At 34.9% G+C, this 72,089-nt stretch overlaps 4 protein-coding genes and 2 non-coding genes across 10 annotated transcripts; 3 read left to right on the top strand and 3 right to left on the bottom strand.

Moving 5' to 3' along the window:
- The first annotated feature begins 3,292 nt into the window (after nucleotides 1–3,292).
- Nucleotides 3,293–12,982, top strand: LOC118273888 (uncharacterized). Its single transcript, XM_050698762.1, has 12 exons — nucleotides 3,293–3,372; nucleotides 4,832–4,868; nucleotides 6,001–6,198; nucleotides 6,890–7,063; nucleotides 7,548–7,730; nucleotides 8,243–8,398; nucleotides 8,785–9,006; nucleotides 9,534–9,725; nucleotides 10,062–10,238; nucleotides 10,707–10,850; nucleotides 11,190–11,384; nucleotides 11,802–12,982. The coding sequence occupies exons 1-12, from the start codon at nucleotides 3,293–3,295 to the stop codon at nucleotides 11,868–11,870; spliced, it is 1,827 nt and encodes a 608-aa protein (XP_050554719.1). The 3' UTR covers nucleotides 11,871–12,982.
- A 6,526-nt stretch (nucleotides 12,983–19,508) lies between these two features.
- On the top strand, nucleotides 19,509–37,228 carry LOC118274120 (uncharacterized). 4 transcript variants are annotated; one of them, XM_050699024.1, is made up of 5 exons: nucleotides 19,509–19,714; nucleotides 32,478–32,682; nucleotides 33,185–33,217; nucleotides 33,489–33,618; nucleotides 36,836–37,228. In XM_050699024.1, exons 1-5 carry the CDS (start codon nucleotides 19,666–19,668, stop codon nucleotides 37,019–37,021), a joined length of 603 nt encoding a protein of 200 aa, XP_050554981.1. In that variant the 5' UTR covers nucleotides 19,509–19,665; the 3' UTR covers nucleotides 37,022–37,228. The 4 variants fall into 4 exon arrangements, with proteins under 4 accessions (XP_050554981.1, XP_035447395.2, XP_035447401.2 ...); XM_035591502.2 differs by lacking the exon at nucleotides 33,185–33,217 and having other exon boundaries at nucleotides 19,510–19,714; nucleotides 33,375–33,618; XM_035591508.2 differs by lacking the exon at nucleotides 33,185–33,217 and having other exon boundaries at nucleotides 19,511–19,714.
- A 629-nt stretch (nucleotides 37,229–37,857) lies between these two features.
- On the bottom strand, nucleotides 37,858–40,828 carry LOC118274110 (uncharacterized). 2 transcript variants are annotated; one of them, XM_050699023.1, is made up of 4 exons: nucleotides 40,685–40,828; nucleotides 38,988–39,167; nucleotides 38,214–38,383; nucleotides 37,858–38,114 (listed from the first exon to the last, which is right to left on the bottom strand). In XM_050699023.1, the coding sequence occupies exons 1-4, from the start codon at nucleotides 40,719–40,721 to the stop codon at nucleotides 37,869–37,871; spliced, it is 633 nt and encodes a 210-aa protein (XP_050554980.1). In that variant the 5' UTR covers nucleotides 40,722–40,828; the 3' UTR covers nucleotides 37,858–37,868. The 2 variants fall into 2 exon arrangements, with proteins under 2 accessions (XP_050554980.1, XP_035447383.2); XM_035591490.2 differs by having other exon boundaries at nucleotides 37,858–38,383.
- Nucleotides 40,829–41,588: 760 nt separating this feature from the next.
- Nucleotides 41,589–41,707, bottom strand: LOC118279958 (5S ribosomal RNA). The gene has a single exon (XR_004784040.1). It is a non-coding gene; the product is annotated as a 5S ribosomal RNA (ribosomal RNA).
- A 561-nt stretch (nucleotides 41,708–42,268) lies between these two features.
- Nucleotides 42,269–42,341, bottom strand: Trnak-cuu (transfer RNA lysine (anticodon CUU)). Its single transcript has one exon. It is a non-coding gene; the product is annotated as a tRNA-Lys (tRNA).
- A 5,294-nt stretch (nucleotides 42,342–47,635) lies between these two features.
- On the top strand, nucleotides 47,636–48,871 carry LOC126911479 (uncharacterized). The gene has a single exon (XM_050698761.1). The coding sequence runs from the start codon at nucleotides 47,636–47,638 to the stop codon at nucleotides 48,869–48,871; it is 1,236 nt and encodes a 411-aa protein (XP_050554718.1).
- The last annotated feature ends 23,218 nt before the right edge of the window (nucleotides 48,872–72,089 follow it).

Here is a 72,089-nt window from a genome sequence, read left to right as displayed (position 1 = left end):
AACTGGTTGAACTATGGGTTATGGCTCGGCTAGCTATGGTATTAAAAAATCTTGTTAGTATATAAAAATGGTAATTTTTAAAAGCTCCTAAAAATAAAGAAGTTCTTCGTCTATTATATTTCGATCACGAATTCAGACCTCTGACGTTTTTGTGAGTTTTTCCTGCTACAAACGTGATTTTAAGTAATTTTAATATAACGAAAGATCAGAACATTAATTTAACAAAAGATGTAATCAAACTTTTAGATACCTATCTCAATAAATTCAGAGCAAAATGGTGTCTTGCTGACAACTAGCTACCGGGCAGCATACAAAATTCAAGAACTTGAAATAGCAACTCTCGCAATCTTAGAACTAAGATCTTATTTTTATTAAAATTCCAACATTACTACCTAATATTCAATAGAAATAATGATGAGACACCCACAAATAGTTGTTTCGGGTTTGGATGTCATGTGTATGTGAACTTGTATGTTTGTAAACGCACCCACGACACAGGAGAAAGATCACTCAAATAATTAACCCCTTGCTATTGGACTGTTAGGTTTTACTTATAGGTTAGTAAAAACAATAATGACGTTAAATGTCACCTATCTTAGCATAGGGTATTAAGAAAACCCCTTAAATTTAGGAGAGGTTAATGAAAACCAGCCTTATTATCTAATCATTAGTCGATATACATACATACATAACTACCAATCCGTTATATACGTATTGTTCGATTTCTTTGTCCCAAACTTGGTTCGATAACAATACTGTATTTGCAAATACGAGAACAGATGTACAAGTACTCGTACAATAAAACGTTTTATAACAGGAACGGAGAAACGTAACGTACGAGTATAAACACAATTTGCCAATTGTTTCCATTCATTATTGCATAAATACTGAACTTTCAATCAAAAAGAATTTGTGAAAGGTGTTACTCAATTAGTACTTGGTTTCTAATATAGGCCTGTAATCGATTCTCATGGTATTATACAGGCTGTAAACGGAACGCTCCCGAAACGCTACAAAAATGTATTCTTTTTTTTATAATTTTAATAGTTTTTGTTCTCGTGTTATTCATGGCACATCAGCCTCAAGCAGTTGATTACAACTATTTTTACATAAATTAAAAAAAAAATTCTCTTTTACCGTCACCTGTTTACGGCGTTTGGGAGCGTTCCTTTTTCACTCTGTATACCTATCTTGTTAGTTATGTGATAAGATTAAGACTGTCAAGTTTAAGGTTTTCGGTTTAAATGAATCAATCATAGAATTATTTTAGATAGAGTATACAGCATGATGTTTTGTTACTGGAACCACCACGACCCTCCGAGCTACCACGTCAAGCAACTTTTTATCCAAAATTTAATAACATAATATTATACTTATTTAAAAACATATCTATTAAAATAATGGCAGGTTTTCCCTAACAAGGGGCCTTTAGCAATCTTGAGGAAACTTCATAGATAATATTAATATACAAAAACATTTTAAGAAAACATTTATTATTGCTAATCTTGAGGGTTTTACCTGCAGATGTCCATTTTGTTTTATTATTATTTAATATATTAATATTTAGTGATATACCTTTATATGATCAATTTAATAATTTATAAATTAAACAATTATGATATCTATTAGTATGTAATTATTGAATTCAGTTTTGGTAATTTTAAAAAGTATGAGCTTTTCGATTTACTATATTATTCATTTATTATATTGTTATTATGCAATATGCACAAATATTCGTTTGATATATTATTATACGTAAAAACATTTTGTTCAAAGGTCAAAATTATTAAAAAATACAAAATGTCTGTGCAAGTTTGGCGTGTCAGTGATTTATCAAATGCAAATAGGAACATGTTTGGACGTCTGAAAATATGTTAATATTGTTAGCATTATACATTATACTTAGGTATTACTGTATTAGGTATCTACATTGGTATTATATTCATAATAATAAACCAAAATGACAACTAATTTTTAATTTTTTTGAGTGGGGGCAAATCGTTCAATGGCTTCTCCCGCCTTGGGTGAGGCGAGAGGGAGTGTCAGACTCTTACTGACTAAAGACCACCCCGTTCGTAGTCCTGCTTTTCGATCCGGAGCCCCGGTAACCCGCTAGGTAGTACGCAGCTCCGACTTAGACAACTTACTAACAAAGTAACGACTTCTTATTATTGAGTTTATTGGCTACTTCCCGACTTAGCAAGTAATGTTAATTGTTTGTTTATTTGTTTTTTACATAAACTTTATCGCGACACGAACGAAACAATAGCCATTTGTATGTTGTAATAAAAAACATCCGAACATAGCATCTGTCCTCCACGTTTTTTTTTTAAGTCGACTTACCCATTTGATTGATTTTTACGCATTTACTTAGGTAATTGAATTCGTACTATGATGTGCGTTTGCCCTTCTGACAAGTACCTATATCTGAGAGCACGGTAGTGTCCGCCAAGTCGAGCAAAAAAGCGGCATGGCCGTACCATTCTTTTCCCGAAGCCATTTAGGCCAATTTCGACCACCTATAACTTCGTTGTGGATAAAACAAGAACCTGATAGGCAATCGCATAAAAACACAAAAACACAACAGTATACCTACTTTTGTTGACATTTCTCGTATTATATTGTTTAGTCTATTTTATGATTACAATTACGATGGTCTATTGCATGATTACGTGGAATGACCAAGTCGATCTATTTTATTTAAAACGTTGAATAAATGTAGTATTGATAAGATAACAATTTACATAATAGCTTGGTATTACATGGATCTCACAACTTTTTACGGTAAGAAAACTGAGGTGCGAGACTTGGGCTTTTTTACAGGATGTTTTTAATAGTATTGTTTATACCGATAGTCAAATAACTACTCTATGTAATCGCAAAATTAAGTGCATATTTAGATAGCACCTGTTGCCTATTTGCTCTGTTGTAATTTGTATGTAAATATTTTCACGTGTAAGAATCCGGGTTAGGAAAAAAAGTGTCAAACTATAATTTATTCAAGTAAGCGTCAGCTTCTGTATTTGGTGTTTATATTATCACTTAGTTAATGTGAAAATATGACTACTGTTGACTGATAGTGTTTAAACTAGTATACAAGCAAAATAGTGCCAAAATATTCTGGTCTCAAAACTGCACTACGCTGAATTTAAACATATAAACTTTAGCTTAGGAACCTTTGGATTTAGAGGAGCAGAAGCTAGTATTTTTTTTATAAAAACTTTTATATTAAAATTGCATTATATTTTACTTTTATTTATATTTGTTACAGGACAAGGAATAGGAGAAGATTATGGTTTGGAATAATACGCCAGAGTATGCAGAGGTTATAAAAGCAGCGAAGGCTGGCAATTGGGACCAAGTGCAGGAATTGTAAGTATTTCTCACTCTTACAAAACTTGACAATGTATAGCGGCCAGCAGGTCAACCTACCACAGATGGGGCCCAGTAGGGCTGATGCTTGATCCGGAGCTGCGGACTATCTAGCGAGTTTACCGGTGCTCCGGCTCGAAAAGCAGGAGTAGGAACGGGTTAGTTTTTATACTGGAAGAGTCTGACACTCCCCCCAGCCTCGCCCAAGATGGGAGAAGACATTGTATGATTTTCCCCCCTTAAAAAAAGCAGATCAGCCTACTCCTTTAGGTCAGATTATCAACATTATAATTTTAATGCTAAAGCTGAAAATGCAGTAAAAATATTAGTAGCAGATAGGTTTCTTAGATGGTAGCAGTTTAGTAAGTGTACAATGTTAAACTAAATTCAATTTTATACAAATGCATTAAGTTTTAAAATCAAATAACAAAAAACACCTTATTTAACAGAGAACAGCCGTATGATGAAGTTCAGGCTAGTTATAATGAAGATGATGAGTAAGTTTTGCTTATATGTTGGTTCGTATGTACTACATAATGTTTCTGAGTAACCTATTAATTCTATTTTTGTAATTTCTTTACATGGTAACACTGAGTGTAAGTACTTTTTACATAATTTGTTTACTTATTCCATAAAATATAAAAACGTGTGACTTTTCTATCGTTTTTGGAAGAATGTTAGGTAATTAACATCACCATGTACGGTACTCAAGAAATAAAACGTTCAAATAAATATGTTATGTAAAAATGCCAACAGATTCGCAGAAATTCACTCGCTAATCTTATGTTTCGAAAGATCCTATATATATTGGTGTGGTTTGAAAAAACTCTGCACCGTTTATAAACAGAACTGGGATGTTTAAAAAATATCTTGAGGGTGAGCTTATCCGCCAAAGGCTGGCAATTCACTTGTAGGTACTCCTCTGATGTTACAGGCATCTATCCTCGTTAGCCCGCTATCTCATAAAACCCCTAATTAAGGTTTAAAAATAAACATGCAAGTTCGTTATCCATATGACATCAACAAGATGGGAAGGATGCCAAATTGCCATAATGATATCACCACTACAGAATATCACGTACGAGTACGAAGAACAAGTAACAAATTGTTTTGTTCCCAAATGATGCACGATAAGATTACAGGGGGAAATCCTTAATTATGTCATTATGTAGGTAGGTACTGTAAGTTAGGTTACGTGCCAAAATGTTTTTGGAACTACGTCAAACTGTGTTATTTTTGGAACATTATGTTTAGGGCCTGTTTCGCAATATTTGATTAAGTTTGGAACAGTATTACATATGTGTAGGGTACCAACATTTATCTAGATTCTAGACATTTTTGTACTAGGTATAAAAATATTTAGCTTGGAAATTTTTAGGTAATCCTTTTTTTGCGTATTGACGTAGAAATATCATGATTGTTTTGCGTCAGATTTTAAAGATTTTCTTTTTATTTACAGGTTAAATAGCAATCTTGGGAAGCAAGCTGGATGGAAGGTACGTTCGTTAAATATTTTAGAACATTTTCTCCAAACTGAACCATGAACTCTTTCGCGTCTTGAATGAAATAAATCATCATAAAATATTTGATTGCAGGCAAACCCTGATTACGTAAGTCGAATAATTGCAAACTGCATAAATATGTTAAAGAAATCACGTAACTTTAACTAATAAAAAAAGGTTACGTAGGTATAGGTAGAACTATTTTGCTGTGCGATACAATAGATACAATTTAGTTACCTCAATAAAAAATATAAATATCTTTAAACATTCAATTAAACAGACTCGTTAATTGCTAACTATTAAATGCAATGAGTAGTTATATTAAATATGAATTCACATAACTAATGTGTCGGCATTTTTTATACCAATTAGTTTTTTCATATAATTGTTTCCCTGACATTTCCTGTTAGCAGTATTTATAGGTAGCATACACAAATGCATCCAAGAATGCCTTTCAACAACGTGTGGTTGATGTATGTACACGATATGTAAATATATGACCGATTATTGACAGTGATTCAGAAACCAGAACATAAATCAAGTACCTATATAGCTAAAACACATAATGCCTGCCTTATGTATTACGAATAAACATGTCCGAGTCCTAATGAGACATATCTGATCCTAATGTACTCAGGATGTCTTATTACGTTAAGCAATAAATCTCGTTGCGATCCTTGATTAATTAAATTAGCCTTAACTGATTTCCAATTGTTACTCATCGATCGTAAAGATAAGAGGTATAGTCGATCCGTATTGTGCATGTACTTGTTCATATATGTATAAGTCATCATTTACCTCCCCTAAATTGTCGTTGACTGCAACTTAAAGTTACTTGGCAAGAAATATGAGATTGTTAGATAAGATTATTGTAAGACAAAGCAACATAATTTCATTAGCACGCGTGCGTAAAGTTCTAAAATAACTACTAATCTTCTGATGACTATTGAGTATACAAAAAAGTTTATTTGAGAAAGTTATTTCTAACCATGAGTACAATCACGTACTTAAATATCGGTTACTAATTACTGGTCACCCTATAGTAAAGTGTCCTTAGAATCAATAGTTCCTTCTTAAATTCAACAATCATTATTCACTATCTCAATTCCGCATCTTTGTGTTCCAGCCTCCTTTATTCGACAGCTTACGGGATCTGAAGCCTGAAAATGGCGGCCATGTCTACGGAGAAGCTGAGTACGCGTACCATTCTGCTTCCAACGTCAATGGCAAGACCACGGAGCACAATGCAGGACACAAGATCATAAACGAAGATGGACGAGTCAAGGAGTTCGACTTCACACCAAGCACGAGTCATGCGCCTCTTGTAAGTATCAATAGTTTCGATACCAAACTAAGAAGAAATAACTATAACTTAAAAATACCTTAACTCTAGAAATTAAAATTAAGTTAAGGCGTCGAAAAAATTATCCTCATCAGAGTCGTGATTTAGGGTACCCCAAAAGACTGGCAGCATTGCCACGTTGAATGCTTAATCTTTGACCAAGGTAGTATCCAGACTTCGATCACCTAAAGTGTCAACAATCCTCTTTACAATATCTTTGTAAAGGAGGAGTTCATGAAAATAATTGCGGTTTAGGATTTTTGTTATGGTATAAGTATTCGAGCAGACGAATCACCTGATGGTGAGCGATCGCCATGGACTTCCGAAATACCAGAGGTATTACAAGTGCGTTGCCGCCTTTTTGGGGGTTAGGAATTGAGAGGTTGTTGGAGAATCGGGGATAGGGAAGATTAGGAAAAGGGATTTTTACGCCTCCTCCTCCGTTGTGTGAGTGAGCGTATCACAACACGAGCATTGTTTCACGACGATTTTCTGTGAGGCCGTGGTATCATTCCGGTCGAGACGGAAAATAAAAAAGACATCAACATCGACTTGTTTAATTATAAGGATCGTTTAAGAAAAAGACTGCCCTAGTAATCTGAAACAAAGTAGGTAGTTAGCTTATGAGCATATAAAAGCAAAATAAATTAAACCTTTCATAATACTATTCCAGCTTCAGTCCCTCGTCTCTTCCCTTGGTCAGAAAGCCGCTGACTTCGCAGCATCAGATTACCACTATCAATACGGTGGATCGGTAGCTGGTAAGCCAAACTTCGCGGCACAGAAACTCAGCAACAATGTGCAACAGGACTACTATCCAAGAAATTCGGCAGTTGTACCTATCCCTGTAAGTATTCGTTTATTACCACTTTTTATAATTCTTACGATAATTGTGTATTTATCTTAGATCAATAGAATTCCTGAAGAAGAAATAGAAGGTTTTGTAAACGGCTCTAGGCAGACGAACTGCTCTATGGCTGCAAACTAAGCGTTCCAACCAATGACAGACAGATAACGTGTACGCTATTTTAAAAATTCAACGCTTTGTGATTAGTGCTTTAGGGTCACGTTTTTAAGCACAAAGAGAAAGATTATACTTTATTTCTTTTCGTTCTTTCATTTGAAACAACTATCCAGATTTCTATGACAAAACTAAAGCGATTAATTTTCCAAAAACTGTACTCCGACTGAAACTATATCCACTACAAAATTAAATGATCTCCATGTACTATGGGTCATAACATTTAACTTTGTAAACTAACTCAAGATACCAAGAGAGGTTTAGGACAAATAAAACTACACATATTACTAAGAACAGTTTTAAATTACAGCCAAAAAAACTGAATGATTCCACAAACCCACAAGATGTTGAATATGAATATGTGCTCACAAGCGGTACGGAGGATGACAAACCACCTCGCGAAATAAACGTTTCAGAAGAAAATAAATTCAATACCTTACATGAAGCAGAACAAAATAATGAAATCGCACAGGCCGATCAAGCTCCAGTTTCTGTAAATGATTGATTCCTTTAATTAATTATTTATTGTTATTTGATAGCCTAAACTCTGATATAGACGACGATTCTGGTAACACATTTTACTTTAGACCTAAATTATTGAATTTTCCGAAATAGTCGCCTTAAGATACTAGTCAAATATCACAGATATCTAGTTACATAATATACTGTATGAAGAAACTTCGTATGACTCAATTTAAACGACATATTTGTTATCATTTTGGCTGACAATCACAGATATCTAGTTACATTATTATGTAAAAATAATAATAGATATTGTGATAGCCAACAATCATCAGATAAGTGTGTATTATTCAATAACATCGAATATTGATATCACCAACCGAGAAGCCTCAGTCAGCTGGGGCTATTTTTAAGGAACATATTCTATAAAACGTAATTCTCTATGATGTTATAAAAAAGAAACTTGTCTTGCCCTATTGATCACATCTATTAGCGTTCAATGTTTAATAGGGTCATAAGAGTAATTTTAGAATTTATTTCTAGTATAATGAAGCTGGAAAAGAGGGAAAATATAAAGATGGTCTCAAGTATCTCATAGATATTGAGGAGCCACCAGAGGCTGAACCAGTGACCACGAATGATAATAAAACACCAACACCATTCAAAAGCACAGTGACAACTACTGAACCAAAGTTTTTAGTAAAGATTTGTTTTGCTTTGTTTAATCTAGTCGATTTATTTTTTAAGGAAGATATGCTTATCCTAAGTAATTGGAGATAGTTCAATCTTCTCAAGTAGCTTACAATCTTAGCACAAACTCTTTTTGAACTGACTTAAAAAAGGAAGATTCTCAGTTCGGTCGTATTTTATCGTTCCTTATAGAGTCTATCCTTATTTATTATGTGCTTGAATAGATCATAATCTATCCAAGCACATCATGCACTATTCCTGTTTTCACTTGGATGAAGGCAATAAGAATCAAGTAAAGGGTTGCCTTGATCAATGATGATGATGAGTACAATTTAATTTAGGAGATTCCACACCTTACAGATTAGTCAGACTAATCTGATAATATTACATTTCAGCTCCGTGTAGCCGATGTTGCTATAGAAAGAGTAAAAAGACCTACAACAACAGTTCAAGCAGACGATTATATGTATAATGTTGCACCAAGGTCCTTAGAAGATGGCGTTATGATTACTAGCACAGACCGTAACAAAGAAAATAAAATAAAAAATAGTTATAAAGATACACCAATACTCATTCCGTTTGAAGAGAAACCCATTTACAAAGCGGCGCCTGTCACAGTAAATATTTAACTCATTAAATAATTATTTGGTAGGCGTTAGCAAACTTAGTAGAACTTTGGGATAAGATGAGATAGAGTTGGGACTAAGATAGAATTGGATACAACTCTATCTTTAGGTAAGCGTCCACGGGTCCACATCGTACACATTCCGTATGACGTCATCAGTACGCATTGCATGTAAGCATTGCTCATAATGCGGTCCGTACGGTGCGGATCAATGGTCTATACAAAACCAACTAAAATCCGTTGCGTGGGGTGCGTGCAATGCTTAAAATGCCGGTCTGTGGACGCGTACCTTTATTCCGTGTCCTCTTAGTTAGAGGTCTGTTACAAACCAAGTAACTGGCCATTGAGAATGTTTTTAATTTCCCATTAAAAAACACTTATTGTTCGTGCATGAAACATGCCAGGCAAAAGACAAGAGCAGAGAGGATCCTATTAGACTGATTCTACTATATATACTAAAAAAGAAAAGCTAGTAGCTAATTTGTCTCATGGTTAGTCTTACGATAAATTACATTTCAGCCTCGCACGACTGACGTGCCCACCCCATCACGATTACCGATTGCAAATTTATTCTCTAACATTGATTATATGGCTGAACCAGTCGTCACAGGCAAATCCATGATCAAATTCATCGATCAAAATCAAGAAAAAAATCAAAAAGTGGTACATTTGCCTATGGAAATACAGACAACTCAAACGTCTACACAACACGTATGATTTTATTTAATTTTGTTTTGAACAAATGTCATTTTTATTTATTCTTGGCTGTTGCATCACCTCCAAAGAATACATTTAAGTACTTCTGAACATGCTACATCCCCGATGATTAAGAGGTTACGGGAGAACCAGAAGTCACAGAAGGAAATTAGCAGTAAAAGAATGCGTCTCAATAGGCTCACCTCCTATTACAAGGGACTTATAACATAAATGATGAAAAATGGGTGTAGGTACATTTTAAAGTGCGCTGACTCTTTCGGGGATAAAAGGCGTGACGTTGCATATAAGAATGAGTCTAATTACGATTTAATCGTAACCATTCAATTTCAGACCACGGTAACACGTAAAAAGTCGAAAATGAGTGATGCGGATTACATAGCTTATGTAGCATCTGCTATAGAAGACAGATTAGATCAAATCAGCCAACAACTGGACAAAACTGACTTTAATAAATTGAATTCCGAGATCTTCTCAAGCACCAAGAAAACCACGAAAAAAGAGCGTTCCGTAAATGGTTTATTCAATTATTTATCTTTTTTAAAAATGTGTAGGAAGACTGGTAAACGTTGATGCGTTGTAATCTTTTTACTTTATAATCAGTTGAACATAGTATGCACATCAAAACGGACACCTATTACAATATTTAGGCGAAACCAATGAAGACAGTTATATTTTTATAATAATTACCGCAAGAAATACTAAATTAACTAAAAATCACGGTTTATTCACGTACATTAATGGAGTAAAGCACAGAGGAACTCTTCATCATGAGTTTCATGAGCAGGGTGCGCAGACGCGGTGACGTCGCGCAATCTACTTTTGAAGACAATTATCGCGCTGTCTCAGTTTATAATAATATCTTATCCCAAAAAGTATAAGTATAGGTACAAAAACTTAGGCAGATAGTAAATTTATCCTTATAACGAGCGTTTAATAACCCAAAAGTATTAAAGCTATCGACATTTCTTCCAGCAGAAGTTTTTAGAAGAGAAACCTTTGTTTTCCCATTCGTTTGATAAGAAGTTTGCTTACAAAAACTTTTCTTCGTACCTCGATACCAAAAAACCAGAACATATTCAGAGAAAACAATTCCGTGCAAGCACAACAGAAGCGTATTCTGTAAGTTGGAGAAGTATCTGGTGTAGCTGTAAATAGACGTAGACGAAAAAACTGACTTTGAAAATATCGTCATATTTTCAAAGTCAGAAAATATCATGTCCTACGCCATTAAAATAGTGATTGAAATAGAAAGGCTAAACTAAGTTAAGCTATGAGGTACAACCAACTGAAAGATGAGGGTTTAAGAAAAAGGAATATAAATCCTAAAATACATTTATGTATATGCATACGGGCTAACTCACACCGTCATGCATGACAAGCAGGCATCTTAAACCTCTGAACCACCACAACATTTTAAAGTTACAGCTAAAAACAGTATACAATATTTTCTCGTTACAGTCCCTGACTTTCACGAACGTCCGTGATCTGAAGCCACCCCAGGGCGGCCATGTTTACGGTGAAGCCCAGTACGCCTACCACACAGCCACGAACATCAATGGCCAGAAAACTGAGGACGCTGGAGGCCACAAGATCATCAACAATGATGGCAAAGTCAAAGAGTTTGATTTCACACCCAAACCCAAATTCGGCCCTGTGAGTTATTTTTAAGTTTAAGAGTGTTGTGTGTGCTAAACTATCTGGCTGCTAAGTTTTATTATATTTATTGTTTGGCTTAGTAGAAATTGTGCTTATACCTTAAAACTATGACTTGTTTTGTTACCTGTTTATCGATATTCGACTTTATTACATGTCTGTTAACATTCTTTATTGCTAAAGAGTCTGCCTTGGACCTTTCATTAGCTATCACTGTAGTTGTAGTGCCCTTTGTGTGTTGATTTTCATGTCTAACGTTGTATTACTACTCTCTGTTAGTTCTTAGTTTGCTCACGATCAGTTGTATTGCTTTAATCTAAAAATAATCTTCTGTTCTATGTAGTTAAGTAGTTATTAGTATGTGTTCCCTTCTCTAGTTGTCTTTTTCCCAATATTGAAGTATTCATTGGTTTTTAGCTCAAGAAATTACCTTTAGCAGTTCTTGACAAAGACATCGGCTCGTTAAAGAGTCTGTTTCTACAGTAATTTGGATAATTAATGGAATAATCTGAATGCAAGTTGCCATGTCTTTACCTTTGAAGTTTATTTTGTAGAGAAATTGTGAGCTAAATTATTAACATGTAAAGTAGATTATGATATGACATTACTATTTCATTTATTAAGATAAACTGTCACACTCAGAGGCATTTGATGTTGACTTAAACTTAAACCGTTGCTTAGAAACGATTTTGTTTCGAAAACAATTGCTAAAGACTGGGTTAAGTGACTCTGAGTACGGCGGTAAGATGTTAATGTCTTAAAATTGTAAAATTCACAAACTTAATATAAAAAACTAATATTGTAGATATAGAAAGGGATATGCTTTCCAAAACATACATCTTCATTCTCATATTACAATAGATATTAAGTTTGCCATAGTACAAGTTAAATAGTACCTTTGGCTGTTGCATTACGTGTTATTTTGCTACGCGTTTATTATCAGGCACCTAAAGTTTAGTAAGTCATCAACGAAAAACAAGAAGTAAGAATACTTATTTATACTACTTAGAATACTTATTTCCCAAAAGAAACATAATTAAATAACTATGCAGCCAGTTATATAAAGCCGTGTCATATTATATTTATTTTAAGTACAAAATAATGAAAATATTTTCCGCCTTATGTACAGGGCTTGAACCTAGAGCCCAGTATCGCACAACATGATTTTCAGTTGACATTTTGATTTTAAATAAGTAATCTAAAACTTACTAATATTATTTACAACTTACAAATTAAAATTATATATAAGAAACATAAAAAAGTAGGAAAAGAAATAAAACTAAAATTATCCTCATTGGAGTCGTGAGGTAGCGTGCCCAAATGACTGGCAGCATTGCCATGTTAAATGGCAATGCTTAACCTTGACAGAAGCCTTTCGGTCACCTGTAGTATCAACCGTCCTCTTTACAATATCTTTGTAAAGGAGATGTGCACTTGGACCCCACGGCCCTAAAGTGGGGTATATTATTTTTTTAATTTTGTTGTCGTAACTAATGTATTTGTTATGTGAGATTGTTGAGTGGAGAATATGCTGTGATCGTTATTAGTTTATTGTTATAATTATGTATTGTAAATAAATTTAAAATTGAAATGTAAAAGAGAGTTTTATTGATCCACGTTATTTTCCAACTTCAGGGTGTTTTAAATTTCCATAGCTGCGGACAACGTAACAGGTTAGTGAGGCTCCGGTTCAAAGCAGAAGGAACGGAGTGGTTTTTAGTTAGTAAGGATCTTACACTCATAGCCTCACCCAAGGCTGGAGAAATCACTGTATGATATACCCCGACAAAAAATAACGGTGTTTCAAATCGAAGATTATATCAAACTACAAACATTCTGTTTCCGTAATTTACAGTTTGCAACACCATGTAGACAATTGATATTTATTTTTAAACAAACATAACAAAACATCAATACATAAATAAACAATACTAAAACTATGTAGCAGAACTACAAAAACTAATCTTACTGCTTTGATAATAAAGACTCTATTGCAGTCAAGGGTTACAATAGACCGGTCAATTACAGATAACCTGTCATACATTTGATTATTTTTTAAAGTTTAAGGTCTTAAAGTTACCTTCCTGGATATTAAGTCAATAACATAACATTGTGTCTGTTATTTACCGAAGAGTAAAAAACTTAAATCGTCCACCTACCGCTTTATTTATTAGAAACATCATATCATTGATGGTTGATCATTCTTCAAACTTATGATCTTCGAAAACTAATATTCAAAGATTTTACTGGCCAAAGATTGAAAGGGAGTCCTTCCAGTTTTCACTGGTTGTGTTAAGAGTACTGTTTAATAGAGAGTGAGCCTGTTGCCATAATTATAAAGGCAATAGTTTCTGGCTCCAAGAGAATTCATGAAAAACCGCAAAAGCCCCATAGTTTCTTAGTATAGGAAGGTACCTTGCCCCAACCGAGACGTTGCGACATCGCTTTATTTTTTTATATATTTGATGGGTCGACGTTTGGCCGCTATCTCGCCTGGTGGTAAGTGATAATGTGACTTACGCGGAGCGCGAAGACACCCAGATGGGTATAACCTCATCAGGAAACACAGACAGACAGAAAGAATTCTTAACAGTTGCCACTCGACAGTCCTAAATGATATAGCATCACAATCACGTTATTTTATACTTAAGTATTTACCCGACTGCGCCAGAAGGAGGGTTATGTTTTTCGAGTGTATGTATGTATGTATGTATATATGTATGTATGTATGTATGTATGTATGTATGTATGTATGTATAATTGTTTGGCACGCTCTGCAGCCTAAACAGCTTGATGGATTTTGGCTTGAGAGGTGTCGTTAGATTCGTATTTACTGTGAGAGTGACACTGGATATATCAAATTAATAAAAAAACAAAATGGCGGATTTTTGGCGCCAAATTCGAATATTGATCACTCTCTAGCCTAAATGGCTTGATGGATTTTGGCTTGAGAGGTGTCGTTAGATTTGTATCTACTGTGAGAGTGACACTGGATATATCAAAATAATAAAAAAACCAAAATGACGGATTTTGGCGCCAAATTCGAATATTGCTCACTCTTTAGCCTGAACGATTCGATGGATTTCAGCTTGATAGGGGTCGTTTGATTCGTATTTACTATGAGAGTGACACTAGATATATCAAAATATAAAAATAATAAAACTAAAAGAAAATTAAATAAAAAAGGTAATTTAAAAGACTAAAAAACCCAACTGCGTTTCTTTATAATATGCAAATGAAAAAAACCCTTAAACAAGAAAATCATCGTAAAATTGAAGCAGTCGGGACCCATTCTAGAAAGCCAGCCATATGTGCCCTCACTAAGTCTTCATATTTAGAATGGGTCCCGACTGCTTCAATTTTACGATGATTTTCTTGTTTGAGGGTTTTTTCATTTTCATATTATGCAGAAACGCAGTTGGGTTTTTTAGTTTTTTATTTATACTTATGTTTACAAAAACCAGTAGTTTTGTTGATGCTCACATCCGGGGTCCCATGACGTCATCGTGGCACATTCTGCCAGAGCCATCGTGAGCACTCGTGAGGCACGACCACATTAATTATAGCTCTATGTATACGCCTCTGTATTTATTTGAAACAACAACTAACAAGAAGGAACTACATGTTCAAAACCTCTGCCTAGGCAACCAGCTACAAAGTAACGTGTGGCGGGTTCGTAACCCGCATGAAGAAACACTTTGTGTGATCCACAAATTGTTTTTTCAGGTCTGGGTATTATGTGTATGTGAACGCGTGTATGTCTGTAAACGCACGCACGGAATAGGAGAAAATCCTAATGTGGGGCAACGTTTTTTAAAACAAAAAAATAATATCTTTTTGACATATCATAAATACGCATTTTATTCCTTGAAGGTGCATAATAAGTATTTTAGGCTAGCTGCTCCTGCGCAGTTTCACCTACTCGACTCCTATTAATCGCAACGTGATTATTTATGGCACATATGCTTTCGTCGTCGTCAACATCGTCAAATCAAATAATCACAAAATAACTTATTCAATTCGAAGTAGTAAGTAGTTTTGGAAATTATCGCTTTCAAACAAACCAACTCTTCAGCTTTACATATTAACAAAAATATATACATACATAGTAAAAAGACATAGCACCCACGTTTCGCCAGGTAAATAAACAAGTACAAAATACATATAACTGATAAATTGTATATAACCGTCGCATTCCTATTTACAATAAAGCATAATGTAAACAAGACACCATCGATCTTCATCAGAGTTGCGCATGCGCCATTTTTAATTGTCTTTTTTCTATAATTGTCATAATAGGTAAGATGGCGACCGTTTCAATTTGTTCATAGTGTCTATGTATCGTTTAAACTTCATTTACTTCATAACGACCGTATTTACAAGATCGATTTGTTCCAGAAAGTAAATAAAATTTTATAAGCATTTTAACTTTTTATAACATATTAAGAACATTAGATACTGATAATTGGAATTACCTCGTTGGTCGAGTGGTCACAATTGCGACTGCCGGGCAAGGGGCCTCGGGTTCGATTCACGTGTCGGGCAAAGTATTACTGGGCTGTAAAATATCTCAGTATTAGTACGGAGTCTGGAATTGTGCCCGGTAAGTATATAGCAATAGGCTCACCGATATTAAATGGGACTTTTAACAGAAATAGTGAAAAGTAGGTTTAGGTAAACTATACAATACACAATACCTCTGCCTACCCCTTCGAGGATAAAAGGCGTGATAATTGGGATTGCCACATAACATAGTTTATCGTTTAATTGTATCAGATGCGACCTTTTGAGATAAATGCATCTAACCTTGACCAAAGATATACAACTGAACCCGTACCTATGCATTTATGCGATAACATCCACGATTATAATCGTCCACAACAAATTCTATTGAGTTCATCTTCTGTTTTATAAATAAGGTCCTAATGTCAAAGGTGTAAGCACAAAATATTACATACATATAAATATGAACATCTCGTACGACGTACTGTAGTGGCGGGCATCGGCATGACGTGGAGCGAAGTGAAGCGGGAATCTCAAGACCGATCAAAATGGAGGACCTCTGTCCTCTGGACCTTAAGTCATATCAAGTCAAGTCATATGAAAAACTCGGACAATATAATGACTATTTGAAATGACTTATTTGCTCCCACTTCTAAACTTTGATTCGTTTTAACTAAGTATTGTTATCTTATATGACAAAATAAAAAATATACGTGTCTAATACGTTTTCATTAATTGTTCATACCTCATCATCTACCCTATTATTATTGCCCTAAAAAAGGTAAGTTATATGTATAGGTACTCACTGTTTATATTGCATGTAGCGTAGACTGTATGTATGACTGCATGTGCCACACTCATGATTACTTAAACTATTCCTTAGTAACAATTTTGTTCCGACAATGCTATGGTTGCAGTGGACTGGGTTAAGTAACATAACCACCGTGATCGGGTGCACAGCGCGTCGTGAACAGGAACGCCGCACAAGACCAATTATTTCTATGCTACACTAATTGTTCTTACTAGTCTGAATGTGATATGTATGTAACTTAACTATGTAAACCAACCCACAACACTGGAGAACATGTTGTTATGTGAAAACTCAATTTGTCGTCGAGTTTTCTTATTATAGTAATTGCTCAATTAAATACCGAATAATTCGTGTAAATACATAGCACGTGCAGCCATTAAACTAACGTAGCTGTTCAATTATTACTAGAAAACATATATTTATGTAATACATTGTCGCTAATATATATATTTATAGTATAACAATACAATAGAATTGAATATATTAAACATAAATTGTACGCGTAGAGCGTAGCCAAATATTAAAATCATTGTTTTAATAAAGTTGTAACTATTCGCACATAATAGGCACTTATACATAAGGATCTTGTTTTAATAGAATGTCTATTTAAATGGTAGGACCTAAGGAGTATTAATGAGGTGCCCTAGAAGGAGATCCCTCTTGGATCATCAATGGCATTGCCCCCGGATGTTTTTGCACCTGATGGGTAAATAGTACGACTAGTATTTACATCTATTATTACATTTGCAGTGTAAATAGAAATCGTAGATTCAATTGAGAGGTAAGATGATATCTGTTTACTTATAAACTAAATTGCACACTAGTGCGCCTTTGAGGAGCAAAATATCATTTGAGTACTTATTTTCAGGATATTTTTAGGATAGTCTTATACCTAATTTCGTATCTCGTCTTGTTTAAATATATAGTAACTAAAACCAATAAAATAATAGTAGATATTTAATCGATTTAGAAATAGAATAAAAATAATAGAAAAAATAAAACACAATATTTAAATATATACAAGAATCTCAATATTTTTACAAAAATATGCAACAGAAGTAAAAACAAAATTAAATTAAGCACATAATTATATTAGGAATTGGATAAACCCCGCAGATTACGTAAATCCTTGACCTCTGATGGCAACAAACAATCCGTGTTACTCGTATAACAATGAAAATAAAATAACATGGTTGCCGTTAAATATGCAAAAAATATAAAAAAGAACCTTTTCACGAATCATACTACGAGTTATTGAGTAAGTGCACACCGGAGAGTCAACCTCAGTATCATTAGCATGTCCTAGCTAACTCAATATGAACTAGTTGCTATTTCCATGTGAAAATTAAGTTGATAAATCGTCTAGGTACAGGAAATTTTAGAATGAAAAACCTATTTTGAAATGATGAGACATAGAAATATCTACAACTATTAATTTTTTTATGGTATAAGCCGGTAAACTATAAACCAGCCAATCAGAGCGCCGAACGCGCTATTTAAGGATTGTTGAGGAATCAGGGATTCGGAAGATCTAAAAATATTCTGTATGTTTTTACTGCAGACAAATGTACCTCTAGTATTTTTAGCTCGCATCCCTTTCTTTGTGTATTGATATCTTCATAGTTACCTTAGTAGCATACGGTCTAACTAAAACGAAATTTGAAATATATAAAATTATAAAAGGTGTTTTAAAAGTATCTCCCACGACTTTAATTTGAACATTACAATAGTAAATATAAATAATTGATTAAAAGTTTTTGCAAAGAAAAATATCTACGTTTGTTATGAAAGAGCTATCTCTTTCACTATCTCTATCGCTTCGTCAATTTTTTTTTAATTGCGCACTTTTGCATGTGGTTAGAGTTTAGACATTCTTCATATTATACTTCGCCCCTTTTGGATAAGTAGGTAGCCTATTACCTACTGCCACACATCCAATTTGTTCGTGACCTCTAAACCAATGACCTAGACTTATATTAGGTATTATTTCTACAAAACCTCAAATAATAATAGGTTCTAAACTATCATTTCCATACTCTTGATTACTAACCAAAAATAATAACGTAATTTACGAAAGTAAAAGAAAAATTCATTTAAATAATGAATACATAGCTCAAAGAGGATCTAATTTAATGAATGAATAGCAATTTCGTTCTACGTCGATGAAATATATTAACGTGTGCAAATTACTTAGTTATTTCCAAGGGCATAGGCACACCTCTAGATAAAATTAACTGTATATTAAAGTATTTATTTCATTCCTTTTGTCAAGCCTCGCTTATTTTTATGTCTTGTAAACCAGTTTATGAGTCATCGCAGATGCTGGCCCTATTAAACTCATCACAAGGGAATATCATTATTATAATAAGCTATGTTTTATTACATACCTAACTTTTTACAATAAACCGATAAAATTATAAATATTTATATCGATTTTCAACCTTATGACATGTTTAGGAGATAATATATGTTTTATGTTTATACTGTATACATTAATTTACGATATAAGTTATCTATATACTATATATACGCGTTAATTTATTATTAAACGATAAGTGTTGAAAAATTTAAAAAGTGTATCTAATATTTAACTAGAACAAAGTTTAAAAAAAATTAAATCTAGTAAATTGATTATATTCATGAAAAAAGAAATATAATAAATCATAAGAGTTGCTACCGCTAACACTACACGCGTCAGTTTCACATATACAATTTTAATTTAGACCGTAAAAATTGAATGAAACATATAATAATATAAATAAGGCGAGTCTGTATTTTTTTAAATCGCTAGTGATGTGATAAGCGCAGCGGAATACATTTAATAATGCGCGGTTCCGAGTGTAGCCGTCACAACACATTGGCCATCCGACCGACATACTCGTGTTTATCGATACTCTAATTGTGCCCTATTAGAGGTGTTACCTGTTCCCATTTATCGATATAAGTAACGACAGTGAACGTGTCAAAATGATCAAGATTATATTCCTAGTGATGCTGCCCCTAGCTTGGAGTTACGGTAAGTTATTTTTTTACATATAATTTTAATATATATTTTTTTAAATAATTGTGGAAGATGCCACTCGTTAGCTTGGTTATAATTAAAATGTATTTATAAAACTATAAGTTTACCATTAGTTAACGACTGTACAGGTTTTTATGCAAGTTGGGAACATTAAATTGTAATTTTAAAGACGTGTTTGTCATACAAATATTTTTATGAATGAAATGTCTAATGGAACATCTTCCTGTATCCTGTTTACTAACACAATATACACACATTAGAAAAAAGAAGTAACAAATGTTTATACATGTTCATTCAAAAATACTTTTTGGCTCTTAAGCATGTGTAGTCTTCTCGTGACCATACTTGACATACAATATATCACCAGATAGCCATTTGTACAAATATAATAGTACAATATGTATTGTGCTACACCTACGGCTAGCCATAACATTCATGCATAGTAAATATTGCATCAAGTCCGTGTGTATGTATGTATTACGTCAACAACGTATATAGAAAACTTGTATGTTTATTTGAAATAGTTATCTTAAGCGAATAGTGACAAAAAAATTATAGAACTTGAAAATAACAACAAAAAGTTATTTTATCATAATTTTATTATTTATCAGAGGTGCACAACTGCACATTTACATAATGCTACTATATAATGTATACCCACTTTTCACCCATTATGTGTTATGTCCCATGTAATAGGGATGAGCCTATTATTGCCTTATGATAGACAAAGTTCCAGACTCCATACTACTAATAAGATCGAAAAACCGAAAGAATGTTCAGTAAAACTTTCGTCGATTCGAAGATCGATTAATCGATGGTTATGTATATAGTATAGAAAATAAATCGAATAGCTATTTTAAAATACAATAAAAAATAACAAGCAGTTACTATTATGAATTGTATGTATGACGAATTGAATTAAAGGCATAGCATATATATCATTATAATAACATAAAAACAACCACTTTAAACAATACATTTACCTACCTATTTAAGCTAGTTACTGATACAAGACGATAAACGTTTTTCAGTGAGTAATTGCATTCAATTACATGTAGAAGTTTTTGTTTATAGTTTTTGAAAGCAGAACGAAATTAAAGTGTCATTTTGGTATAATAATTAAAATATTATTTTAAAGACATTTAATGATTAAGAACCTATGATAGTTTAGTCTCAGAATTAATTAGGTTAATCGAATATTAATTCAATAAAATCGTAAGTGATACAAATTATGTTAATAAAGCAATCAGCACACGTCTTCATTAAAATATAGGTACGTAACTTTGGAGTTAGGCATGTCCTGTTTTTTCGAGACGAGAGGGAGTGACTCTTACTGACTAAAAGACACTCCGTTCCTACTCCTGCTTCTCGAGTCAGAACCCCACTAACCTGTTATTCCACAACTCCGAATCTCCTAACTGTCTAACGACCGAATTCAAACAAAATCGAGCTTCTGTCATAATCCAACCTGAATCAATTCTGATTTTTTAAATCGGTTCGGTCATAAGTTGACTACATCATATGACATAATTGTATAAAAATGTGTTATCACCTAATTTTCTCAAGTAGTTTATATTCAATTATGGGTTGTTAATAGTAAAGATACAAATTGGACTTATATATTTAAGTGATCTTTAAACAAAACACCAAATGTGTGAAATTATTCCATTCACATGTAATTGACACTCTCGTTAGCAGAAGCCCCTTTAAGGTGATGCTTACTTAGGTATAAGGAATTGAGCCTAGTGCTAAAAACCGGGTACAATTCGAAAATTCTATGGCTTCGTCCGTTTATGTTAAGAAAAAAGTTAAGTAAAATTTGATTAGAGCTCTACCTACCCTAATTGGAGGCAGAGGTGACGATATGTATGTAAAAATAAAAAAACGTAAAAGTCACTTATAAATATAATCGTCTTTTCGGCCTATAAATTTCAATACCATACTAATTACAACATCTCGTAAATTAACTTGTCGTCAAAAAATTCGTTCATTCGTTCATACAAATGGATTTTTCTCACACAGAAAAAAAATATTGTCTCACATAAATATATTTATTTATATGTACCTACGTTTTTTTTTATTCGGTACAATTACAACAAGATTAGTTGCCAACGGTACTTGGCAGCAATAGCTTTACTGTGACATAAAGTAGCCAATTTATAATTTTCTTAAGTCAAAGCTAAGTAACGTGAATACAAATACATCTAGTTGATATTTATTATGAGAACATTTTGAATTTAAATTGTAACTCATTATGGAAACTAAACAGTTTTTGTATCGTAGCACGGGAACAGTAGCTTCTTTTCCTTATCTGATAAATAAATCAACGATTCTAAACGCTTTTGAATAAACGGGTAACCAACAATGACAAAAAATATCTGTTAGCTTCTATATCACAGAACAGATAAAGAAAGGAGTTCGGTTCTGTGTTCAATAGTAATCCGGTGCTGCGGACTATATAGCGGGTTGTTCACCGGGGCTCCAGCTCAAAGAGCAGGAGTAGGAACGGGATGATTTTTATGCAGTAAGAGTCTAACACTCGCCTCACCCAGGACGGGAGAAGTCAATGGATAATTATTCTCCCTAATTAAAAAAAGCTTAAACACTACGTATAGGTTTTACACTGGAAATATCTACGTAAGACTTTATAAATAAACAAATTAACTTAAACGCAATTAAATTAACTTAAAAGGATTGCTTTTTAGTATGTCATCATTATCAATATAACGATGAGAAATAACCTACAGAATTAATATTAAGATATTTTGGTACGAAAACAATATTAAATCCTAAACTTCTTTTGTTTTTTTACTTATATTCTGATCCATGAAGGTTAAACCAGTTAAACTGTGTTGTAGATTATTTTATTTTTCCATGCCTCTACGTCAAGGGTTCCATTCCTTTTATTTATTAAGGACCATTTTTAAAAACAATTGTTTGATTAGGGACCACTATTACTATTACTTTTTTTCATGTAGTCCCACATAAAATTTTCTTCCTTTTAATTATTGAGTTCAGTCTATCCTTTCAGTTGTGACATATATTTTATTTAAACTTTAACCGTAGTATTTCTATTAGATGTTGTCTTCTGTATCTGTTTGTTACGTATTGTGCATTGTACATCTTTCTAATTTTACAGACCAAATTTCGCCTTCTGTAGTCTATGGGTGGGCCACGGATCACCGGTTGTAAACGACTGCTTTACGTTCTCCAAATAGGTCGCTCTATAAAAACTAGGATTTAGAAATGTCAGGTTTTAACTTTTATCAGTTAACTGCGTGATAAGCGATCGATGCACTTGATATTTTTATCGATTTTCTATTCACTATCTAATTGGTCACAAGTAGTATACTGAAAGTGAAGCCTTATTATAGAGTAAGATTCTCAGGTCAGATAAATTCTAAAAAAATTGATACTTAAGCTCGTAATGAAATCGTAATGCATGAAATTCTTAGCCATTCAATAATAAATATAACCTGACAGATATTGTTATATGTGATAATAAGTATTGACGGAGAAATTAAATAATCATTTGATTTCCTTCATATACAAAACATGCTAATACCAGCAGAAGTATCGAAAATTATATCTAGACCTCTAGTGTATTCCCAACGTCTAACAGCAAGCTAAAACCTAAATAACCCAGCAACCGTCCACACACTTCATATCAAATTAAATTATAAAAAAAAACCATGAAAAATATATTCTTGACCATTATTGACTTTGCACCGTGATAATTTCATTGGTTAAATTCTTTGGTCACACCGAGTTAAGAGTTAAACTTAATGGCATTTTTGGTTTGATACACTTCTTAACTGTAACTACCTTGATCATGAACTCAAACTCAAATCATTTATTGCATCCATGTGTAGGTCGAGGTACATAGATATTACATAAGAACATTCGTTTCAACATGAAACCCGGTTAGGGTAACATGATAACTGATGAAGTATAAATTAAAGGTATAAATTTCATAAACTAAAAATAAAAAAAAATACGTTCAACCGATCATAATTATAACTAGTCGGTAAAATAAAAGCAATCATTGAACAATAGGATATTTTGTTGACTCCCCAACAACCCTTAAATTTCCTAACTCCCAAAAGGCAGGCAATGCACTTGTAACGCCTCTGATATTTCGGGTGTCCATGGGCGACAATGGCTTAAAATCAGGAGATCCGTTAGCTCGTTTACCGAAAAAAAAATATATAAATATTAAATCCATAATTATGATTGTCAACAGCTTATTTAATGCCTTAAAGCCAGACGAAAACCGCCAAAGGCGTTTTAAGTTTCGCGAAATAACCCCACAAAGAACACTATTTAAAAATTAATAAAGATGAGCTCATTAATTAGAATTTCGTTGACAGATTTATTCAACTTTCTTTAAAAAAAGTATTTGTACAAGGAGATAGATCATCGCTCGTTTCTCTATTAGTAGGTGATAAGTTATTTTCAAACAATTCTAAAGCGATTAAGGAAACGCCTGGGGCTTTGTGCTATTTCTTTAATTGCTTTTTTTGAAGTATTAAGCTTTATTTCTTTCTTTATTTTTCTATATTTTATGACGGCCATGACACTTTCATAATTCAAAGGATTTAGTCATTCTTTATGATTGTATTTTTTTATTCTTTCCCACGCTTTTTGAAAGGTGGAATAGATTAATTACTAGGTAATTCAGATACCTATCATTAGTATTTAAAATTATAATGATTATTATAAGACCAGGCTTTAGAAGTTGCAGAGGGTTTCAAGCCCTATTTTTGACTTAGGATTAGGCAATTACATTAGAATTCACTTAGCAACTGTTTCTTAAAAACCAAATTAAATATTCATATTATAATCTCTTTGGTCCACCAACAAAGCTTTTAATATTACAAAAACGAAAAAAACATAAGAATACAAGTTTTAAATAATTAACAAAACAAAAGAATGTTGCCAACCAATTATAAATACTTCTCTATATTTATTAAACTCGTTTGATAACAATATAATATGATATGACACAAAACGTAAAAACCTTAAAATTTACATAAAATTATACTTAAATAAATAAGAAAGTTTATGTACGTACGTAGGTATACCTATAGCTTAGTAATACAATTTTATATTCAAGAATTTATTAGACTTTAAATATTATTTTATGATTGAGTTTTACACAATTCATATTTACTTGAAGCTTAGTTTATTATTAAACTAAAAAATAAAAGTGACATGGCTTCATTCACCTTAATTTCTCCTTTTAGTAAATAAAAGAAAGAATCCTAATTAATATAACAGTTTAATTAGACTTTTTACCATTTCAAATACCTAATATTATATCAGTGAAATTTTACTCTTTACATGTCCTGATAAAAATATAACTTTTTAACCCAACACGTTTTCACCTTGGCAAGGCTAACATTATCTGTTTGCCGGATCACACACACGTACCAGACGAGAAAATTTTCTTGATGATAGTACTTAACTGCTACCTGTTTAAGTAGGTATATGTTTAGCTTCAAGTGAAACTTAAAGAAAGTATAAGTAGTGATAAACTTGTAAGATATCTATTATTATTTAGTACCATTGCAACTATTTTATTTGGTTTCTTTAAAAGCCATCTCCAGTTCTGAATTCTACTGCTTATCCACTTGACACAGGAATCAAAAGTACACTTTATCAGTTTTTAACTTTTTAAAATACTTTGCCTCACACCAGGACTTTCTCCTGCTTCGTGGGTGCGTTTACAAACATACTTTCACATACACATGACACCCAGACCAGAAACAACAATTTGTGTATCACACAAAGAGTGATCACCCAGGCATGGGGCCAACCAGTCAAATCTAACCTAGTGGAGTTATTGTATGTGCACTATAAATTGCCAAACATACGTACTACATTCTATAATATTGTCTTACTAATCTTTATATATATAATTCTTCTGTACGTGTGTATGTCACTGAACTCCTCTTAAACGACTAGACGGATTTTGATGAAACTTTTTGTGTGTGTTCAAGAGGATCTGAGAATGGTTTAGATTCACAATTTTGTCCGCTGGACAAAGTATTTTTAATTAGTTTTTAATTTATTAGTAGTTGTTGATTTTGGAATGTTTTACATTGGATCCGACAGACGGCGCTACTATCGCAGTGTCAAATATTAATGACGTTAGATATTGTCATAACATTTGAAGAACAATTTTCATCAAAAAGGTTCAGAATGTTTTAGCTTATTAAAAAAAGTTTAAAATTTTCAAATTAAAGACGTGTAGACAGGACAACGTCTGTCGGGTCCGCTAGTATTAATATAAATAGGAAAGTTTGTGTGTTGTATGTTTATTACTCAATCACGTCAAAACGGCTGAAGGGATCAGAATAAAATTTGGAACAGGTGTAAATTATGATCTGGAATAACACATAGGCTTAATTTTATCCCACGGGAAAGCGACCAAAACCACTGGTAGAAGCTAGTTATACATATGTAGTTATTTAGGCACCTATACTGTTATCCATTTTTCAATACTCATTGAAATATCACATACGGAAATGGCTTAAGCAAATAAATCCAAAATATAGCTCTAAGCTAAGCACTAATTAATTTCTCGATTAATCTAAGAGATTAATCTACTTTCTGATATATATTTATTATAAGACTGTCAGGATTGCAGTTATTAAACGTAAAAAAAGATATTTATGTTCTATAAATGCTTCACAATAACTATTAATTATGATAAATATCTTATGCTACAAGCAATCAATGTTTTCATTATAATTTTTGCATCTTCTTTAGATATTAGTTATGACACTCATTAATATGTTTTTTTTATGTACAAAGTACACGTGTGTGTGTAAATAAGGTATACCACCAGAGCCACCTGTTGCCGATTTTCTGCGATTTCCAACGTTCAGTTTCCACAAACTTTTCCGTAACGGATTAGCCAAAAGATTGCATACAGGCTACTTCTAACAATTGCATCTTCATAGCACAGCATAGTTACATAGCTTAATATCAGTGATCGGTCACATAGTGTCACAGCTTAGCTATTACATCTTCTTGACAGACCTCAAAACTATTCTGGGAAATACATACCACAAAATGCCTAAATGTAATGTACCAATATGTGCATTACCCAAACAAATATGGAACGGGCTTCATCATAGTAATAATCAAAGTGTGTTCTTGACTTCGAAAACCAAATAGGTAAAAGGAAAAATCCGCACCTAAGTAAAAAATCGATATGATTTCTTCACATTACGTACCTATTTGCTAAATGCTAAGTACACAATGTTCTCAGAAATGGCTGTTCATATCTAAAATTAGCAGAAAATATTGATCAGGTACATTCCCGTACATTTGAGGGTCAAGAACGATTATTTACGTATGAGTACCTACACAGATGTGAAAATTGGAAAATAGCTGATATAAATACATAGTGGAAATCTGCAGTGGAAATAATAAAGTGTATTATATTACTTTACACGTAACAGATTATCGTGATCGTAAAACCTAAATTACAGTTAGGTCGCCTAAAGTCTTTTTTTGAGAAGGGAAAATCATCCAACGTCTTTTCTCGTCTTGGGCGAGGCGAGATGGTATCAGACTCTTACCGACTAAAAACCACCCCGTTCCTACTCGTGTTCTTCGAGCCGGAGCTATAGTAACCCGTCAGGCCACTAATGGCCTAAGAATTAGACACCGAATATCTAAATAATAATCAAGTTAATAAAACCCAAAAGTTGGTAGACAAAAATAGACTTAATTTATGCACTGACTTTAACGCTAAAATTGCATGCATCGTATAAGTTAAACATGTATTGGCACGTGAATTTTACTATACACGTGTGATAACACAAATGATAACTTTTCCATAGAAAACAGGATTTTGGAAGGTCAAAGAAACGTTATTATTTGACCAATAAATAAATACATAAATAATTTATTGTAATACTTATGGTATGCATAATATTACTATTATCTTGTAAAATGTTTAATTCAACGCGAATTCTTGATTCTAAAGGGATTTAACTAAAAAAAACTCGTAAAGTTTATTGTAATTTAATGACCAAATAACATTTTTATGTCAAAGATATTTTATTACTTTGAACGGTCAAAAAGAATGGACGATAGTTTTCTCTGTGCCAAATGAGAAATAAATAATAAAACATGAAGTTCGAATATCCAATAGCGATATCGAATACATAATAACAGGCGTTTTTCCCCCAAGAAGTGTAATAAAAAAGAAAAACTATTAGTTGATACTAAATAGGTAGCATACAAATTAAACACATAAGTTATTCTGGTTGTTATATAAAATGATGTAGGTAAATAAGATCGTATCCGGCTTCGTAGGTCAAGAGATTACTACTTACCACTTACCTAGTCACAAGTGCTATTGTCCATGCGGATTAAAATCTGAAATTTTAAATCCGGTCTATGAGTAGGAATATCGTTATTGTTATTAGTTATCTTTATTTATAATTCTAAGATAAGGTAAGAATAAGGTATATAAGGTAAGAATAAGATAAACCCTTATAGATAAACCCTTAAATATTAATTAATTTACTTCCTAAATACCCTGCCCCAGAAGTAAATATTCGTTATAGTAAGGGAGATCTTATACGGATATGCGAACAACCTTATGGGTTACCGGGGCTCCGGTTGTAAACAAGAGTGACTTGTTTGTTTGTTTTTTTAATTAGAAATTCTCCCCCTTCCTGACGACAGATCAATCTGATTTTGGTAAACACTCTTATTCTTGATGACTATACACATTAAAGAATATTTTTTTTATGAATTACTTGTTAGTCAGTAAGAGTCTAACATTCTCTCTCGCCTTGCCCAAGGTGGGAGAAGACATTGAATGATATTGCGGTCCAAAAAAAAGGGATGTTATCTTATTACCTACGTATACCTACTTACATTTTCATACTTCAAAAGCATGACGAATTCTCTACACAATGCAGTTTGAAATGACGTGGAATTTTGTATTCAGCTCGCGATTTAGCCTGTCATACTTATAACACAGACTCAATGCAAATAGCAGTAAATTCAAATCGCATTGTTTTCATATTGACCCTGAAACTATTTGCGAAATAATAGCCTTAATATTAAAGCATATTACTACATACATTGTGAAAAGTGAGTGTACCTTAGTAGGTACACTCACTTTTGCAGATGTGCAGTACTAGTGTACAGTGGCATTACGTGCCACAACATGCACATCTGCCTACCCCTTCGGGGATTAAAGGTGTGATGATAAGTAATAATATATATTCAATCAGACTATAATGGTAATTTTCTAGAAATAAATAACCAACTTTAATTTCTAGAGGGAAGTTTTTCAATCCAATCTTTACAGTAAACGCTCTGTTTTCCGAGGACAAAATGTATTGTAGTATGTGTTGATTAAACTACTAGAAAATAAAAGCAATCTATTATGCAGTAGGTACATATAAGTTTATGAGAAATCTAATATTGATCGAAGATAAGGAAAATCATAACTAATTGAAATGTATGTAGGTACACGTATTCATAACCGGGCCACGTAAGAAACCACGTTACTCGTATAAAACCACAGTAAACAATAAAGAATTAACGAAGTCATACAAAACATGAAATGATTCATCATTACTAAAGAAATAGGTATATAATAAAATTTCCATTATTTTTCTAGTGAGTGATGACCACACGTTAATGGTCATTTGTGTCTCATGCAATACATCATTAATATTACAAATGGAGATTCACACTTCATTATCTATTAAGTTGATCGATTTAGTAATGATGGCAGGATTCCTAGTAAGAAAATAATAATACCATTACATTTAGATTAAAATTGTTCAACGGGCCTCTGCGAGTTGGCTTCGGCTCCTCGTATGCCTTCCAAAAGTCCGGGACCCTGTGGTCTTATGCAAGGAAAGGACAAACATAATAATGGAATTTATTGGCCTCGTCATCCAGGAGGCTGGCGTTAGGCGGGTGAATCAAGGGTCTGATACAGAAGGTAGTTCTCCTGGAAACGGTACGCATAGTAAGGAGGATTCTCTCTCTGGAGCCTGGAGCGCTAACCACTGGTAGCTTGGACCATGCTCCCGCTAATTGTCGGCTTCTATTTTTAGATTATTATTTTTTTCATAAATATATGGAATTTATTGTACTAATTGAATTAGTTAATGAATTTGCTCTGTAGAAGCTATAACATCTCCTCCTTGTGTTTGCTTCATGATTAAATGCTTCGACTTTAACTTTATATGAAAAAATACATATTATATTATTACCTCTAAACGTGTCCATTACACCAATTTTATAGACATGTAAAGTGCCCTTATCTATACAATTTTCATTGCGTTTTCCAACTTAACCACGATTTACTACGCCTTTCTTTTCAATTCCTTCAACAATAATTGCGTCATCCATATTCACGCGAACTTCAACTCTATTTACTTAGTTAACAATGGTTTGTAGTCGATTATTGATTCCAGTTTAATATTTGCTGTTCTGCCGTTCACACCTTGAGGTTAGAGATTTGTTTTAATTATGTATTTTATTCATACTCTCATAAGTTTATTTTACTTTTCTTAGTGCTTGTCCTATAAACCGTTTATTATATTTTATAAGTCCTTATCCTTATCAAGGACCTATTCTTATCAATACGTAGTTACGCTTTAAGCTTACCGAGATTAACATAGAAACCTAGATTTCTAATCACTGTGACACTGTGCTAGTATAGAAAAGGATAATGATAAAAAGCGATGCGTGGGTTTATACCATTTTGAGTCTTGAGATTTCACTAACAGATTTTTCAGAATAAACTACAAAATACACTTTGATCACGTAAATATTTGAAAGAAAAGCTATACTAATTTCGAGTCACACAAGGACTCCTTATCATGAGCAGCGTGCGCAAACACGTCGACGTCACGCTACTCAACTACTGGTAAAGCTTTTTCTCCAAATATTTACGCAAGTAAACCGTGTTTTGTAGTTAATTTAGTATGTCTCACGATAGTTATTATAAAAATATTTAATTTGTTAGAGCAAAGTAATGTAATCAAATAACTTTCAACATCTATTAGTCACCAAACCACTGAATCAGTGGCCACCCCCATCCTTCTCTAATGCACTAAGTATTATTATAAAAACTAAACCAAAAAACAACGTGCAAAAAGTATATTTCTGCACATCATTTCATCATCAAAATTGAATCATAACTATTCGCAATTCAATTAACAACAAAAGATACTTCGAACGATAATTACAAAGTGCGAAGTTACTCGTATTTTGTTATTCGTAAAATATACCTTAGAGACGTGGTAATTAAAATCATAATTACATAGCCTATTATATTATAGGGGTTTTCCCAACGATTAGTGATGTAGGTAGTAGTAGTGTCAGATGCTCTCATGCGCCTGAGTTTTTACAAACAAACCACAAAGTTAATGGGACTGATGTTAAATGTTCTAACACGTTTACCGATGACGATGACGAGGTGATGATCAGTATGTATCGCGTGTGTCAAACACGTGACTTATGTACTAATTTTTTAAAAGAATATTTTATGCGTGATTCCTAATTAGCGATCGAAATTGATGCTTTGTTTTTAGTTGATTGTGTTTTGGGGATTTCCGTGGAATGTTTCTTTTGGTTTTTGTTGTGTTATGTATGATAGTGTAATTAGCACCTTCGACGTGTGTATTTTATTTTTTGTATACTATGTGATCTGTATCATCTTCAGTTCACTAGTTACTGGACTATGGGCATCCTATACATAAGAAAGTTTGCCTTAAGCTTCACATTTCTTAAGCGGGATGGAAACGCATTTTATATGCCATAGGTGTTACGTTATTGTCGTGTTATTTCGTCCTATTCACAATGTTTTCTAATCCCAATAGACTTCTAAACCCCAGCGCCCAATACAGTAGCAGTATATAACTACTAAATTAATAATAAAAAATCTTTGAATCCATCTATAACGGATTAGATTTAAACATCCCACGCAAACGTATATGAATAACAATTTAATATTTTAATAACCAAATAACATAGTTTTAATTCCACATCTTTCAAATTAAGAAATAAAAAAATATAATGGACAGAGAGAATTTATTTAATCAATTTCACTACATACAAGAACTAAATAATGATGACGTCAATATAAATTATAATAATTAACATCGTAGGCGTCTAAATCCATATGTGGACAGCGAAAATTAAATATTTGATGAAGTCTTTTCACTATACTTAATGACTTACTACCCACACACGATTGGGTCATGTACTCATGTATAGCTACTTCAATACCAACCTACTTTATACATCTAGATATCATATACATACAATTCAATCAGCTATAAATCGTTGTTACTCGATTTAAGAGCGTATTTGTGCAAGGAGCCACTATAAATCTACTACTTCATACATAAGGAGCTTTAAAAGTATCTGCCAAGGCTTTAATGGGAGGTAGTGTAGTGTTTGAAGATTACAATAGTAAATATAAATTATTGATTATGAGTATTTTTTTATCTACGTTTGAGATTGTTATGAAAGAGGTAGTTCCTTTGCTCTAGCGTCCAGGGTATGAAATTTCTACACTATTGTAATCTTCAACCACAACACTACCTACCTCCTATTAATGCCAAGGTAGATTTAGAGAATTTACTACACACGTTTACTACCTATTATTTTAAGCCCACTGATTGATAAATAGATTGGATTTAATTCCACCATCAATAATAACAAAAACATTTAAATAAACTCATTATTCTGTCCACAGGTGAACCAAATTTGCAGGGAGGAGGAGCATTCGCGTACGTGGACTCATCAGGGCATAGGTACGGAGGTACATACGGGTTGAAGGACGGCAGGGTAATACCCACGTCAGGTGACCCCATACCCCAGCACTTCGCCGATTTCGCGTTCCCTAACGAAGACGACTTCGGTTCAACGTATTTTGCGAACCTCGAGAATTTACTCCAAGAGTAAGACCAATCAGATGAAGCTGTTCGCTTCCGGTGGCGGGTCTACAGTAAAATGGTGATGGGTATATAGAATTTAGCACAAAGGATGTTTATTATTATGAGGGCTTCTTTAGTGAGGCAGGAGCAAGTTCGTGATGTGGATGTGGTAGTTTATATGTAGAAGTTAAGTTTAGGATAACGTGATACCAATACGTTTGTATCTAGTATCTAGTCTTAATCGTCAGACAAAATATAGGGTTTACTCAATGAAGGTTTGTTCGGTAATTTTAATATCAGAGATGCTTCAGAACAATAATAATAGCTGCAATAATTTTAGCCTGATGTCTGTATTGCCATCAAATATACAATTCAATTTGTTATACATACATGAACTAGGAATCTGACCGTGTTCTGGATTATACATATAAGTAACAAGCTTACAAGCAATTAAATACTAATAGATATATTTTGCCTGATACAAATGAGTAAATATGAACCTTATTAAATGAATTGTATTTTATAGAGGAGGTTTCCTTCGCGGAGCCCGTGGGAAAAGGTAAACAGATACACCTGCATGCGTGTGGAGTGACTTTATAATCGTCCTAACTTTCCGACTGTAGTTCACACTAATCCCGCTTGTCCTTCTCTGGCGCTTCCATCGCTTTAACCTACTAACGTTTCAGTGTGATTAATTAACAATTTTGTGATTACAGGGTGTTTCAAAGGAATATTGAAAATCAAAGGCTAGCTTTCGACGCAGCGAGAAAAGCTTTCGACTTGACGTCGAACCAGGCTGGTTATTATCCCACCCCAAACCTTGCCTCCAGGTTCGCGTTCACCAACATTCCGAGCTTGCCCATGCCAATGCCACACTTCGGGTCCAACAGCGCCTTCGCCGGCGCGGCTGCCGGCCCTGGGTACCAACATCAGGTCGCCTCAATATTCCCGGCTAACCCTGTAAGTTATATTTTTATTGTAAGTTTTTTAAACGTTGCCCCACGCTAGGATTTTCTGTTGTGGGTGCGTTTACAAACATACAAGTTCACATACACATGCCACCCAGACCCGAAACAACAATTTGGGATTCACACAAAAAGTCGCTCCGTGCAGGAATTGATCCCGGTACAAGTTATGTGGCAACCGGTTGCTAAGCGAGCGCGCCAACCGTGCAGTCAAATCTATATCTATATTCTATATAATAAAATCGTAGAAAAGTGCTGTCTGTACATTGAAATTAAAAATAAAAAAATTTGCGGGAGGGGTTATTGTTATGTCGCTGTCGAACCCAAAAATGTAATTAACTTTTTTTTTGTCTGTTTGTCTGTTTGTCTGTGCGAGCTAATCTCAAAAACGGCTGATCCGAGTTGGATGCGGTTTTCACGAATATATTTTGGTATGCTTCAATTTACATTTAGTGTTTGTTTCATGTCAATCGGTTCATAAATAAAAAAGTTATGTCAAATTAAAGAATCACGTCGAACACTATTCTATGCTTATACCAATAATCTCCGCAACTATTTGACGGATTTGGTTGAAATTTGGTACAGATATAGTTTAGAACCTTAGAAAGGACATAGGATAGAATAGATATTTTTATTTCAAAAATCAAAAAATAAAAATAAGAAATAATTTTATTCCGGACATACAGCTCACGGTTTCTGTATTCGCGGCATATTTACGGAACGCATACCCCGCGAATAAAGAGCTTCTACTGTATAAATAAATAATCCAAGTTATCTTTATCCTCGATAGATGGCGTTGGGATCGAAATAGATCGCGCTATGGTTTCGTTACATTCATTTGGTTGGGTATCGGCCGAGCGCTTCGGTACTATTGTAGAAAAAGTGTAATATCAGTCGTATGATTATTTGTCTGTAGTGGTCCTGCTGTTTCGTATATTCTAAATTGGTTTCGTTGTATTTGTCAATTAATAAGTTTATTTGTTGGGTTTTCCTGGTTTTCTGGTTAAACTATTTAACGTAGGTTTAGTTTGATATCGATTATTAGTAGTTACTGTAGTTAGTTTTTTTAATAAAATTGTAAGCCTAATTTATAAATTAATTAGATTAGATTTAAGTCGTTTCTTTTAAATTATTTAGTTTAAGCTTGGTTATTATAGCATAGAGGATAGTTTGTAATATAATTTCTTTTTTAATTGTTATAAATTCGTAATTCGTAGCTTTCTTTAGTTTTAAGTTAGTTTTCATCTTAAGTTCGGAAAGATTATAATCTATTATATAAAAATAAGTCGGGTTTTCCTTCCTGACGCTATAACTTCAGAACGCACGAACCGATTTCCACGGTTTTGCATTTGTTGGAAAGGTCTCAGGTTCCGTGAGGTTTATAGCAGCATATAAAAAAATTTAGGAAAAAAGACATGGTGGCGAAACGGAGTTCGCCAGGTTTGCTAGTATTTTATATAATCCTCCTCAAACGATAAAGGCTTTCTAAATTCATAATCACAGTTCCCTATTAGAATAAACATCTAGACAACACAATTAACCTTTACTTACCCTTATTTTGTGTAAAACACGTGATGTTGTTTGTTTTATTTTCAATTGTAAATAGCTAAACATATCATAATGTCTGTCTGTAATGCTTAGATCACGATTCTTACCTTCAAGTCTTGCCGACGAAATCCTGACTGTTTTTATACTATTTTTTCTGTATGAGTTTCCTTTTCTTCGTGAGCCAACTTGACAGAGATGTATATGTACTTAGGATAATCATTGTTTAAATGATTAATAACGATCTCAGTGATGATGTTATTGTTAGTAATAACAACGCTTTTTTTTAACTCTGAAGTGGTAGGCTAAGTTGGAGCTTAAACTCAACTCAACTGCCTCCACATAGTGCGCACCACATTATCAGCAATGCCTATATGCGATGCGTACCGATGACGTCATACGAAATGCGTACGATGTGGGCCTGTGGACCTTAAATCCACCTAGCTTAAATGACGGACAGGCTAATAGACTATTTATTTGTTTATTAATTTGTTGACGTTTTAAAAGTACCTATTTATTGTTTAATTGGAATAAATGATTTGACTTTGACTTTGAAAAACTCTGAGGACTAGCTTTTGAAATAGAAAATATATTATTGTATGCAGTAAGTATCTCTCAAACATAAGGAAGAGACATGAAAATAGTGTAAATATTATAAGTTTGAAATCGCCAACCTGCATTAAGGAACCGAGGTGATTAATGCTCAAGCCTTCTCTGCCAGAAGAAGCCTTTGGTCAGCAGTTGTCACTGATAGGCTGTTGATGTGAATGTTTGTGTGTGTGAATGTCACTAGGTATAAGAAAACCGGAGCTGCTCCGAATCGAAAAGCAGAAGTAGGAACGGAGTGGTTTTTAGTCAATAAGTGTCTGACACTCCCTCTCGCCTCGCTCAAGGCAGGAGAAGACATTAGATGACTTCAAAAAAAAGAGGTATAAGAAAAGAAGAAGAATGTATGCATCTTGTGCCCAATAATGTGTTGAGACAAGTTCTTAGAAATGTTCATTATTTTAACATTTACGTTAGTCATACCGTTATTGGGTTTTGTAACCGACTTCATTTAGTTATGGATCGATTATAACTATTTAATGTTGTCCTTATCAGTCGTGACTAAACTGTAGAAATAATAGTTGGTTCTAAATGAGCCTGACCAAATACCTGAGTAAACTTCTTTGGTAGAATGACGTAAATAAATATATTATTAAACATAATTGCAAAAATACTTTTGTCTACGGTTCAAAGTCAAAGTCAAAGTATTTATTTTAATTAGTCAGTCAGTCTGTCGGCCAGTGAAGCTAGGTGCTCGTTCCAAAGTGTCCCTTCAAATGGAGAAGAACGAGCAAGAAACTCCATCAGTTATATGATTAGCTATAATGGAACGCCAATTGCTTACATACTTCTTTCGCTTCATCAACAGCAATCAGTCTTCTCATGCATGCTCGTCGGTTAAGTCTTAAAAATATTATTAACAAACTGTTGCCAATGTCCAAAGAAAATCTCGAAGATTAACATGACATAAGTGTTTTACCTAATAAGGACTCATACAAAAAGCATTACAGACTAGTGTATGTGTTACAAAACAAACAGGATTATCAATAGCTAAAACACACCCAAAAACCGTTTGATCTTTGTTAACTCATTCACGAACTTATCAACAAACCTCTTTGCAGGCCAACCCCAACGTGAACCACTTCGCTGACACAGTGCCACAGCAAGGCAGAAATGGATTCTACTCCGTATCCAGCAACTCATTCTCTTCCTCATCAAACGTTAATGGAAAGACTTTGAACTCAAGAGGAGCAGAAACCGTCGTCAACGACAACGGAAGAATAACCCACTACAAAGTAGAAAACTAAAAAAATAAACCGATCTTCCTAATAGCCTCTTATTCTAAAACAGATCTCATGATACCCTAAATTAAGGATAACGAAAAAACTACTGCTATTATGAACCTTATATTTGGTAGCGTAGAGGCGAAAAAATTCTGTTGTTAATACTATTAGTTGGTCTGTTAAGAAATTTTATTTATAATTGAGATGTATCAATAAAATGATTATACGGTTCTTGTTGCCTCATTTACACTGTCAGAAAAAATTGATGAAAAAACGATGTAAAAATATTTGGTCGTTTAATTTTTTATACTTGAGTATGAATCAATCATGTTGATGAGATTTTTTGGTTCACATACGTATACTTCATTCAATTTCAAAATAATTTAGTCATCGCCATCTAGATAAGATTAAAAAGTGCTACCTCGCAAAGTTCAAGTCTCTGCATGAGCTAATTATTTCAGAGAATGTTTAGGAAGTTGAAAAAGCGCTAAAACAAACTGTAATTAAAATCTAGAATAACACATTCGGCATAACTTTGATGATATCAGCACTAATCTAGTTTTTGTACTAACAATAGAAGTTCGTCCACCTCGCGGACAGAAGCCAGTAATTAACTACATAGTCGAAATACTTTTTGTAGCACTTCATAATGAAGACAACACACCTATTGATGACGGAAAGATATGGATAATAACATCACACGCAAACATTAAGCTTGAATTAGCGAATACTTGGAAACGTGCGCACAATTACGAACGTCTTATACCTTTCAACCTCTGAGCAACGTCTCAAGGTCAGTCAGATAACATCACAATTTTTTCTACACACGGATACGATACGGGATGAACAAAAACAATGACCACAAAACAAATTAGTTTAATTTCGCCAATTTTCCATCCAATTTCATTTTAGGAGTTGTTGTCTCGTACACCCAGTGGTTTCTTTGTTGCGCGTTTGGGGGACAGCCTATATAGCCTTGTCCGCTTAATTCTCTACATCTTTTGCAGTAGAATTCTTTCATTCCATCGTCTGATATTCTTCTATGGAACTTGCCAGGCGTTTGATAAGCTGGCTTACTAACTCTCCAGCCTGTGTTGTATTCTGTGTTGATTGGCACCTGTTGGGTCATCAAGTTGATGTTATTGAATAAGCTTGATGGCTTCCACTGTGACGGATTTGTTATAAAGTTAGGGTATATGTCATATTCATCCCTTACATTTCTATTTATGAATGCAGAGTCTGGATAGAATGAACCTCTGGTTCTTGTGTCTGGTGTCCTTATTTGTGTAGTTTCAACTGACTTGTAACCGTTTAAAACAGGAACTTCTCCGCTATCTTCTTTGGCTTCTTTCTTGCCTATATTGTAGGTTAGGGTCCCAGAATTATCTGCAAGAAGTATTTTATATATCACATGACGAATTTAAAATGACCAATTTATAAAGTCTTGAAAAATGACAAATCAGTCTACACTGGCTCTCAAGCTACTAAAATGGATACTTAGGATTTAGAATGAGAGCCAGATCATGGTCAAGCACACAAATAACTTATAATCTATACAAGTAATATTTAACTAGCAGATAACAGTAGACTACTTCGCTATTTATTAGAGGATCGACCTTGTCCAGCCATTGATAACAGCACTAAATCTATTTGTTTATCGCACTAAAGTACCGAAACGTAATAAATTTTAATCCAAAACTCAGTTAAACAGTTTCTGTTAGTGTGTGAGGTTTTATTGTCCTCTTTATCTTAAGGAACATCTTCAAGTTGGCGGTGAGCAGCCAGTTGGAAAATTGAGCTTGCGTCCATTGCCCCATTCAAATGCACTAGGATTTTCAAAACATCTACAATGTCTTTAGTATTTGTGGAATTAATTTGACTGTGTAGGTATACTAAAGTGTACTTAATTGCTCTTGAGATAAGATCCTAATTAGAGGTTTGGCAGTTTCTTGTATATATTTTTTTTCTATGCTGTTGAGTTTATGCTTACCATCATTAGAACTATGTAATCCTCTTCTATTGTTATTATTCTTGAGTTTAGTTGAAAGGACAATAGTGTGTTGAACTTCTACATCTTCGTCTTCTATTTTAGTAGAATTGGTCAAAGACGCCACTTCATCTCCTCCAAAATCCATTTTCGTTGACACTGCATCGCTCCAACCAGTAAACGCTGAAATAGTTACGAGTCATTAAAAGCGTAAATAATTTAGTTATTTAAAATACCTGAAATGCTTTTTAACTTTATTAATCTTTAATTAGAAGTATTATCAGACGTGAAATTACATAATGTATAGGAGTGAAACTAATGTTCTGATAAAACCTCCATAACTAATTAAAAACAATACAATATCAAACTAATTCTTCAGTAGATACAGATTTTTTTATATTTATAAAGATACATAACACGTATTTAAACGTGCAGCCCTACATTCCTACAATGTTTATATGAACATTAATACCATAAACTATTCATTTATTTGTCTGCCAGTCTGCCTAGTAAGGCTGATCTTGACTTATCATTAGGAAAATTATAGCAAAGTCATTTTGTATATTCGTTTATCTATTTCAATGCCAGTGAGCTTTGTGATCATTTCACTGTTCAAGGGTGCGCCCAAATTCAATGTCAACTTTCTTTATACTCATAAATACATTTATTTCAAGTTCGTTCTTAGTTGGTTCTATTTCTTTGGTGTCATGTTGAGATATCCCCTTTTCGGTTATGGTGTTTTGATGGAATTTGTTCTTAGTTTGTTTTTCATTTGTTATACTTATTTCTGCTTGTGAATTTGTGGATGTAGATATGGAAGCTATTTTGGAAATATGCCAATGGTGAACTATGCATAATTGTAAAAGATGTTTTAAGTTTAAAATGTATGATTAGACACTTGTTTATATGATATGCGCCTAAAATTCCTTCAATAAATAGGAATTACATAAAGAAACTAAAAAAAAAACATTTTGATGTTTAGCCTGGTTTGCAACTTTAAAAGATTTATTAAGTGAAACCAGATTGGCATCTTGATATATCAAAGTCCATAAACATCAGTTAGGTAGGTGACGTAACATATTGTTATTTGTTACAAAGAAACAGACATGCACATTGATCCCAGTCAAGGAAAATCTTTAAAATACTTAGATTAAAACTAATTACAATGACGTAGCCACGTAGGTAAATCTGATGAAGGACGTACCTAAGCCTTTGCAGTCCACTGAATATTAATATAGAGATTTGAAAGAGTACCAGTCTTATTTTTTCTTCTTGATGACAACCAAGTCTCCAATACAAGTTATCAACTATACTGCCAGTGTAAAGGCTATCATAGTCATCGTGGTCAGAAGATGAGGACAGCGTTATGACAAAATGAGGATAGTTGTAATGGTGCATGGATTAAAAATAGGCAAAAGTGTTAATAGACTATATGATACGATAGCTCCAACAACTCAACTATAGATATGACAAGTAAATGAGGTTAAAATCCCATATAGATTTTTACAAATAAAGACACATCGTGTATATAAGTGCGATTCATATCCGCCCATAAACTCCCGCAACAACAAGAGAGTTCAATAAGTATATTGCCGGCCTTTTGGGTGAATTGAATCTTCAAGGTACCTAATAATATCCTATTCAATTAATCCAATGGAATTGCCACCACAATTAAAATCAACATAAGTAAATGATCTTACCGCAAACACTCAAGAAGAAATACAGGAGCCCCGTCATTGTATCACAGTGCACAAACAATATGGCATCCTTCGCGTGTCACCTACGTTTTATATAAACTATACAAAATTACTCTAAATGATGTCGCGGAGGAAGTTGGACAATTACCTCGTGTGTCGATGCTATAAGAAGTCTCGACACCTTCAGTAATGATGGTAGGTACCGAGGTATATTGTTGTCGCGTCATGCTCTTAACTCATGCGCAGTTGGCAATTAAACAGTGGTGGGCAAAAACTTTGACCCCTATCTTGTACTATGTTAGATCTAGAAGCGTATCTATGGAGCTGCGGACTACCTGACTGGTATACCGAGGCTCCAGCTCGAAGGGCAGAAGTAGGAACGGGATAATTTTTAGTCAGTAAAAGTCTGACACTCCCTCTCGCCTCGACCAAAGCGGGAGAAGTCATTGGATGATTTCCCCTAAAAAACGCGTACCTACAAGCCTTAAAAGACCGAACGCTACTAAAGATTTGATATGTTTGCATTGCACAAATCATAGCATGACCTGACTATTATCGAATAACTGACTGAGAAACTAATTCCTGTTATCGACTTTGTTCCTCCATGACAAGGCTTTACATCTATTACCATGCTCCTCATATTGTAAGCATGGATTTAATCTATTCATCAGGCTTAATGTCTGAAAGAATATGTCCTATATTATTAATCTAAACGTAATTAAGTTCACATCAATTGAAGTTGTACTTAAAATTACCACGATGGCATTTTGTTTAACCAAATAGTGCCTAAAACCAACCCATAGCACCTTATAGTGCAAATGACCGACTAATGTGCCTAAGCGGTTTAAAAACACTATGCATCAAAAAAGGAATGATTGCAATAAAATTATGATAAAGTCATGCAAAAAGTCAACGTCACGTGGTGTTCCCAGGCGGTCACCCATCCAAGTACTGACCACGCCCGATGTTGCTTAACTTCGGTGATCGGACGAGAACCGGTGTTTTCAACATGGTATGGACGTTGACGACCAATGGGATAAAATACATGTTTAATATAAATTAAATAGTACTTACATTGCTACAAATACTTAATAATATTTTGTATGAACTGAAATAATTATAAGTAATATTCTTTTTACTTAACAAACATTTTTGAAATAATGTGATCAGTGATCACAATTTTCTTCACAACCACTTATTGTTATTTATTTTAACGCCATCTATTAGTACCTACTATAACTTATTTGAGTTTTAGAAGCATTCCAAACCACATTTTTAACGGATTCTTCTTTAAATGTATAGATGGCGCTAACTACGTAAATGCTGCACAGTCTTTTGATTTTTTATTTTTTTTAACAATGTAGTAGTTTTAATTACCATGTTGTTATAGATTAGTGTAATAACTAAATAGAAGAATTGTGCCTGACCTATAATTCCAAAAAAATACGACAATGTCCTAGGTCCTTGGTCATGTATAATCATTATGTACAATACGTAAGATACTTAAAATAGTGCAAAATACTATGTTATAATAAAATTATATTTACAAAATAAAAACTATCTGAACGAAACGAGGCAAAAAGATTTCGCCCAACGTGGGGCTCGAACCCACGACCCTGAGATTAAGAGTCTCATGCTCTACCGACTGAGCTAGCCGGGCTGGTGATATGTGAGTCGAAATTATTCTCCAGTTTCTAAAAGTACCATAGTGTTGCTTTTGAAAATATTTATTTAACAAATTACAATAAAACATCGTAATTATACAAGTGGTATTTTAAAATAACATTTAGTAAATATCATTTACACTAACCAATTTCTATTAAAAATACTTAGACCTACAATTTCTACCTAGCGTGACCGTTTTTGTTTTAATTTACCCACATACCCATAATATTTAAATCAAATATTTATAACAGGAGTATGAATTTACAGGGCCAATCCAGAACGGTTCTTTACTGCAAAGAATTCTGCAACGAGAGATATTTCTCTCTCGGAAAGATTATGGTCCCTATTAGAGGTCCTATTAAAAATCCATCAATACCAACCTTTTCTCCATTAATACACAAGGCAGTAAACAGTCTGCCAAGTCTCAGAAGTCATGATATCTTGGCAAGTACAAAGGAGCCCGCGGAACTAACTCTCAACCAGATAGCAACGTGTTTACTTGTGGATATTGCATGCTCAAAGCTCAAAGCTACCTCCTAGGGGGATTACACACGGTATCTGAGATATACGTAACTTGAAACGGACTTTATTTCACCAGTTTGAAGACTTTGATGGAACGATGCAATCTGCAATCGCAAACGGTTGAATGATTGTTGATGTGATGTTAGTTTTAGATTCTTTTGCTAAGCAAATATTACTTTATCGATGATAAAATGTTTGCTTTTACGTATTTCTTATGTTTAAACTGCTTATTTTTGATTTTAGAATAGTCTTAAGCTTATGAATGATATTTATTTGCTATCTTAAAAAGGATTAAACAATGTTTAATTTTGACGCCTATTAATAATATGATAGCAATCATTTGCGTTGTAGACAAATGTAAGTATTTAGTGAATAGGCGCTGTTGTTACGTAAGATGCTTGATTAAACTGATTCACTTTTTTATAACCATTAGTCATACACATTATTATACGCAAGGTATTTTTTTAAATAACTATTCGCAAACAAACCATGACTGGTTTGAAAACCGTTGAAGGTACCTAATTAACGCGCGAAGTGAACTCGATGCCATCCAGTCTTTGTTAAAACAAATATGTATTCATTTTATCAGTATTAAGTTTTTTATCTAACTTGGCAGTTTACTGAACTACTTACTACACTTTATCATAGAGTTCCATTTATGCAAAACCTTTCCTGTCACATAGATGGATCACTTTGTGAAAACATACTTTCACCGCACTCACATAGGTATAGCTATGCCTATGTATAGGGATTTGTCAGGTATATCAAGGAAAGTGAAACCACAAGAAAAGTTGTGTTTTTCTTATGGTAAACAGGGGGGCGCGGGTGACGCTTTCAAATTACCAAGATGCTGTGCTAGTTTCGTACAGTAACGGTACAGTCAGGTGGAAAATTATAGTGTCAGGTAGAAGAATGAATTGAAAAAGTAGGTACCTCGGTTGCCATTTAGGAAAAAAATAATACCTATATTTTGTATTCTAATCTATAAAACATCGTGAATATCTTACTTTTTATTTGGGGGAAAATCGTCCAATGTCTTCTTCCGATTTGGGCGAGGCGAGAGGGAGTGTCAGACTCTTACTCACTAAAAGCTCTCCTGCTTTTCGAGCTGGAGGCCGGAGTACCACCAGCAACCCGCTAGGTAATCCGCAGCTCTGATTAGGTTAGATACCTAAACTATCCTACTAATTGGTTTAGTGGTAAGACTAAAAATAAACGAATGACTTTCTTCATTTAAGTAATTTTTTATTTTTTCTGTAGCTGCCTGCTGTAAGTTGAAACCAACCAGCTATTTTAAACCCGTTCCATTTTTAAAGTGTGCTTTATCTGTTCTGCCCATACTAAAACATAATTCCATCTTAATGTTCTAATAATAATTTAGTCTGTAGACTGTTACTCAACAAACGACGCGCACTGTACCAGTGTACACCAATATGGCTGATGCAAATGCCGCACTCGCAATCAGCGGAGTGGGCCCGAGCCGACACTACTTACCTTTACCTTTTCTAAGGTAACTCTTAAAATATTGTACAAATGGAAACGTAACGAAGACTATCCAAATAAAACAATCTATTTATTACTTACATTACTGAATACTCGTTTACATAATATCCAATTACATTTAGAGAGGTCTTTGGATTTTTTTTTTTTTTTGGATATTGGAAACCAATAGAATGTATGGAACATAATTTGTTCGGGTTTTTAATAGATTCGGATTGGTAGACCTACTTATGGAAGTCTGTGAATGTCTCTTAAAGTATAAATATCCAAAACATCAGATATTGAAGACCTGAGAAAGTAAGACTGAAGCCAAGAAAATATGTTAAATATTAAAAACTAGTTTTTTTTTTTACCACGGTGGCAAGTAAGCTCACGGCCCACCTAACGATAAGTGATTACCGTGGCCTATGAAGGCTTACAACACTTGGGGCATTACATGCGCTTTGCCGACCCTAAAGAAACCTATTAACTCCCTTCTTGAAGTACCCCATATTGTATCCTACTGGGAAAACCTCGGTAGAATTGAGAAGCCATGAATAAAAACGATATTCAAACACAACTAGACATGTAGACACGCCATACGTTTTTTCAATCCAAAACTAATTGTACGGCGCGAATGAAATTAATTGAAAAAAGAAAAATAACAGACAGGCCACTATTTACTGCGGCACCTTTATAACAAATACTTAACAATTTATATCAAAGAGTTAAACTATTAAGAGTTTTGACAGCCGATCAGCCAATGTTATTTTATTAGAAACTTTTTGCCAAACCTTTTTTCACGTTACGCTAACAAGACAAAAAATATCGGCACACTCAAAGCATGGCTAGGATTTATAGCATGCAAAATAACTAACATGTACCTAGTTATCTGAGAGTCACGTTTGCTATAAAAAATCGGGCACAATGTAAATTCAATAGGAGATAAAAAGGCGGCTACTTCTGAGAGCTGGCTTGTATGTACTTTCACCATGGGTTCGGGAGTGTGGCGGATAATTCACGTTATGGCTAGGATAAATAATCATAAATACTACTGTGTTTTTCAAATATTTAATATATTATATAAATTCATGTTTACCCATACAAATATCTGAAATACCGCAATATTTTTATACACATTTTGCTAGGTAACCAAGTAAAAAGTCAAAAAAGTCCATATTTTTATTTCAAATAGACGAGGAAGGCACTTCAACGTCAAATTCAAATAGAATAATAATAAAACTGTAAGTTCAATTAAATAGATTACATAATTACCCTTTTTGAAGTTCACAAATACCTACAACTATTCTGTACATATTTAGTCAATAAACAATAAATCAACTCTAAGATTATAACAATACAATACCCAATTTCCAGATTGCCAGTAACTTTAGAGTGCCGGTAATAAGGCTTCCCCCATTAATTGAAATATGACAGGAGGGGTACGGGGCCTAGCTCGCCGCCCGACCAGAACCAGACCCGTGCGTGCGGCGCGTCGCGTTCTGCGCGCGCCTCAAAGAGCCATCAGACCACCACAGATGGGGCCCAGTAGGGCTGATGCCTAATCCGGAGCTGCGGACTACCTAGCGGGTTTACCGGGGCTCCGGCTCGACGGGCAGGAGTAGGAACGGGGTGGTTTTTAGTCAGTAAGAGTCTGACACTCCCTCTCGCCTCGCCCAAGGCGGGAGAAGTCATTGGATGATTTTCCACCCTCAAAAAAAAAAAAAAAAAAAAAAAAGGGGTACGGACCCGCAGTGTGGACCACGGGCGAAACCGCAGCGCATCGCTGAGAAGGCATAATGTTGCTACTAAATTATTATCAGCTCACAGGTGGGTATACCACTCATCATTTTAATGCCGTACCCTAGTTATAAGTTACGATGGTGAGATAGCATATCATGCGTATGAATTCTTCAAAGGAATACCTTTGAAGAATTATTATATAGATAATAATCTATATAGATTCTTACAAAGATGTCGACAAAGGAAGTGTAGATTAGAATTAGTGCATTGACACATGTGTTGTATATTCTTCATGCTCTTCACATCAACAGCCTATAAATGGGCACTGCTGACCAAAGGCTTTCTTCTCACACGGAGATGGCTTAAGCATTAATCACCACGCATGCTCAATGTTTTGTTTCGGAGGAAAACCTTAAAAGCTCTAATCTGTACTTAGTTTTAGAAAAGAAATACTTGGAAGTGTGGGATTTTCACCATAATAAATCAAACCCGTGGCCACCAACAACACCGTTAAGCAGCTCATTTTAAGCAAAAAATATTATTTTACCCTGGTTTATAGGACAAAACCGCCACAACCTCCCAAACCGCTGCAACTCCTGTAAGCTGTAAGGATCTACAGTAGATACAACCATGAAAACACCAGAATACTGATGTCCGGCGCGTCCAGGGATATGAATGACTGTCTTGGATAGTTGGAACACCGGAACACTGCTGTCCGGCGCGTCCTGGGGAAAATTAGACTGTCTTCGATCCCGCAACGAAATAAATAGAAGATATAGCAGAAGATATTATTAGAGAAGAAGAAAAAGAAGTATTTTACACTTACATAACCTTTATGTATCTAATCCAATACTTTCCTTCCAGTTCACCTTGTAAGGAAATTCAATGATTTTCCTTTTCCCCCATACATAATATTATACCTCGTGTGAAATTCAATTTTCTCAAAACGAAATGTCATGTGTAATGGAAACGAAACGGTCGCCATTTTCTTTCGCAAATAACTTGTCATTTCTTTACGTTTCCGTGTCGTTGGTTTCTGTTGGTTATTAGGCAATACATTTGAATAAGTTAATGAATACTTATGTAAGATGATGTTTATTAATAACAATAAATTAAATTAAATACTCTTGTGTATACAAAATAAATGTTAAACATGACTTAAGCTTGTCCTGTAGGTACTAAGGTACCCTTAGTACGAGTTTGCTTTACGTTTAAAGTTCGGCGCCTTCGGTGAATAAACCAAACCAATCAGAGTTCTCGTTTCGAATACTTTAAACGTAAAGCTAACTAATATTAAGGTTACAGTAATCTGTAGAAGTCCTATAAAACAAACATGTAAAATTATTCCATACAAGTACCCTACCATCAAAACATCTAAATGAAAAACAAACCAATTTAAAAAATTAAGTACACTTTACTTTAACGCAAAAACAATAACAGTTGCGCGCGAGCCGCTGAGTCGAGCGTACGCGTAATCGATTGCTATATCTTTTTGTGGTATTTTTTTTTAATCTACCCACATCTTAATCTGAATGTCGTTCGACAATGGGTGATGTAGAAAAGACTTTTGATTTATTTAACTCGAGTGGTGATGAACAATCAGTGAATGCAGTTGATGGTGATATATGTGAGAGAAGTGCTGAATCAACGGAGTTACTGAGAATTCCGGAGAAAAGAATGAGGTCCGAAAGTGATGAAATAGTTGAAGATGATGATGGCTTTGTAACAGTTAGAAAAGGCAAGAAAAGGCTTTCAAGGAGATTATCGGAAAAGAATACAGAAAATGAACAGGAACATAATAAAGAATCAGAGGGTACCGACAAAATTATCGTCAGTGTCACGTCCAAGGAGATTTTACCCAAACAATTTGGTTTAGCAAAAAAATTAAGAACTGAAAAAATTGATAATATCCTGAAAATATCTTATAAGAACCCCTACAAAGTACTAATTGAATTTGAAGATAAAACAAATGCACAGAAGTTAGTAAATTGTGAAAGTTTTCATGCTTTAGGTTATAGATGCCAATTCATGAATGAAATAAGTTTATGTTACGGGGTTGTGAAGAATATAGATTTGGACATAGAAGACAAAGAGTTTCAGGATAGTTTAGAATGTGAGTACCAGGTAGTTTCTGTTAGACGTTTAAAAAGGTTAACTGACACAGGAGGATGGATAAATAGCGAGTCTGTACGGCTATGTTTCAAAAGCTCCACTTTGCCCCCATATGTCTGTATATATGGGTACAGGTTTAAAGTGGAGCCATACACCTTTCCGGTGACGCAATGCTCGGCATGCTGGCGTTATGGTCACCCATTAAAAATGTGTCCATCAAAAAAGAATTTATGTCCCAAGTGTGGTGAAGAACACGCTAACTGCGAAACTAAAGAGTATAAATGTTTAAATTGTAAAGGAGCACACATGGCGCTAGATAAATCCTGCCCTATTTTTTTAAAAGAAAAGGCGATACGAAACATAATGTGTCAAGAAAATTGTACGTACGGGAAAGCATTGTCACTTTATATAAACAAAGCCAGAACAACAAGGGAGCTAAATAATGTGTATCAACTCAACTCAAATAAACCGACAAATAAGACCTCTTACACTACTATTGATTCCAATAAAAAGAGTTTTAGAGACGTGCTTATGACCAATGTATCGAACAGCAATATACAACAAAGCAGTTCAAATTCTGAAGAGAACATGGATAGTGACAAAGAAAAGGACAAAAATCATATACCCTCCCCGATTTTAGGCAAAAACAGGTCCAAGAAGAACGAATAGAGCTAAGAAATTACTGGAGCCGGATCTAAGTGAGGAATGTTTTCGCATTAACGCCGCATCTACTTCACAGCAGTCTAAAAATAATGAGCGTAGGAAAGAACCCTTGCACAATACCTTTGGATTTAAAAATATTATAGAAAAAGTACAGAATATTTTTTTGTCAGAAAACAGTTTTAAAGATAAAATAAAATTGATGTGTAGCTATCTTTTTGAAGAGATCATACAATTTGTTATAAAGTTAGTTAAGAGTACAGATATTATGAGTAAAGTATATTGCCTCTTTACAAATGGCTAATTGTAATAAAGACTTTTTGTTGAACTTATTGCAGTGGAATGCACAGAGCTTAAAGCCCAAACTAGAAGAATTTAAACTTCTATTATTGCAAGAGCATGTGCATATTGCACTAATTAGTGAAACCTGGCTAGCCCCTGAATTTATGCTAAACATTAGTCAGTATAATGTGTATAGACGGGATAGGGACGATTCTTATGGAGGCATCGCAATAATAACACACCAGTCAATTAAAGCCCAAGAACTCTCGGTAAGTGTTAATAATTCAGGTATTGAAATTTTATGTCTTAGATTAATTAATTGTGGAATTATAGAATTCATTACATTAATTTATTGTCCAAGTTCTGTACGTACGACTCAGGCTGAATGGGATCAAATATTTTCTAAGTTTCATAATAAATGCATAATTTTAGGAGACTTCAATGCACACCATACAGACTGGTCTTACAAAAACGATTTTAGAGGCAAACAAATTCACGAATCGGCTACAGAATTTGGTTTTGTTTCTCTTAATGATGGACAGCCCACTAGAATGAAGCTCGTTAACGGTCATCTTCAAAAATCATCTCCGGATATAACCTTTGCATCAGCCGATGTTGCAATTAACTTTGATTGGTCTATTTTAAGTGAGAGCTTAGGGAGTGATCACATATTTATAAAAGTTAAAATTAGATATAAAGATCAATTACATATCAAGAAATTACAAATTAGCCGACTGGAACGCATATAAAAACATCATCTCCGAAAATTTATTGTTTTCTCAAGAACAAAAAGATATTCAAGGCCTGTATGATAATTTTATTCAGCAAATTAACAAAGCTGTGGACAATAGTATCCCCTTGAAAAAGATATGCTATAATCCAAGTAACAATTTTAGACCAAAAGGATATTGGTGCCAATCAATCTCGAAATTGGTGGGTGAACGTAGACTAGCCCTAGCCAAATTTCGAAGGAATCCTACTCCTAATAACCTAAATATTCTTGAAGAGAAAATACTAAATGCTAAGCGTGAAATTGGGAAAGCAAAATCAAATGATTGGCAAACATTCTGTGATAGTATTGACCACACAGTATCAGCTTCGCAAATGTGGAACAAAATGCGCTGGATTAAAGGGTTTAAAAAATTTAAAGTTTATAGTTCTCAAGAGTCAAGATATGATTTGTTACGTTCTCTTACCCCTGATTATGTTAAGCCGTTATCTCCATGTTTTTCATCAGTGAATGAGTCACTTGAGTCGGAATTTAGTATAGAAGAAATGCGTGGATGCTTTAAGAAAAAAGACACAGCCCCAGGGGAAGATATGATAACATATTCAATGATCTCTTACTTACCTGAATCCGGTCAGTGGTATTTGTTAAATCTATACAACCTAATATTGAAGTCCGGTGATGTTCCAACTCAATGGCGTAATGTCAAAGTTATAGCCATACCTAAACCAAGTAGTTCTTCTAACGCTAATAATAAACTTAGACCTATATCTTTAATTTCTTGCATTTGTAAGATCTTTCACGCAATGATAGCAAGACGTCTTGAGTGGTTTGTAGAAAATAACGAGATCTTATCCCCGTGTACTACAGGATTTAGGAGAGGTCAGTCAAGTCTTGATTGCTTAGCACGCCTCGTGACTGATATTCAAATTGGCTTTACTAAAAATTCTCCAACCTTAGCATGCTTTTTAGACATCAAAAGCGCATATAATAATGTTTTAATCGAGAATATGTTACAGACTCTTGATATCATGAAAATAGGAAAGAGTATTTGTCAGTATTTATGGAATTTTCTAAGCGAACGCCGACTTAAAATTACTGATGACTTTGAAAAGGGTGAAGAAATTACTAGGATAGCAAGAAATGGCTTGGCTCAGGGTGACCCTCTCTCACCACTTCTTTTTAATATCGCAACATTTAGGATTTGTCGGGAGCTTGCTGCTAATATAAACGTGTGTCAATACGCAGATGATTTTGTTTTATATGCAACCGGTAACAATATATTTGAATCTGCGAGGAAACTACAAACTTCTTTAAATGTGTTTATAGAAATATTGATAGATTTAGGTTTGGAAGTATCTACAAGTAAATCACATTACTGTATCTTTAGTAGAGGTCGAAGAACTCAACAGCTTAGTCTGGTAATCAATGATAGTTCACTTGGAAAAGTAGATACCTATAAATATTTAGGAATGTGGCTTGATAGTTCATTAAAATGGAGCAAACATATTAATGAGATAGTTGAAAAGGTTTTAAAGTTCATTAATTTGCTAAAAGTACTTGGTAGTTCTTCTTGGGGGTTACACCACAATCACTTACGTAGGATATATATTGCTATTATAAGAAGTAGATTGGACTATGGGAGTTTTCTGTATAATAATTGCTCTAAAGCACTTCAATACAAATTAGAGAAAGTACAAAACCAGGCTTTAAGAACTGTGGGTGGTTTCATTAGAAGTACTCCAATACATGCTATGGAAAGTGAGCTCTGTGTTCCTCCACTGCACTTAAGAAGAAAATGGTTAGCATTTAAGTTTTGTTTAAAATCACGATCTATAGAAAAAAATGTAACGAATAACTTGTTAGACAAGCTGTGTAATCTTGGTCACAATAGATATTGGTCGAATAAAGAAATGCCACTGTTAGCTACTACATTCGAGTTAGTTAAGGATGAGAATATTGAGTCAAAACCTTCCCTAGACATGTTTAGTTTACGTACATGGGTAACAAATTTTAACATTAAGGAGTTGATTGTAATTAATTTAGATATAGTAAATATGCCTAAGAGAACATATAATCCCACCTATCTTCATTTCTCTATAATCAATGAACTACGTGAAAAATATTCAGGGTATTATATTATTTTTACAGATGGATCTAAAAGTAGTATAGGAGGAGGTGCGGCATATTATGATCCCTTGAAGCCGAATCATAGCAATACATACAAATTAAATAAATGTTTTAACGTTATGTCATTGGAACTCATTGCAATTTCGGAAGCGTTATCTTATGCTAAAACTATTGCAAGTAACAAAATTTTAATATGCGTAGATAGCAAGAGTGCTTTGCAACATATAGCTCGATGCGCCTCTGGTATCAGAGGTGTATCGATAGCTTATACCATTATTTCTAAATTGGACGAAATTACCCGTTCTGGAAATAAAGTCAAGTTGCAATGGGTTCCATCACATATAGGAATAAGTGGTAACGAGAAGGTTGACTGTCTAGCGAAGAAAGGAATTTCAGAAGGCATAGAATTAAACATCAAACCAGATTATTCCGAACTTTTACCAAAATATAAAGAAAAATGTCATCAAAATTGGATAGAACATTTTAACCTACGTTCAAAAACTAAGGCTATCTGGTATAAAACGATAGTCTGTGAACCTCCTCGTATACCATGGTTTTCAAATTGCAAAATGAGTAGGAAATTGTTGGTAACAGCTCTCAGACTGAGATCCGGACACATGCCGCTTAACAACTTTGCATTTTTAATGAAAAAATGTGCCTCCCCTAACTGTGAGGAATGTGATAAGGTGGAAGATGTTGTTCATCTCTTAGCGGAATGTGCCCGGTTTCAGGCTGAGAGAGATATACTTATTAATGAATTATGTTTAATCAAAAACAATATAGGATTATTTAATGAAATTTTATCTGCTCCTTTATCTGATGCGGCCAAAAAGTTGTATAGCTTTGCAAGTCTTCGTTTTGTTAAGTAGATATTAAGAGTAATATTTTGTTTGTAATAGTTTAAGTTATAAGGTACAATGGGACTGTCATGTATTTATGTACAAAAGTTCCTAAATTAATAAAGAGAAAAAAAAAAAAAAAAAAATAAACAGACACCTACCTTCAACCAACAAACAAACAAAAGCATTTCGAAAAACACTTACCTTTTAATGAAAAATATCAAAACAAAAACCCTTTTAAATCCTTTGCGTTTATCATTAGGCAGTGTTGTTTAAAACCCGATGAGTCAGCGGTGCAATGGTGACTGGTGACTTGTGACTAATCCTGTGTTGGTGAGTATTCGTGGCCACCGTAGCAACTGAGGGCGGGTCAAATGTTATTCTCTCATAACAAGTTATCTGTCAAGTTGAGACGTAAGCTTGAAGCGTTGGTCTGGATTTATTTTAGTTGCTACTATGTCTTGGGGTTTTGTAGCTGGATCTATGTAGGTACTATAGTTATATAATTTGTTTTTGTGTGATCAGTAGATACCACCTACCATTATTATTGGGAAAATATAAGTACCTATCTATCGCAACGTCACGCCTTTTTCCAGGCAGAGGTGCACATTACGTCACATTATGCCTATATACCTATACCCTACCTATTTTAATGTTTGTTTTGGGAAAAGCCCACCAAAACCTCGCGAAACCGTTGCAACTCCTGCAAGCCAGGATCTACAGGCCTCCCCTCGAAGACGCTAGCAGAAATTGTCATCAAATCATTAAACTCCGTGGATGCAGCAGCAACTGCTTCTACCAATACACACATCAGTTAAGCAGCTAACTTAGGTAGCAGAAGATTGAATTTAAATAACATTCTGCTTAATTAAAACTAACAACCTATCCACTAGATTTTTTTATGGTATAAGTCGGTAAACGAGCAGACGGATCACCTGATGGCAAGCAATCACCGCAGCTCGTAGACACCCGAAACACCGGAGGCGGAGGTGTTACATTTGCATTACCGACCTTTTAGGGGTTTGGAATTTAAGGGTTGTTAGGGAAGCGGGGATTGGGAAGGGGGAAGAATTGGGCCTCCGGTAACTTCACTCACTCAACGAAACACAACGCAAACGTTGTTTCACGTCAGTTTTCTGTGAGGCGGTGGTATTACTCCGGTCGAGCCGGCTAATCGTGCCGAAGCATGGCTCTCCCATACTAAGCTATACATAGGTTTGAATTTTACCTTGACTTTCATTGGCCACCGTTCGTATTAAATGGGCAAACATACTACTTCTAGTTATATTAGTACCTTAGTGTTTCTGTCATGGCGGCCGCCTTTGTAACAAAAAGAGCCAGAACTCAATTTCGCGATAAGTATCGCTTACATTGTTATAACCAGTTATTTATGGGCAAATATTAAACGGTTGGATAAATTAATTATATGTTGTTTATGTAGGTAGATAATAATTCTTGTTTCTGATTGGTTTTTGAGTCAAAATAGCTATTCAAATGTCACTCAACTTTGCGACTATAACTGTCAACACTATGGGTCTAGTCATGCCTATTGACCATTTGAAACTCGATAGCACTAGGTCTATTCATTTTAATAAATAAGTGAGTCAATTTTATGATACAACATAATTTCTAATTTCCAGTTTAATACATTTAACGCCTACGTCCACTTCTATGGGTTATATTATTGATCCTACAAAGATAAACAACGAGTCTTACTGCCGTACTCAGAGTGCTTTAATGGTTACCTAACCCAGTCCTTAAGAATTGTTTTCGATACAAAATCGTTACTAAGGTATAGTTTAAGTACCTAATCATTAAATGTCTCTGAGTGCGGCAGTTAGAATTCAGGTTCTAGATATAAATAAGTAATCAAATATAAGTTTTATTAATTTAGCACACTTAAGAGTAAACTGCCTTGAGAAATAAAACAAACAAATAATAACATTAATGAGCAATTATCAATAATTTCCATTAACAACTTTCACATAATAAACCAAAACCCAATTAAAAATAAACATTTAATTAAAAAAAAACCAATAACCGTGAAATATTCAATTAATACCAATAAACGCGGCGCACTCGGGTCACCATCTTTACAAGTGGCCAGTCGGACAATCCGAAAAGGTTAAATGGAGAATAAATAAAAGAAATCACTCACATGTCGGTCTGTCCGTCGTCCACTTACGTTCGATAATCACGATCGTGTTTAGATAAAAAAGAAACAATAATAACAAAATAAACAAGCTCCGTAATCACCTCATGTCAGCCGAATGAAGAGTAGGGTTACCATTTTTCGTGTTGGTACTAAAGTGGTATTTTAATGTGTGTTTTGTTCGACTGAAATTCAATTGTTGAATGTCTATTTTAGTATAAAGATATTTTTATTGTAACTTTCGTGAGACATACTAAATTAATTATTATGTTATCGGCTTACTCACGTCAGTAGCAGTGCGACAATCGCCGCGTCGTGTGTTGCGTAATGCTGCTCATGAATATGAGCCTCTAGCATGGCTTGAAACTAGTCGAGTTCCTCGTCAAAACGTTACGTGAGTAAGCCGATAATATAAAGATATTACGTGAAAATTAAAGATATTTTACGTGAATTTTTTTACATTGGTTTATCATTAGCTGTCATTTAGGTTTTGGAGATTAAAACTTAAAACAAAAACATTTATGAGAAAGCATAAGACAAACAAAATATAAAATGGAAGGATGTTACCGATACATCGTCGTACAGTCGTAGAGGTTTAAAAATATTTAAAATCCTATATTTTGTTCTAAAAAAACTGTATTAAGTATCTCGCATTTATTTAATTCATAGTCACTCTACTTTTCACTTCAAACTCAAGTTACGAGTTTCGTCATGACATGACGTATGCGCAAGCGACGTCCAAAATACTTATTATATATTATTTAAATGATTAACTTTAAAGCACTCGTGATTTAGTAACTCTACCGTTATTTGACATATCTGTTTTGACAAGTGACATATTAAGAAATGTCACTTCTACTTTGGTCAGTACCACTCTACGTAAGAGCGGACATTTTAATTTATTAAGTCAAAATTACAGGATCAATGTCAATTTGTTTGTTGTTGATGCACTTTAACTACTCCTTTTTTGTGGGGTGAAAATCATCCCAAGATTTCTCTCGCCTTGGGTGAGACAAGACGGAGTGTCAGACTCTTACTGATTAAGTTCACCCCGTGACAATTATAGAATAGCCTAGCTATTTCTTGCTGAAGCCCCGGTAACCTGCTAGGTCGTCTGTAGCTCTTTTACTTCATGGTTGAATAAACAATCGTTTTATCCCTACTTATAAGTAAAGCTGTCTCTATCTCCTTGCAATCTAACTTATCCCGCTAGTAACTACATCGTCTAGTAATAACAAAACAAAGCTATGAATAATTAAATTTGTCAAGCAACAGCCATTTATTTGAATCTTGTAACTTCAGACGTTGGGGACAGCCCACCTGCTACAAAATGCACTTCTGTTTACCCTAAGACTGCAGCCTCATTCAAAAAAAGACCTCATCCCATTTTCCATAAGACTGAAAGTTGCAAACATGGGAGTGGTCACAAAGTTTCATGATGTTCAGTTGGTGCAGCGTTGGCCGTGAAGTGTTATGGTATTCAGTGCCGTTTATAACCACTAATCTAGAGGATAATAGAGGGGAAGACACCTGAGGCCAATATTGTTGAGACTAGCCTTCCTTAGCTGTTTAATCTAGAATGATCCAATGTCAGACTTGGTCAAGACAGAATCCAATCTATATTAAAATGAAATCTCAGTTTGTAACAAGACTAAATTGCAAAGTCGAAATGAGGAAAGCAAACAATATCGTGTTCTCTTCATGCAATATCTGTTTTACTGGTGTAAAAATACTATACTACAGAGTAATTTTGAGTTTATATTAGGTTTACCCTTAGGCGCGCTAATTACAGGGATGACGCATAATTGGTACAATATCAAAAAGTTACAATAGTGTTTAGAAACAGAACAATACAACGCAGTCTTTGAAAATTTTGAAAAATTACTATCCTAGAAACTCATCTCTGGAACATAATTTCTAATTACCGTCTTAAAAATTAAATACTAAACTTAACCACCACTTAAACAAACAGCATTAAATTATGCATTTAACATTTTAACTCCCTCATCGCGAATTTTACCCATATTTAAAGAGAGAATTTTGCATAAATTCGTCCGAAAGTCGGTTGAGCAAACAACTTTGGTTAGGAGATAGGAAAATGGCGGTTATCGTAAATTTTAATCATAATTTAAGAAGGGCGATGAAGAAATATGACGTAATAAGTAAGTATAGCGGCTCTGAGGCTCGAGATGGTGCTTGGAAAGAGGGATGGTAAACGAACAAAAATATTGTTATGCATCATGCCGTTACGGTAACTAGGTTATTTATTATAAAAGCTGCTAACTTTTTTTCACGAGATTCCTTGAGACTGATGTAGAAGAAAGCTTATGCAGGTAGGCTACTTGCTCTATTTAGTTTTGTGCAGTTAAAACCAAAGTCAGTCAAAGCATTTATTTAAATTAATCTTAAATTAGGCATAAAAAACACTAATATAATGGAAACAAATTATGCAACTAACGTCTGGAGAAAGGTTTTTTTTATTTAGTTAAAAGTACAGTTTAAACCTCTGCCCTAGCATCCCAAACTCTAATTAACGAAACTAAAACAATAATGAATTAATCTAATATTAACTCAATTAAAAAAACCCAAAAAGCTAATAATCTAACTTATGGCATCTGTTTTAAATTATCAGAATCATTAAAAGTCTTAATTTTGCTACCCTGTCCTGTTTGGCACGTGCTGAAAAGCCATGCGGTTCTTATACAAACGCAGCGCCATCACTATTAATTTTTTTTATACTATCTTTATCATGTATCTCTAATGTGATTAGTATCAAATTATAGCCCTACAATTATTTATCATTTCTTCTTATTGGTAGCACTATACGCCATAGGAAACAATTTTAAATACAATCAATATTATAGCAAAGCAATTGGAAACAGTTCACAAATTGCAAGTTCCCATCATGATTTCAACAAACAAATTCTCTAGCCTCATTACAAGTCGTCCGTCTGGTTGCGGATGGTGCAATTTAAAATCTCTCCGTTCTCTCGTTATCGGATATTGATCCGACAAAATTGCAAATTGCATTCCTTCTTACCTACCTACCTACGTTTCTACCTGACAACACGCTCATACTAACGATCTTTTTCATTTAAATCCTTGTTTATTTTATTTTGGATGTCTAGTGCATTATTGTTTGGTCTGTCTGTCTAGCTTTGAGCTTTTCTTGCTTGAAGAAAAAGAAATATTTAATTTTGATTCTGTTATTGTCATCATTGTATGGTGTGCCACAAGGATGCATACTGGGACCACGAAATGTTTTTGATACATCGATGTGTAGTTACGCTTAAGTAAAAATAATGATTACAAAAAAAATAACGAACGCTGTGGACTTTAATTTAGTTTTTTATTTGACGATTTATCTACTTAAATTATGATATCCACAACAACTCTGATGTAGATTTGACTTTGTTTCGGTCATCAAAATAACATTTAGATAAAGACTAGACTTTAAGTGAAATGTGTTCTTTAAGTGGAAATTAAGTGTAAACAGATTTCTTCAATCTACTTACACTTAATTTCATACAATATACAACCAGAGCTTCTGCTCAAAACCAATCAGAGGTTTCACAACAACTAGCCACGATATGCAAGCGACTCTGTATCCAATAATGAGCGGCCAAGTAACAAAACCAATAACCGAATAATGCCTACCGGCAAAGAAAACGTACTGTCGGAAATTATCGAAGAGGTTTTTTTACAAGAAATCATTTCTTATGATGTCTGGACAAGGTTGTTTGTTTTACCAGCAAATAGTTGGGTAAATTACCCAGACATGGCTTATTGATTACTGGCCTGTTCTCTGCAATTATTATAATGTTACGTTTACATACCAATTTAGTTGAGATTGTCTTATTATTTTTTTAAGCAAATTAGCTCCGTTGTGAAGTAGGTACTGGTATAAGTAAATATTGTGGTTATTCCGTTTCGCGTGTGTGTTCTAGAGTTTTTAATTGTGTGTTTTACTCCAGTGCTTTGAGTTAAGGTATTTATTAGTGAGTTTAATGTAGATACAGAGTCATTGGTATGAGTAGGTACTTTACTGTAATTTAATTTATTTTGCTGGTTATTTTTACTGGTGTTTTTAACTGTAGTTAAGTACCGTATATATCTATACCCAAAGAAGGGTACCTACCTAAAGAAAATTTTAAATAAAAGAACTCCCAAAATAGAGTTCTAGAATGGAATTCTCGAGACAGCTCTCACAAACTTTCAATTCGCCTTTTTTGCCCTTAAACAATTCTTTTTCTTGGAAGCGTTGCCCCACACTTGGAGTTTCTCCTGTGTCGTGGGTGCGTTTACAAACATTACATACACACTTATGCCACCCAGACCCGAAACAACAATTTGTGGATCACACAAAGAGTCGTTCAGTGTGGAAATCGAACCCGCTACACCTTGTACGGCAACCGGTTGCCCAGCCACCGCACCAACCATGCAGTCAAAATTTATTTACATGATCGACTACCAATACGAACTATACATAATAATATGTATATGCGAAAATAGATTAAAATGATATGAAGGCAAAACCAAGAGAAAGAAAAAAAAACTCCACAAATATTAATTTATACAGCAAACCGCACACTCGAATAAGCTAAAGTACACACCATCCTACTTTTTCCACGTAAGTACACATTACAATAATTTATTTCGTCGTAAATATTGCCATCTTCAAAATTACGACTCATTTGCGTCACGTGCCGCCGTAGGGTTGTCGCAGAAACTATTGTCTGCGTCCCTAATAAAATAACGAAAGAGATAAATAAAATAAACATTGGTTTCTATAAAAAATAAAGTGCGTATTGTGTGGAGGCGTTCAGCGTGGGAATGACTGATGCTTGCGCCATGGGTGACCTCCGGGGATGACGATAAATTTATAAATGATCATTTTAGTTCAACCCTATGTGATGGGTAAGTGTTATTATTAAATAAATAACCGAATAATGGAACCAATTGCAATGTGTTTTATTTGATTACAGTCTTACAGATATAAAATCTTTGGCAAGATAACAATACAATAGCATATTTCTCTACTCTGTGATTCCTGTTTTATACTTATCACCTACATTATCAAATTAGGTTCACTTTCAATTAAAAATAACTAATAATAATACCCACAGGCACAACGTGTCGTGTCATAAACCCCATAAAAAATAATGACATTGCCCTTTTTGCATAACCATAGAAAAACTGTCACATGTGTATAATATAACATGACTTTTTGCCTTTTGCAGTGACGTAGCAATCCATACAAATCTTTTGACACGATGCGACTAAACTGTCGCAGCGCCCCACGTGACGCGACAGTTTGTGCGACGCGACAAAAAATCGATCGTGTTTACCCCAACTTTAGCTATGGTAAATGTTAAATAGATAACGACTCCACGTGAAGCAATTCGGAGGTGCTCGTGCATAGAAATTTTCGAATTAAGAATGCGTTCGTCATGTTTCGTTTATGTGATTAAAATATAAATTGCCAGTAACCAATGTCACGTTTTGGGAGAGAGTTATTTCAATTTAAGTGTAGTTTTGATTTTTTTCTTTATGGTTTGATTCATTATTCTCGTTACCTGAATTGATTCACGACTTTTACAGATTTCTAGAGTTAGATAACTATAACAATTATTATGTAAGAAATAAGTAAGATATCTATACATATAATAAAATCGTAGAAAAGTGCTGTCTGTACATTGAAAATAAAAATTAAAAAAATTGCAGGGGTTATTGTTATGTCGATGTCGAACCCAAAAATGGAATTAACTTTTTTTTTGTCTGTTTGTCTGTTTATCTGTTTGTCTGTTTGTCTGTTTGTCTGTTTGTCTGTTTGTCTGTGCGCGCTAATCTCAAAAACGGCTGATCCGAGTTGGATGCGGTTTTCACGAATATATTGTGGTATGCTTCAATTTACATTTAGTGTTTGTTTCATGTCAATTGGTTCATAAATAAAAAAGTTATGTCAAATTAAAGAATCACGTCGAACACTATTCTATGCTTATACCATTAATCTCCGCAACTATTTGACGGATTTGGTTGAAATTTGGTACAGATATAGTTTAGAACCTTAGAAAGGACATAGGACAGTTACATTCATTTGGTTGGGTATCGACCGAGCGCTTCGGTACTATCGTAAAAGAAGTGTATGTGTATGTAATACTGCTGTTTCGTATACCTATTCTAAATAAATTGGTTTCGTTGTATTTGTCAATTAATAAGTTTATTTGTTGGGTTTTCCTGGTTTTCTGGTTAAATTATTTAACGTAGGTTTAGTTTGATATCGATTATTAGTAGTTACTGTAGTTAGTTTTTTTTTTAATAAAATTGTAAGTCTAATTTATTAATTAATTAGATAGATTAGATTTAAGTCGTTTCTTTTAAATTATTTAGTTTAAGCTTGGTTATTATGCGGCGGCCAGCTCGGGCGCTGCTCACGTCCCAGAGGGTCATGGCTATCCGGGTGATCCGCGGATATCGCACGATCTCCGGAGAGGCGGCGAACCTCCTTGCCGGATTACCGCCGTGGGATTTGGAGGCGAAAGTGCTTGCGCGCGTCTTCTGTTTGCGTGCCGACGCACGTCGCCGGGGCGAAACTCCACTGCCGCGCCAGATTAGTGCGTGGCGGGACGAGCTCCGGCGCGATCTCATGGCGGAATGGCAGCAACGACTGTCGCAACCGAGGGCTGGGCTCGCTGTCATTGCAGCGATAAGTCCCCTCTTTGAGGAGTGGCTTGAGAGACGCCACGGCGTCCTCACCTACCGCCTGACGCAGGTGCTTACCGGACATGGAAGTTTCGGTAGGTTCCTGTTTCTGATTGGGCGGGAGGAAACGCCCGGGTGTCATCACTGCGAGGACCGTCCTGAGGACACAGTGGAACATACGGTGGCGCTGTGCCCTGCATGGGCTGAGCACCGCCGTGGCCTCAGGGATGTAGTCGGCGACGGCGACCTCTCGCGTCCGGCATTGGTACAAGCCATGGTGCGGAGCGAGGGGGACTGGGATGCCGTCTCCTCCTTCTGCGAAGCAGTCATGCTAGCTAAGGAGGAGGCGGGGCGCGTGAGAGAACGAACCTCCTCACGCCCCAGCCGTCGCGAGAGACACTCCGGGCGTCGGGGATCGCGTGACGATCTCCGGCCACCGTAAGTGCGGGCCTGCGGACGGCGAGCAAGGGTAGTTCGCCGCCCGACCAGAACCAGACCCGTGCGTGCGGCGCGTCGCGTTCCGCGCGCGCCTCAAGGAGCCATCAGACCACCACAGATGGGGCCCAGTAGGGCTGATGCCTAATCTGGAGCTGCGGACTACCTAGCGGGTTTACTGGGGCTCCGGCTCGAAAGGCAGGAGAAGGAACGGGGTGGTTTTTAGTCAGTAAAAGTCTGACACTCCCTCTCGCCTCGCCCAAGGCGAGAAAAGTCATTGGATGATTTTCCCCCCTCAAAAAAAAAAAAAAAAAAAGCTTGGTTATTATAGCATTGAGGATAGGTTGTAATATGATTTCTTTTTTAATTGTTATAAATTCGTAGCTTTCTTTAATTCTTTAGTTTTCATCTTAAGTTCGGAAAGATTATAATATTTCTTTAGTTTAAGTCCGTTTTTAAACTATTTTTTTCAATGCCCTAAGTGAGTATACATCTATTAAATTCAAACGCAGAGCTCATTATGTTGATTTTTGAAGAGTTCCCTGGAATATCTTCTACATCTCATTTTTGAAGAGATTCCGCGAGATCGGGAACTATGTGGTTAAAACCAAAAATTTGCCGGAAGTCACTATTCCACGCGAACGAAGTCGCGGGCAAAAGCTAGTTAAGTAATATGTTCGAAAAAAGCTCAAGTTTTTGAGGTAAAGGAAACATTAAGTAGATAAGACTTGGCTACCGAACAAACAGGGGTAGAAAAACAAACAAAACGTATAGCCATGCTTGTACGTTTGGAGCCAGTCTGTCCACTCAAACAAATTGATGCTTAAACGTATCTCGACACATTTCCTTCTGACGATAATGATTGATACAAATTGACCATCCATAACGACAAGAGAAGCTGATAAACAAAATAATTGAGGACAAGAAAAATGTATTTAGATTAATTTAATTAGAGCATTTTAGTAACAAAAAAATCTAGGATGTTATCCACGAAGCCATGCCAAGCCAAAAATAACATGACAAAACGCAAAATACCTAGGTTTGGAACTGCTCATCTCTGCCTTTTCGTGCTATAAATAACAGATACAACGTATAATATTATTAGAAAGAAATATAACCTAAGTAAACCCGTTTTCAATTTGCAGCGAAATTTGATCTAAAACAAACCTTTTATTAACCCCAAGACGGCGACGTACGAGTAGTTTATACCAAACTGTTTGCATAGTCGATTCGGCCCGATCAATTAGGCTGTATGGGACGTTGCCTGTGCCCAACAGATACGGGCCGTAAACAAACATTAGGATAATCGTTATAAGTCTATTCGATACTTATTATCGAGTGCATCCATCATTCGAGACATTAATCGATGTTTAAATTGCGGTATCGAGTTATTGTTTTTGTATGACTTTATTGAATGTTTTAATTTTATTGTCGTATTATTATTCTTATTTAATGTTAGTGGAAATGTGTTTCTTATATCATTCATGATTATTGTATGTGACATTTTAACTATTTTATATCTTCACTTATGAGTATGACACAGTAATAAAATTCTCCTAAACGGAAAATAATACTTGGAAGAGTTTATTTAATATGAATAACTAATATCTTATGATTGCTATTTTACTTTCCAAGAAATAATTTTATCATTCTAAGCAATAAAAATAACTTTGAATCCGCCTACGCCAAAGAGACACAAATTAGGCGGGTATACTTAGTTATATCCCTTTTTCTATTAAAAATATGCCACCCTACCACCTACCTACGATCGAGCTGCAGACTGCCTAGCGGGTTACCAGGACTCCGGCTCGAAAAGCAGGAGTAGGAACGGGGTGGTTTTTAGTCAGTAAGAGTCTGACACTCCCTCTCACCTCGGCCAAAGCGAGAGAGGTCAATGGATGACTTTCCACCCTCAAAAAAAACTTACGTACGATACTAGGTCACAAAAAATCACACAAACACACTTATAAAAACAACCCACATAACACAAAACTATTAAACAAGCAACATCACAAATCTGCCAGTCATTCACTGATTTCACGATCACCCAGACAGTCTACCCATATTACACGGATATGTTACCCACGACATGTCTGGCTCCGGATAACTTATGCATGCACTTGTTAGACTAGTTATCCAGAATTATCCGGATTCAGATCTAATATTAAAATGAGACGCAATTTGTGCGCCGCCGATACTGCGGAACGATCAATCTACCGGATTGAGCACACCCTGTACGTGGACGAAAAAGTAATAGAGTCGATGTTCGTTAAGTAATTGTGGATTAATATTTTAGTGGGTGATGGAGTGGTCGGAGTTGGCTTGCCTCACGATCAAGCTATTTGGTTAGGTTTTCGAAAGTATAGGAGAGGTGTAAACATTTACAGATAGTTTAAGTTTAAAGGCTGTAGTCTCGCTTATTAAGTTAATAATCCCTTTTATTGTAAGTATACAGGACAAAACATCATTTCATTTAAACAAACCGTCAATATCAATTTGGTCAACCTAAAGATGAAACACAATTTTTCAAAAACGTTTTATGAGCTCTGATCGAAAAAATGTTAAAGAAAAACATTTAATGTGAACTTAAACCCCGCAATAAACGACCGCAATAGTCAACCCATCAAATGTAAAAAAATGCATCCACGGGCTCTCAAAATTTGCAGGCTGAAGTGGCAATGGGCAGGCTACGTCGCTCGAAGGACTGATGGCCGCTGGGCCAGGAAAACGATCGAGTGCTGTTCAATATTCTGTTATAAATCTAATAAATTAAAATTCAAACATCTCCACGCCATTTGCTATCCAAAGGGCGTTATTCAAATAAGACACGCTGCGTATCGCAGGCGACTTGTCGCTTGATGGATCGCCTCGGACCATTTTTAATCATCCATGTAAACCATTCATGTTGCCTTAAACACCTTTGTCACACAAATGAAATTAAACCCTGCACTTTAAACTTTAAGGTTTATTTTCAGTATTGCGTTTCGTGTTTTATAGATAGATTTAGTGATGAGTTTATATGTGTTTATTATGAGTTCCGCTGTCAAATAATGTGTCCTGTTGTTTGTGTGTCCGTAATGAGGTTTGGTTAGCGGCATGAATTATTTCTTTAACTTACACCTAAGTTACGGTGTAATAAGGCGCATTTTTGCGTAAATTTTATTAAGTAGTCACACGTTAAAAATATAGGTCTGCGGGTAAGTAATGGATGCTATTGTGTACCTTACAAAGGATTTCAAACTATGAATGAAGACCTATTTCTTTCACGTCACCATCACACGTTGATAGTCAAAGAGTTTGGTAGGGTTACCGAATATAGTTCGCGCCTCTTTTGTTAATAAGGAAATGGGTTCAATACCGCATTTTGTAAGAGAAAGTTTCAATATCAAATATCCATTAAAATCGCAATTCAAAGTGAATACAAAACCTCTGTATGGTATTTACTCGTACGAAAATAGGTACAATTCTACTAACAATACAACTACTTCAAACAATGTTTTAAACCTACAATAGTTAGTCTTCCTTCATAAACCTTTCCACTTAAGTCTTTGAAATGAGTATTGTTCCAAACAATTCCTCGTCTCTGCAGCACCCGTACTCAGGATCCACGCACAGTCAGCTTAGCCACGGAACCACTTCTTGCAATAGTTTAATCCACTAAGCTGAGCTCCGTCAAATGTAGATCGTGGAAGCAAGATGAATTATCTTTACTGAAACAAAGCTTTTCATTCGCATTGTTAGAGCGAGGCTCATAGCTCGCTACGTGCATTACACCCGCCGCTATTTTGCGACAAAACCCTCCATTAGAGGTAGCATTGTGCCACCACTCAATGCATGATTAATGATTGCAGACTTCGAAAACATATTCATTCGTGGGAGCCCCTCTATTCCGCTGTCTCGTTCCACTACAATGCGAGATATCGATATTATTCCGCGAGACGCGAAAAATGGTATGTTTACATCCGCTCGATTAAGCGCAGCGTTCGATGGGTTTTTGAAAAATCGACGAACGCTCGAAAGATATGCGTCGCGTGCCATGAACCCCTTGAACAAATAACTAAAATACAACTCTAATCTTCACACAATAAGCTTCAATATCAATTGACAAGTAAAAGTTTACACGCACTTAGTGCTTTACGAAGCGTAGCAAGGATGTTGTTTTATTGGAAACGGATAATTTATTTGGTGTATTTATTTTGTTGCGGCGCTCGTCGGATTCAATAACGTGGGACAGAATGTTGTGGTGATGATCGCGTTATTAGTATGTGGAGAAAGATTGAACATTCAATCAGAGACGACAGACAGGCGCAATCTGGCACATCAAGCAAACATTTCACACAAGTAATTTAACGGAGATTGACTTGTTATAAACACATACGTCACTAAGTTAAAATTAAAATGTAAACAAACTTGCTAAAAGAAAATTAATTATACAAGCTGGTAGCTCATATTTCATCGCCTAAAGTAAAGGAAAAACTAGGTTACTAGGAAACCAGCAATTTGTAAGCAGTAAATTCGAAAGGCGTCGTTAGCTTAAGTGGGGAACACCTCGACGCATTCTAAAACCTTTCTATTAATCATGGTGGAGTACGTAATTAAATAAAACTTTTAATGGAGAAAAATGTTGATTCGGGAAACCGGACGAGAGCTCGATAAATATGGGAAACGAAGCTGAAGATACGAAAAACAGAAAAGTTTATCTCAAATTTTGGAAATGGAAAATTCCCAAGTGAATTAATTTTCGAAAGTGGGACACAGCACTCAGCTTTAAACAGTTTTGGCTAACACAATTTTCTTGGAGTAATTCACCCGTCGCGTCAGCTCGCTCGATATCATCTGATTCGGAAGCTAAAACTGGTTGCACAGCAAATTGAGTTACTGGACGAAGAAACTTAAAACTATCTGAAAACATTTGATCTCTTCTAGGGAGTACAAAAGTAAACATTTAAGTACCGATTCCTTAAATTATTATTAGTCAATTTAAAATTTTGTTTTCTTCAATCTTGGATAAATAATTTTATATTGTCTATTACTTATCTATCCAAGGACTTAATACAAATCAGCTTCTTGACATATTTTTCACAATAACTAACGAAAGCATTTTGCATCCTTTAGTACTGCAAACATCCTTTGCTATTTTCCTTTCCTTTAAGATAGTCTCCCTTCACTGTATTAATATCTACAAGCAGAGTAATATAGTTTAGTACCTACAAGGACACCCGAAAATCCGAAATCCTCAGCAAATCAAGTCTATTAGGAGACCCGACAATTCTGTTCCCAACGGAAATTACCCGAGACCCGTGTCAGACAACGACAGTGTCCCTTCAAAACTAGCCTAATGACATTTCAATGGAATTGAAGGAATTATGTACTTAACAAAAGTCATTTGCATACAATATGGGTCGTTTGTAAACTTTGATTTTGAAGATCTTCGGCACTCTTTGTGGGTTACGAAGAAAGCTAACGGGATTATGTTGTTTTACGTTTTATTCTAAATGATACAATGCAAAGCAGATGGTAGATAGTTATAATCCTTAAGTTTATCCTCATGCAAAACTTTATCACTGGGATCATTTCGTATAGTACGATTATTTAGGTAATATAAGGCGATTTTTAAATGGGTTAAATCATCAAATCACTTCTCTCGCCTTGGGGAGGCGATTCTTACTGACTAAAAACAACCCCGTTCCTACTCCTGCTTTTCGAGCCGGAGCCCCGGTAAACCCGCTAGATAGACCGCAGCTCCAATATTAGACGGTAGGATGTGAGTTAGTCAATTAAGCTAAATTCTATTTGTTATCTAAGAACAACATTAAAGAAACTCTTGCACTTACTTCTTTTAAAAGAACTTTAAACACATTTGAAGGATCTAAAAATACGACCGGTAAAATCTGCTCTACGCCCATAAACCATCGAATTGCTTGCAGAAAACATCAAAACTATAATTAAAACTAAAGCGAGTTTGTTAGAAGTGGTGTTTGTCGTACAAAAGCGTCGGGAAAGTTGGGTAACTGCTGGCAGAAGTCATTTTAAATGTTTTTCACCGTTGAAATTAATTTCTGGGGACCAACTGAGCTGAAACAGTGAATTTCGAAGCGGAAAGTTGGTTTGTATTCAGAAAAAAGTCTATAGCTCTTGTAGAAAAGTCTGCATCGACATTTTGGTACACAATCACATTATTTTCCCGTAAGACATACAAAGGCTTTAGTACATCTTCCATTTATTACGACATCCTTGGTCCTATATCGCGAAAACCCCTCTTTTGGTTTTAAAACAAGTTCTTTCACTGTATTGCCGAAATATGAGTATTCAGTACTCTACTAGAAGACATCTTCTTGTAAAATACAGAATGAACAATAATAACAGTAAATCCTTGGTTTACCAATTGGTAGTAGGTTGACGGAGGGTTGATGGAGAACATTACAACTTGGCTCACAACATGCCGCCGATACCGTTAAATTAGGGATACGACTGAGCCTACCCATTGATTGAACAGAGAAAACTTAGAGACTGCCCATTAATTACATGTTTAGTTGAATCTAATTTAACCAAACATAAAGGCTTTTTTTGCTGGTGCAAAATCATCCAATTACTTCTCCTGCTTTGGGCGAGGCGAAAGGGAGTGTCAGACTCTTACTGACTAAAAACCACCCTGTTCCTACTACTGCTTTTCAAACCGAAGCTCCGGTAAACCTGCTAGGTAGTCCGCAGCTGTGAATCAAGCATCAGCCCTACTGAGCCCCATTTGTGGTGGTCTGATGCCTAAACATAAAGGATTGAATGTGATTATGTTTATGTAAATAGACAGACACTCAGATAGCATTGAAAAGTTTGATACCAAGATAAATATCTTTTAGCATGTTCTAGTAACTTTGTCTTTTAAAGAAGACGGAACGTCTGACTATGATTGACTAGAAAACACTATTACAAAATGTAAGGAAATATCTAAAAAAAGGTAAAGTAAGTTTCACCAAGAAATGTACAAATAAGGAAGTTCTCTACACATTTCTCTGTCCTCAAGGCTAGACCGACGGGAATGATCGCAGAGCTAATCTTGAGGGCGGGCAGCCGCTTACGCAAATGTCATTCACGCGACCCCTTCACGCTTTTACACACCAAATTACCAAGACCTTCCCTGCCCCCCGCCCTCCTCACTTAAACAGACGAGAAAGGATAAGACCGGTAGTCCACAAAGGCGCCAATTACGTTGGTCTTTCATAGATATGTGAGTAGAATGGGATTCGGGCACAATCCTTCGTGATTGCGCCTCGTTCCATTTTCAAATCCTCTACAGCCGTTTGTCGTCCGAACTTGTATCGGTTTGCTTTGCGAATTTATAACGTTGAAACTTCAGTTCAAACACTAGAGACTGGTTTGCTAAAATCTCTTTTGGTATTCTGGAGAATCCTGACGATAGACCTGCAAAGGAATTCTGTATGTTTTAGCTGGTTTCAAACAAGTACAGAAAAAATCAATCAATTTCAAATTCAGTACAACACGTTGTCCAATACATATTAATTATTATTAAACTTACAATGATTTAACTACAAAATAGATAATTCCATACAAATTTCGCAAACATTAATTTAACTTGGAACATTAGTGACACAACTTTCGAATTACAAATTCCAGTGGACCATTAGGGCAGTGCAAGTATTAATCAAAGGGCCGGTACCCCCAAATCTAAGGAACGCCCTATACCCTTAAATTGTATTGTCAAACCAACACATGCTGCTAAAATAGCTCCTCAAAATGTCAGCGTCACAGAGTAGAAAAATAGACAGGCTGAAATGTGCACGCTGCAAAATTGCCCATAAAGCTTTCCTCGTACGATTTTAGTCTGTGGCCTAATAGTGCGCACACGTGCAAAACACTTGAAGAGGGAGTGTTACTAAAATGGACCGCCACTATCACGTAATTAAGTGCCCCGGTCCGCTGTTCACCGGACCGTAAGGGGACACTGGGCTAGAATGGCTGAGGTATTAAAATAACAGAATCCTTCTCACAATAGACATTCAACCTTAACATTTAAAGCGTAAAGCTCAATATGTTTATCACAATATTTGTGGAATAAGGTATTTTGGCAATTGGGGTAATGTGTTAGGCATAAATTACTAGTTTTCTTTGGAGTTAAATTAAGTACGGATGAAGGCAGTTAGTAGTTAGTGTCCGGCGTAATGACTGTGGAAACGGGTGGGGGACCGTGATAATAGATTCACGGAGAGCCAACTAATTTGGCAAGACCACTAAAAAGCTTCAGTTAAGTATGTACCATATGCATATTAGGAACCCGACACACTGTTTATATTGTTTGAAAAGACCGTACTTATCTATCTATGCGTCATGAATGGGCCGGCTCGACCGGAGTGATACCACGGTCTCACAGAAAACCGACGTTAAACAACGCTTATGTTGTATGAATGAGGTTACCGGAGACTCAATTACCAAGTAGGGCTGATGCCTGATCAGAAGCTGCGGACTACCTAGTGGGTTTACCGGGGCTCCGGCTCGAAAAGCAGAAATAGGAACGGGGTGGTTTTTAGTCAGTAAGAGTCTGATACTCCCTCTTGCCTCGCCCATGGTGGAAGAAGTCATAGAAAAATAATCCCCCTAAAAACCCGTTTAAATAGGTATGGACTTGCACGCTGCAATTAAACGATCTGAAAAAACAAAGAAATCTGCAACCCAACCCACCAACTAAGAAAAAATAAATAGCCACACATTCGTACTGAAACTCCCCCACACATAAACTTCGAATGTTAAATAATTAAATAAACATGGCTTTTATACAAATAAAATGTAATCGGTGTTAATAAACATCGTCTAGTTGTGAATTCAAATCCGTGGTCGCATCCGGAGGTCGTATAAAAGCGATTAATATTCTACACTGTTACTGCTAGTGATGGGAACAGAACTACGTAGTAACGTAGCAGTAGTATTAGAACTCGAAACGGGATATTTACCATGTTTTTCTATTTATATAATATAAAGTATATAAAATTTAAAAATATACAAAATAGAATAACATGGTAAATATCCCGTTTCAAGTACTAATACTAGTGTTAGTGACCATGTCAGTTTAAAAACTTATAATACGTAGCAGTAAATATTAGGTTCAGATTCGAACTAATATATTTTTGTATTAGTTACTTTTCGCAAAAAACTGAAATGAAATTAAAAATATGTAGGTATATTGACACGGATGTGAGGGGAAATAAATACAAGAAACAAACTTTGTAGTAAAAATCGAAAACTAAATAATTATAGCTTATATCACATTAGAACAAATTCATAGTAATTTGACAAAAAAAATGTGTTAAAAATATAATTACATGCATAGACAACTAGGAAGATAAATTGGGGCCTCGGGCTGTAATTAAACTTTATAACAGGTAATTAGTGACACTCGCAAAGAAAAACAACTAATGACCAGGTGAGTGCTTGTAAAATCATGTAATTTTTTCTTCAAATCCAAGTGATGAATTTGATTTCTTATATGTATACTTTATTGAGTTTCAAAGTGTGTTAAGCACCAGAGGGCTAAGTATGAGTTTGATTTACGTTTAACGAGATCGAATCGAGCGAGAGCCCGTTCGGCGTTCTGATTGGCCGGCACGAATGAACCAACCAATCACACCGCCGAACGCGCTCTCGATTCGATCTCGTTAAACGTAAAACAAAATCGTACTAAAGGTAAAAGCAACAGTAACAGGTATTTGCTAAATAGTTACTGAATTTAAATAAATAACAGTTATAAAGTATTATAACACATTGAACATGGCACATCCCTAGACACAATTTGAATGAACGCGCTGCGTGAATGCAATAAAATAGTTTCCATAAGATTTTTACGCCGTAAATCGACTTCACACAGGAAGTCGGGAAATTAATGCGTGTAGTACAAGATAAATATAATCAAGTACATGTTTGTGGGCACCGTATGTTTGATTGAATAATTAC

Source organism: Spodoptera frugiperda, chromosome 15 (assembly GCF_023101765.2).
Source record: "Spodoptera frugiperda isolate SF20-4 chromosome 15, AGI-APGP_CSIRO_Sfru_2.0, whole genome shotgun sequence".
NCBI lineage: Eukaryota > Metazoa > Arthropoda > Insecta > Lepidoptera > Noctuidae > Spodoptera > Spodoptera frugiperda.
This window is presented reverse-complemented; position numbering and strand designations above follow the sequence as displayed.

What these genes read in the sequence shown, in the direction of transcription:
- LOC118274120 (XM_035591502.2), top strand. Translation starts at nt 19,666, where the DNA reads ATGATCAAGATTATATTCCTAGTGATGCTGCCCCTAGCTTGGAGTTAC. An exon ending in GCCCCTAGCTTGGAGTTACG is followed by an intron (nt 19,715 to 32,477) that starts GTAAGTTATTTT and finishes TTCTGTCCACAG; the next exon opens with GTGAACCAAATTTGCAGGGA. An exon ending in CAATATTCCCGGCTAACCCT is followed by an intron (nt 33,619 to 36,835) that starts GTAAGTTATATT and finishes ACCTCTTTGCAG; the next exon opens with GCCAACCCCAACGTGAACCA.
- LOC126911479 (XM_050698761.1), top strand. Translation starts at nt 47,636, where the DNA reads ATGGGTGATGTAGAAAAGACTTTTGATTTATTTAACTCGAGTGGTGAT.
- LOC118274110 (XM_035591490.2), bottom strand. Translation starts at nt 40,721, where the DNA reads ATGACGGGGCTCCTGTATTTCTTCTTGAGTGTTTGCG. An exon ending in TTTCTTCTTGAGTGTTTGCG is followed by an intron (nt 39,168 to 40,684) that starts GTAAGATCATTT and finishes TAACTATTTCAG; the next exon opens with CGTTTACTGGTTGGAGCGAT. An exon ending in ATTACATAGTTCTAATGATG is followed by an intron (nt 38,384 to 38,987) that starts GTAAGCATAAAC and finishes TACTTCTTGCAG; the next exon opens with ATAATTCTGGGACCCTAACC.
- LOC118273888 (XM_050698762.1), top strand. Translation starts at nt 3,293, where the DNA reads ATGGTTTGGAATAATACGCCAGAGTATGCAGAGGTTATAAAAGCAGCG. An exon ending in CGGCAGTTGTACCTATCCCT is followed by an intron (nt 7,064 to 7,547) that starts GTAAGTATTCGT and finishes TTTAAATTACAG; the next exon opens with CCAAAAAAACTGAATGATTC. An exon ending in CCGATCAAGCTCCAGTTTCT is followed by an intron (nt 7,731 to 8,242) that starts GTAAATGATTGA and finishes ATTTATTTCTAG; the next exon opens with TATAATGAAGCTGGAAAAGA.